Consider the following 72,089-nt stretch of genomic DNA (forward strand, 5'->3'; position numbering starts at 1 on the left):
TTCTCACGCTTTATGGCCCCTAAAATGCCAGGGCAGTATAAATACCCCACATGTGACCCCATTTCGGAAAGAAGACACCCCAAGGTATTCGCTGAGGGGCATATTGAGTCCATGAAAGATTGACCTTTTTGTCTCAAGTCAGCGGAAAGGGAGACTTTGTGAGAAAAAAAAAATATATAAATTTCCGCTAACTTGTGCCAAAAAAAAAAATCTTCTATGAACTCGCCATGCCCCTCATTGAATACCTTGGGGTGTCTTCTTTCCAAAATGGGGTCACATGTGGGGTATTTATACTGCTCTGGCATTTTAGTGGCCCTAAAGCGTGAGAAGAAGTCTGGGATCCAAATGTCTAAAAATGCCCTCCTAAAAGGAATTTGGGCCCCTTTGCGCATCTAGGCTGCAAAAAAGTGTCACACATATGGTATCGCCGTACTCAGGAGAAGTTGGGAAATGTGTTTTGGGGTGTCATTTTACATATACCCATGCTGGGTGAGATAAATATCTCGGTCAAATGCCAACTTTGTATAAAAAAATGGGAAAAGTTGTCTTTTAGAGAGATATTTCTCTCACCCAGCATGGGTATATGTAAAAAGACACCCCAAAACACATTGCCCAACTTCTTCTGAGTACGGCGATACCACATGTGTGACACTTTTTTGCAGCCTAGGTGGGCAAAGGGGCCCACATTCCAAAGAGCACCTTTAGGATTTCACAGGGCATTTTTTACACATTTTGATTTCAAACTACTTCTCACGCATTAGGTCCCCTGAAATGCCAGGGCAGTATAAATACCCCACAAGTGACCCCAGTTTGGAAAGAAGACACCCCAAGGTATTTCGTGAGGGGCATGGCGAGTTCCTAGAATTTTTTTTTTTTTGTCACAAGTTAGCGGAAAATGATGATTTATTTTTTCTTTTTTTTTTCTTACAAAGTGTCATATTCCACTAACTTGTGACAAAAAATAAAAACTTCCATGAGCTCACTATGCCCATCACGAAATACCCTGGGGTGTCTTCTTTCCAAAATGAGGTCACTTGTGGGGTAGTTCTACTGCCCTGGCATTTTAGGGGCCCTAATGCGTGAGAAGTAGTTTGAAATCAAAATGTGATACCCCAAGGTATTTCGTGATGGGCATAGTGAGTTCATGGAAGTTTTTATTTTTTGTCACAAGTTAGTGGAATATGAGACTTTGTAAGGGAAAAAAATAAATAAAAATCATCATTTTCCGCTAACTTGTGACAAAAAATAAAAAGTTCTATGAACTCAGTATGCCCATCAGCGAATACCTTAGGGTGTCTACTTTCCGAAATGGGGTAATTTGTGGGGTTTTTCTACTTTCTGGGCATTGTAGAACCTCAGGAAACATGACATGTGCTCAGAAAGTCAGAGCTGCTTCAAAAAACGGAAATTCGCATTTTTGTACCATAGTTTGTAAACGCTATAACTTTTACCCAAACCATTTTTTATCAAAGACATGTAGAACAATAAATTTAGAGAAAAATTTAAATAGAAATGTAGTTTTGTTTGAAAAATTTTACAACTGAAAGTGAAAAATGTCATTTTTTTGCATAAAAAAACGGTAAATTTCGATTAATAACAAAAAAAGTTAAAATGTCAGCAGCAATGAAATACCACCAAATGAACGCTCTATTAGTGAGAAGAAAAGGAGGTAAAATTCATTTGGGTGGTAAGTTGCATGACCGAGCAATAAACCGTGAAAGTAGTGTAGTGCAGAATTGTAAAAAGTGGTCTGGTCATTAAGGGTGTTTAAGCTAGGGGAGCTGAGGTGGTTAAAAAAATTATTAAAAAATTAAACTCACCTCAACCACTTGTTCGTGCAGCACGGCTTGTCTTCTTACTTCTTCTTTGAGGACCTGGGAGAAAAGTACCTTTAATGATGTCACTGCGCTCATCACATGGTCCACCACCATGGAGATGGACCATGTGATGGACCATGTGACAGACCATGTGATGAGCGCAGTGACATTACCAAAGGTCCTTTTCCTTCCAGGTCATCAAAAAAGAAGAAGAAAGAAGACGAGCCAGGCAGCGCGAACAAGTGGATGAGGTGAGTTTAATTTTTTTATTAATTTTTTAACCCCCCCCCCATCCCTAATTTACTTAGCATTCTGTATTAAGAATGCTATTATTTTCCCTTATAACCATGTTATAAGGGAAAATAATAATGATCGGGTCCCCATCCCGATTGTCACCTAGAAACCATGCGTGAAAATCGCACCGCATCCGCACTTGCTTGCGGATGCTTGCGATTTTCACGCAGCCCTATTCACTTCTATGAGGCATGCGTTGCGTGAAAAACACACAATATAGAGCATGCTGCAATTTTCACACAACGCACAAGTGATGCGTGAAAATCACCGCTTATGTGCACAGCCCCAATAGAAATGAATGGGTCCGGAGTCAGTGCAGGTGCAATGCGTTCACCTCACGCATTGCACCCGCGTGGAAAACTCGCCTGTGTGAAAGAGGCCTTACAGTTCTGGAATGTAATGGATAACACTGGCATAATGCTGCCAGTGTTATCCACTACATTCCAGAACTGTAATGGTTACATAGCATCATAAATCAATATAATGCTATGTGAATCTCGTCAGTGCTGGGAGGTCAGGCCGTGTGCTGCCATGCGGACTCGCTGCGGGAGTAACGCTCGTCTGCAAGGGGCCTAAAGCACACCTTTCCCTGTGCGCTTTAAATCCACTTTTCTGTACACCTCCGATTTCTCTGCGGTTTACAGAGTGCAGAGTCTACAGTTTATGAATGAGGCCGCAGCGCATGGAGCACAGGCAGGAGCACACATTGCTGCTCCTGCCTGTGCCCTCTGAGATTAAATCCTGGCATAGCACATCAAGTGCATATCATGTTGGGAAGCCCTGGTATCTGATATGTTATATCCTGTGCTAGCTTCAGGTATGCCTTTAGGCTAGGGGGCTGACCCTGGTATCAAGTGCATGTCATGGTGGGAAGCCCTGTAATCTGATGTTACATGTTGTGCTGGCTTCAGGTATGCCTTCAGGCCTAGGGGGGTAATCATCGCATCAAGTACCTGTCATGCCATGATGGGTAGCCTTGGCATCTGATATGTTACATGCTGTTTTGGCTTCAGGTATCCCTTCAGGCATGGGGGGGGGGGGGTGACCCTGTAATCAAGTACATACCACGCTAAGGGGCGTATCCCTGGCATCTGATATGTTTAACGCCATGTAAACAAAGTGGTAGTGGTGATTTTAGGTTAAAACATAACTTTTAATATATACAAGATTAGAATATGTCCCTAGATGCTATGATGAAAGGTAAAGAAAAAGTGCATGATGGCACCAGGGATACGAGTGTGCTTGGTGCACGGCGGCACCTTTAAATGCAAAAAATAATAATAAATGGGTGCACGGCGGCACCTTAGATAACCAGTAGGTCCTACCGTTGTGGCCGTGGTCCTCTGGTCTCTGGAGATGTCCAACGCAAGAGGGTTTTGCTGTAGAGAAGAGCGAAGGGGGCCCGGCGGGGATATTTAGTGGGTGAGGGGTACCTGGAGAGCCCTAAACTAAGGGTGCTATCTCGCCCCTAGCGTCCTAATACGGAGCACCCGTTCTGAAAAGAACGACCCCGTCCGGAACCTGGCCCTTTTTCTACTTGGCCCTATTGTGCCCTAGTGTAGCTAGTCCCTACACGCATGTTTCATTTTTGCTATAAAACTCATCAGGGGAATGTTAGGCACACATAGAGGGGCAATATAATCTAATGACATATAGTGTTGGTAACTTGTGATCAGTGAACAACACATATGTCATATATAATTAGGATGAAAATATGACACAAATGATACTGAAACGTATTGGCCTTTAGTGAAGGCTCTAATCGAGTATCAGGGCTGGGTACTTGCCTAAGATATAGAGACAAGATCGAGGGGGTCACCTGGAGATAGTCCGGTCCCTCTCTTGGAGCGCAGCGGCGTGTCCAGAGGCCGTGATGAAGCCTGCTTGCCGGCAGTCGCCCGCTCCTATTTGAACACCAGATGGCCTCAGAGCGAGGCTTGAAGCGCAGCGTGATGACGTCAGCGGGACCGTCGACGCGCTCACGCATGCGCTATCAGTGCTGTGAGAAAGCACAGAACGGCCTCAGAAGGAGGCTTGAAGCGCAGTGCCGTGACGTCAGCTGGGCAGCCGACGCAACCGCGCATGCGCTGCCCATGCTGAAGATAACCAGCATGGTAATAAATCTACTGACGTGATCCGATGCCGATACGTCATTTCTAATGGCTGAGGATTGTGTCATCTGCCCGGGACATGTGTTATCCACCAGCCAATGTTTAGTTGGTTGCCAGGTGACCGGGACTCTGTGTGGCAACCATAAATTCAACACCGTCTATAGCAAATGCGGTGCATGTTAATGTGACATTTCTTGCAATATGATTATATTAAAAGTGTTCTGGTCAGTGGTACATAGGCACGGGTGCATAAAGAGCAATACATGATAAATGGGTGCTCTTGTCTATCGGGGTGCACCTGTCTGGGTTTTAGCATCCAATAGACGAGTTTTGAAATGCCAAAAGGCACATTGTTTGGTATCAGTCTATACAAGTATCGTCACAGGGACGCCCCCTAGATCTGATTATTATTATAATGGGCATGAAGCGTGCCCTAAGGAGGGCACGGTTCCTGTGCCCACAAGGTGTATAAAGCATAGACTCTGATGTACTTTTATCTTTTATTTCCGTGAAGTAGGTGCGTTCTGGATAAGGAAACCAGCCAGAGGGGGCTTATTGTTTAACGTCTCTCGGTTGACAAATGCTGTTTCCATGGTATGTGTTCTTATCATGTCTTGTTCTGCCAGCCAGTCCAGGTCATATAGGGATATGTGGCGCTTCGTGGCTGGTCTAGTACTCATTAAATGAAACAGCCGAAGCACAATTGCTCGTTTAGACCTTGGGGGGCTGTGGTCCGCAGCCCCCCAAGGTCTAAACGAGCAATTGTGCTTCGGCTGTTTCATTTAATGAGTACTAGACCAGCCACGAAGCGCCACATATCCCTATATGACCTGGACTGGCTGGCAGAACAAGACATGATAAGAACACATACCATGGAAACAGCATTTGTCAACCGAGAGACGTTAAACAATAAGCCCCCTCTGGCTGGTTTCCTTATCCAGAACGCACCTACTTCACGGAAATAAAAGATAAAAGTACATCAGAGTCTATGCTTTATACACCTTGTGGGCACAGGAACCGTGCCCTCCTTAGGGCACGCTTCATGCCCATTATAATAATAATCAGATCTAGGGGGCGTCCCTGTGACGATACTTGTATAGACTGATACCAAACAATGTGCCTTTTGGCATTTCAAAACTCGTCTATTGGATGCTAAAACCCAGACAGGTGCACCCCGATAGACAAGAGCACCCATTTATCATGTATTGCTCTTTATGCACCCGTGCCTATGTACCACTGACCAGAACACTTTTAATATAATCATATTGCAAGAAATGTCACATTAACATGCACCGCATTTGCTATAGACGGTGTTGAATTTATGGTTGCCACACAGAGTCCCGGTCACCTGGCAACCAACTAAACATTGGCTGGTGGATAACACATGTCCCGGGCAGATGACACAATCCTCAGCCATTAGAAATGACGTATCGGCATCGGATCACGTCAGTAGATTTATTACCATGCTGGTTATCTTCAGCATGGGCAGCGCATGCGCGGTTGCGTCGGCTGCCCAGCTGACGTCACGGCACTGCGCTTCAAGCCTCCTTCTGAGGCCGTTCTGTGCTTTCTCACAGCACTGATAGCGCATGCGTGAGCGCGTCGACGGTCCCGCTGACGTCATCACGCTGCGCTTCAAGCCTCGCTCTGAGGCCATCTGGTGTTCAAATAGGAGCAGGCGACTGCCGGCAAGCAGGCTTCATCACGGCCTCTGGACACGCCGCTGCACTCCAAGAGAGGGACCGGACTATCTCCAGGTGACCCCCTCGATCTTGTCTCTATATCTTAGGCAAGTACCCAGCCCTGATACTCGATTAGAGCCTTCACTAAAGGCCAATACGTTTCAGTATCATTTGTGTCATATTTTCATCCTAATTATATATGACATATGTGTTGTTCACTGATCACAAGTTACCAACACTATATGTCATTAGATTATATTGCCCCTCTATGTGTGCCTAACATTCCCCTGATGAGTTTTATAGCAAAAATGAAACATGCGTGTAGGGACTAGCTACACTAGGGCACAATAGGGCCAAGTAGAAAAAGGGCCAGGTTCCGGACGGGGTCGTTCTTTTCAGAACGGGTGCTCCGTATTAGGACGCTAGGGGCGAGATAGCACCCTTAGTTTAGGGCTGTCCAGGTACCCCTCACCCACTAAATATCCCCGCCGGGCCCCCTTCGCTCTTCTCTACAGCAAAACCCTCTTGCGTTGGACATCTCCAGAGACCAGAGGACCACGGCCACAACGGTAGGACCTACTGGTTATCTAAGGTGCCGCCGTGCACCCATTTATTATTATTTTTTGCATTTAAAGGTGCCGCCGTGCACCAAGCACACTCGTATCCCTGGTGCCATCATGCACTTTTTCTTTACCTTTCATCATAGCATCTAGGGACATATTCTAATCTTGTATATATTAAAAGTTATGTTTTAACCTAAAATCACCACTACCACTTTGTTTACATACATTCTAACTACTGGTGATCAAGTCACCAACCAAACATATAGCTCCTCCAGACTATATGTTTAACGCCATGCTAGCTTCGGATGAATGTCCTAGCTTTGTTTTAGTTACAGCCTATCCCTAATGTCTGGTATCTTGTATGCCATAGTAATGTCCAGTACATCCTGGCCCCGAATTCTGTGCTCAGCAGCTGAAGAATTGCACACCATGGATTTTCCTGGTGACATTTCCTGAAAGTTATATCTCTCCTCCACCTAGTAAGATTGTTACCATCTTCCAGCCAGTGGGGTACCGTGGATTGCCAGCACCCGGGACAAGCCAAGTATTGTGCCCCCCCTCCCCCAACCTGTGACCACGCCCCTTTTTACAGATAATGCAGTAGATGTCACCTGCAGTCCTACGTAACACCACAGATAACACGGTGATAACTCTCTGTGTACAGATAATGTAGTAGATGAGTGTGAGCCCCAGAATTCAGAACAAGCACAGTGTGACCTGAAGTCTGGGGCCGGGCTGCGGCAGTGTGGCCCAAATTCTATATCCACCCCCCCCCCCCCCCAAAACAGATATTTGGATGGACATAACATACATTGCTATGAAATATACAGGAGAATACTGCACCATACCTGTTTTATCCAGTAACATCTCCTGTGATGTAGACTTTCCTCAGCGTCTTCATTCGGAGATAGGACCGTCATGATACCTTCTTTCAGCTGCGTCTTGTCTTTGCAGAGTTTCAAAGAATATTTTTTAGATTCCTCACTTTACTATCATCCTCTGATAACAGACCTCCCCTCCCCCTGTAGTGCCCATAAGTATAATGCCCTCTGTATAATTATAATATATAATGGCCCCTCTGTATTATTAATATTATAATGGTCACCTCTGTAGTATTATTGTAATAATTATGGCCCCCTTCAACCCCTCCAGCATACAGTCCCATGTAAAATACAACCTTCCCCCTGCCTTCAGCCCCTCCAGCATACAGTCCCATGTAAAATACAACCCCCACCTGCCTTTAGCCCCCTTCAGCATACAGTCCCATATAGTTAATATCACCTCCTCTCTTCGGCCGCCTGCCTTCAGCCCCTCCAGAATACAGTCCATGTAAGATACATCACTCCCCCTGCCTTCAGCCCTCCAGCATACAGTCCCATGTAAAATACATCACTCCCCTGCCCTCAAGCATCCAGGGCCCATGTATGATACAAACCTTCCCCCTGCCTTCAGCCCCTCCAGCTAACAGTCTATGTAAGATACATCACTCCCCTTCAGCCCCTCAAGCATACAATCCCATGTAAGATACTCACTCTCCTGTCTTCAGCCCCTCCAGCATACAGTCCCAATGTAAAATACATCACTCCCCTTCAACCCCTCCAACATACAATCCCATGTAAGATACAATCACTATCCTGCCTTCAGCCCCTTCAGCATATAGTCCCATGTAAAATACAACCCCCAGAGGATGCCATCTGCCCATCTCTGCTGTCCATATACCAGGCCTACCAGTATAACCCCTTTATATACTACCTGCCCGCCTGGTCACCCCACACCTAACACTCAGGGAGACAAGTGACTCAGACTGAGTCACTTGTCTCCGTGAGTGTTAGGTGTGGGGTGACCAGGCGGGCAGGTGGTATATAAAGGGATAATACTGGTAGGCCTGGTATATGGACAGCAGAGTTGGGCAGATGGCATCCTCTGGGCAGTACTGTCTCTCTGGTCATCATTCACCAGCACCCTGACTGCCACCTGCTTTGCCTGGCTCTCATGGCACTTCACTGCCTTGTGCTTGGCTATCAGCACTGAGTGACAGTCAGTGTTACAGTGTGACTGAGTGACTCAGTCACTGATGGTGGTTCAACTGTTCAATCTTGTCATTCAACATAAAATGGTGGATATATTTCTCTCTTCAGTATCTGTACTGTCACTTTAAGTTATTTGAGCACTTTATGATCTCTCTGAGATCTGTTCTGCTTGCTCAACTTGGTTTGCAGTTTGCAGTATGCAATTGCTTATGATCTAGTATGAGCAGTTCACAGTTTGCATGCAATTTGTATGGAATCTGGTTTGTATGCTTGCAATTTGCATTTGGCAATTTGTATTTGCTATTGTATGGTTGCAATTGTATGGTTGCAATTGATGGAACTATTTTGGCCTCTTGTTCCCATAAAACTAGACTCTCAATGGAGTGAATGTCTCTTCAGCTCCTGTCTCTGGTGAATAATGATTCTAGCAGCAGGAGCTGGGGGAATTCCCAGACAGGCTGTCTGTGAGGCTGGCTGTAATTGGTGAAAACTCTTGCTGTGTGAGAAGCTGGCTGTGATTGGTCTAGACTTCTGCCCAGCAACAACATATTAACATTATGCTTTCTTGCTTTCTGTTTCTGCTGTGTCACTGAGCATACAGTTGCAAGAAAAAGTATGTGAACCCTTTGGAATGATATGGATCTCTGCACAAATTGGTCATAAAATGTGATCTGATCTTCATCTAAGTCACTACAATAGACAATCACAGTCTGCTTAAACTAATAACACACAAAGAATTAAATACAACAAAAACAACCAAGAGAGTATATGCAGTTCACTCCTCCTGAGGAAGTCAAAGACGACGAAACGCGCGTCGAGGAGCGGCACCCTCATCCATATCGCCACCACACAGGTATAGACAAACTTCATATGTGGTTCTTTCATATGCATTAGTCACTTTACTTCAACCAGACAAATACATGGACATCGGTGCGATTGAATGTAGCAAGGATGTTTTATCCTGCAGTTTCATACAGTCACGCACATAGCATGTCTACCTAATACTTATTTATGATTGTTGTAGTCCTATTGCAATAGTCATTGAGCGTTATAGATGCAGCAAACCTTGGAAACTTTCACTATATATTGTTTGTAGTAGTGTCATGTACATTTTTTAAATAAATTCATCAATAAACGTATTTTATATTCAAGGAATTGCATATACTCTCTTGGTTGTTGTTGTATTGAATTATCGAGTATTCCGGTCACGTTAGATCCTTCTAACTGCAGACCCTGTTGTGTAACAAAGAATTAAATGTTACCATGTTTTTATTGAACACACCATGTAAACATTCACAGTGCAGGTGGAAAAAGTATGTGAACCCTTGGATTTAATAACTGGTTGAACCTCCTTTGGCAGCAATAACTTCAACCAAACGTTTCCTGTAGTTGCAGATCAGACGTGCACAACGGTCAGGAGTAATTCTTGACCATTCCTCTTTACAGAACTGTTTAGTTCAGCAATATTCTTGGGATGTCTGGTGTGAATCGTTTTCTTGAGGTCATGCCACAGCATCTCAATCGGGTTGAGGTCAGGACTCTGACTGGGCCACTCCAGAAGGCGTATTTTCTTCTGTTTAAGCCATTCTGTTGTTGATTTACTTCTATGCTTTGGGTCGTTGTCCTGTTGCAACATCCATCTTCTGTTGAGCTTCAGCTGGTGGACAGATGGCCTTAAGTTCTCCTGCAAAATGTCTTGATAAACTTGGGAATTTATTTTTCCTTTGATAATAGCAATCCATCCAGGCCCTGACGCAGCAAAGCAGCCCCAAACCATGATGCCCCCACCACCATACTTCACAGTTGGGATGAGGTTTTGATGTTGGTGTGCTGTGCCTCTTTTTCTCCACACATAGTGTTGTGTGTTTCTTCTAAACAACTAAAGATTTTTGTTTCATCTGTCCACAGAATATTTTGCCTGTACTGCTATGGAACATCCAGGTGCACTTGTGCAAATTGTAAACGTGCAGCAATGTTTTTTTTGGACAGCAGTGGCTTCCTCTGTGGTATCCTCCCATGAAATCCATTCTTGTTAAGTGTTTTACGTATCGTAGATTCGCTAACAGGGATGTTAGCATATGCCAGAGACTTTTGTAAGACTTTAGCTGACAATCTAGGATTCTTCTTCACCTCATTGAGCAGTCTGCACTGTGCTCTTACAGTCATCTTTACAGGACGGCCACTCCTAGAAGGGGGGGATAGCAGCAGTGCTGAACTTTCTCCATTTATAGACAATTTGTCTTACCGTAGACTGATGAACAGCAAGGCTTTTGGAGATACTTTTATAACCCTTTCCAGCTTTATGCAAGTCAACAATTCTTAATTGTAGGTCTTCGGGGAGCTCTTTTGTCCGAGGCATCATTCACATCAGGCAATGCTTCTTGTGAAAAGCAAACCCAGAACTGGTGTATGTTTTTTATAGGGCAGGGCAGCTGTAACCAACACCTCCAATCTCATCCTATTGATTGGACTCCAGTTGGCTGACACCTCACTCCAATTAGCTCTTGGAGATGTCATTAGTCTAGGGTTTCACATACTTTTTCCACCTGCACTGTGAATGTTTACATGGTGTGTTCAATAAAAACATGGTACTATTTAATTATTTGTGTGTTAATAGTTTAAGCAGACTGTGATTGTCTATTGTGACTTAGATGAAGATCAGATCACATTTTATGACCAATTTGTGCAGAAATACATATTATTCCAAAGGGTTTGCATACTTTTTCTTGCAACTGTACCTTACACTATAAATGAATCTTAAAGGCATATTATCTTTTCTGCTTCTGTGAACACAAAATATAACAGTTATATGACATCCCAAACATGATGTCACAGTAAATAACTCTGCTTTTGTCTTTAACACATAAACATAGGAACTGTATTAAGGCTATTGGCAGGTATAGCTGTATACACATATAAGCTATACTAGCAACCTAGAACAGGTCCTAGCTGGCCAGCTACACGTAGACTCTGCACATATAGTGTGCTGCTCCTAGTCACCTCTATGTGCATCCAGCAACCAATGAGAGGAGGAGCAAGCACACCTATATGTATCACCTAATCAAGGCAGTCTGTGTAGCCATGGACATACGCATATTTATTTATCATATCATGCAGGACGGTTTTATCTTTGTTTTTTATCCTTTTTCTGTGATTTTTGTTTAGTTTGTAGTATATGCTTGAGGGAGTGGCACCTTCAAGTGTGAATGCTCTCCTATTTTATCCTGGGAGTAGCATTCCTGTGCACTTTTGCCCTTCCTGTCCACAGACCGCCTTGATTAGGTGGTACATATGACTGTGCTTGCTCCTCCTTCTCATTGGTTGCTTGGTGCACATAGAGGTGACTAGGAGCAGCACACTATATTTGCAGAGTCTGTGCTCCTGAACATAGATGCCCAACGGCATAGGTAGGTTTAGCGTAGGACCTGCCTGACTGAGACTACCTTGGTGGGGGTAGGTGGGCACAGATGTGTTTTGATCAAAATATATTGGCTAAGAGTCTCAGATTTTATTATATCAGAATGAGGGCTTAGTCTATATATAATGCTTGCATCTATTGTGTTAGTGCATTATAATTTTTTTTTCTGTGATTTTTTCCCCCATAAATGTAGCCATGGACATCCGCATATTTATAGATCATATCGTGCAGGATGTTTTTATCTTAGTTTTTTATCCTTTTTCTGTGATTTTTGTTTAGATTTTCTTTGGCTAGAATCTACATTCATGGAAGGTCAAATGACCAATCAAATTATATTATATGTAGAAGGAGTCCTCTCTTTAGAGCCTGATCTGCCCATTCAGCTTCCACCCCTGGGGCAGAGAGGGACAAGTTTCTCTGGTCATTCCTCAAAATGTACGCTCCCTTTCTTTTTTTGCTATTCACATCATGCTCTGTGCTGCCTGTGGGAAATGAGGAAATAGAAAATTTGTCTTACCTGTAATTTTACTTTCCTCGAGTCCGAAGGCAGCACATACATACACTCCCAATAATTTTGCATCTATTCATCTATTTTTTAACACATGAATGAACTGTGATAGAGGGTTCTTATAGCACCAGCAATTAATTCTGCTAATTCTTAATTTAGTATTCTAGGTGGGCTGATCCTAGGGTGGAGAATAGAGGACAGAATATCAAATCTGTGCTGTCTTCAGACTTGACTGAGCTGTGTGAGGGCTTGTTTTTTGCGGAAGCAGCTGTAGAGTTTTTTGTACCATTTTGGGGTACATATGACTGTTTTGACCACTTTTTATACCATATATTGGAAGGTGAGGTGCAAAAAAATTGCAATTCTGTCAGTGTTTTTAATTTTTATTTTTTATAGAGTTCTCCATGCGGTATATATGATAACTTCATTCTGTGGGTCAATACAGTTATGGCGATACCACATTTATTAAAAATAAGTTATATTTCGCATCAGCACATACTAACATCCATAACACTTTTATTTTTATGCCAATGTAGTTGTCTTAGGGCTTGTTTTTTTTGCAGGATGGGATGCAGGGTCTGTCAGGCTTTGAGTACATGGCAAGCCATGAGGCTTTAGTAAGGCCTCTAGTTGCCATGGTAACCATTGGGACCCTGATATAGTAGCACAGCTGCCCAAAGGGGAGATCCCTTCCTCTGTTAACCCCTTCCATACAGTCGTCTCTAGGGCCCTCAGCATGGAAGGGGTTAAATGTACAGGATCGGTGCCAGCACTGATGTCCGCCATTGCTGCAAAGTGTCAGCTGTATGTTATAGTTGACATTCACTGCTGATGCTGTGCAGCCATCCTGATAGTGGAGGACAGGCATAGGCACGATTGGCGCTGCAGGGGCTGGATCTGGGCATGATGGGGGTATCTATATCACCAGGTTCTAATTCTCACAGTCATGAACATGAATCTGTAACCGCATTACTATGCTCTGATTGGCTAGTCTGTACAGCAATTGCCAGCTCGGGACTGCCCTCATTGGTCCCGGGCCGGTTAGCTGAGATCACAGGCTGTGTGTAGCAGCTGCAAACTCAGCACTGACACCATGTGTATAGACAAAGCGACAGTTTAGTGCCATGACAAGTGCATTCGTCATAGAGCACTAAGTAACAGTGTTCTATGACAAATATACTATCATGGACACTCCCGTGACAGGTGCCAGGAGATCAGAGACTGGCAACGTGGGTTAATCTGACTGGTTCCTTGTGAATCATTTGTGTTGTTTTGGTAATGGCCACACCTCTTGCAGGTGTTGTTGGTTTGGTCATTTAACTTTCCCTATTTATTACTGCTTACCCCTTCTGGGGGTGCGGTTTATAGCTTCAGTTTCTGGGCTAGCTGGTTGTTTGATCTCAGTTGGCGCTGCCTTTACTCCACGTGAAGTTAAGTGTCGTCTTCCCTATTTGTATTTTATTTGTTTTATTTCCCTGTCTTTTGTTTCTATGCCTGAGGGAGACTCCTGTTCATCCTTCTGGTGGAGGAATAGGTTGTCTCAAGTCCTGTCACTATACCAGGGCCCTACAGGGTGTTTTTGTTCTCTAGGTTCCTGTGTATGAACTTTACTACCATCGAGGTCAGTTCATACTGATAGTTAATCAGGACTTGGATTAGGGTTGTTCTAGGAGGTGACCTTCTCCTTTACCCTAGTTTCCAGGCCTAGCATCTTTCCCCTTACCTCCTGTGCTCGGTGTGGAGTTTCCCACCCACACCGCATCCGTGACATATACTCGTCATGTAGCGTCAAGGGGTTAAGGCCATTTTGAGACATTGCAGTTATGATGCAAATTCTGTAATTTGAGTCTTTCCTTTATAATTTTCTCTATGTAGACTCTACTCTGAGCAAGTGTGAAAGTGTTAAAGAAGCCCATCTTAAAATGTTATGACACAGTGTATCTCTAAGATATTCCTTAGCATTCAGGTTTTGGGGGGGGGGGACAACCTCGAGGACACCCACTGATCCAGAAAATGAACAGACTGGGGTTCCTTCGACATTCTTTATGCACAGTGGTGGTCAATGCTGCCTGCTGCACAGAAAACTGCCAAAAGCACTGCTGTGCAGGAGAAATCCATACGAGACCTACAGCTCTTATCTATTGCATTGGTCTGTCTTAGCTTTGATGCAGGTCTGAACAGTCAGACCTCCACTAATCAGTGACTGATGGCATATCCCAGAAGTTTGCCATCACTTCATTTAATGGGAAACACCCTTACTCTATTTTGTTTTAGCTGTGATATGTTTATCATTATATGTATGTTTCCCCTTCTTATTAAGATATACAAAAATATGGATTTAAAAGAGCATTTTCTATTAACATGCACAACACATTTCTTTACAAGGAAAGTACAGTTAAAGTAATTTCATATTAAATATACATTTGTAAAGATGTGAGGGCTTTTTTTTTTATAAAGCTACAAAGCATAAAGTGGACAATGTCAAAATGCACAATCATACAGAAACTTGACAGAAACCTACTATGTAAATTGTCTAATCGAAACTAGATTTCACAAAGCAACCTGTGCTTATTTCTTGTAAGATATGTCTGCATTGGGCAATTGCTAATTTATAGACACTAAAATTTTTATCAACTTATAAACTGAACAGCTAATTTACTTTTGCACACTTTGGAGGGAATTTATTATGCCATGCACTTCATAATTCTGTATAAAAAAAGTCACAAAATATAGCTTTTGGGAATTTTTGGAGTCACTTGCACAAATATTTTGTGACTTTTCACCAGTTTTGAAAAGTGGGTGTAGTTAGCTAAGTTAATGCACTTCATTCCAGATTTATTACTGGGACTTTTTTAAAACAAGGAAATTAGTCACTGACAACCCACATGTTAAACCAGGGGGTAATAAATACAGTATCATAAGTATTCATTATTATCAATGCATTTATATGTTCACATCTAATTTATAAAGCTGAATGTATGTATGTATGTATGTACAGTGGATATAAAAAGTCTACACACCCCTGTTAAAGCGAACCTTTCACCTCATTTTCACTTTATAAACTAGCAACAGTACCTTATAGATTATCTTGAGTGTGTTGTTATCCATGTTAGTGCCGCTTTCCTGGGCTCTTTATACTTTAAAAAATCGTCTTATAAACTTTACATTCGGTGCTCCAACAGTCATGCAACCAGTCAAGGGGGTAGCCCTTCCATCTCCTCTGGCCGTACCGCCCCTGCCCTAACCCCTCCTCTATGCTCCTAACTGACAGCCGGCTCAGTCGCCGGGACGGCGCTTCCGAAACCTGCGCATGCGCCGTCCTTCTGATTCGCCGCGCGATCCCGTCTTTCTTGCTGACAAAAGTGCGATCATGTAAGAGAATCGCGCATGCGCCTTATGCGTTGCCGGCCTGTCTGCTCTCCTGTCTGCTCTCCCTCCCGTGCGCGCGCGCACGGGAGGGAGAGCAGACAGGCCAGCATCGCGTAAGGCGCATGCGCGATTCTCTTACATGATCGCGCTTTTGTCAGCAAGAAAGACGGGATCGCGCGGCGAATCAGGAGGACGACGCATGCGCAGGTTTCGGAAGCGCAGTCCCGGCGACTGAGCCGGCTGTCAGTTAGGAGCATAGAGGAGGGGTTAGGGCAGGGGCGGTACGGCCAGAGGAGATGGAAGGGCTACCCCCTTGAAGTGAAAATGAGGTGAAAGGTTCGCTTTAAAATGTCAGGTTTCTGTGCTGTAAAAAAATGAGACAAAGATAAATCATTTCAGAACTTTTTCCACCTTTAATGTGACCTATAAACTGTACCACTCAATTGAAAAACAAACTGAAATCTTTTAGGTGGAGGGAAGAAAAAAATAAAATAAAATAATGTGGTTGCATAAGTGTGGATGTAGCTGTGTTCAGAATTAAGCAACCACATTCAAAATCATGTTAAATAGGAGTCAGCATACACCTGCCATCATTTAAAGTGCCTCTGATTAACCCCAAATTAAGTTCAGCTGCTCTAATTGGTCTTTCCTGAAATTTTCTTAGTCGCATCCCACAGCAAAAGCCATGGTCCACAGAGAGCTTCCAAAGCATCAGAGGGATCTAATTGTTAAAAGGTATCAGTCAGGAGAAGGGTACAAAAGAATTTCCAAGGCATTACATATACCATGGAACACAGTGAAGACAGTCATCATCAAGTGGAGAAAATATGGCACAACAGTGACATTACCAAGAACTGGACGTCCCTCCAAAATTGATGAAAAGACGAGAAGAAAACTGGTCTGGGAGGCTACCAAGAGGCCTACAGTAACATTAAAGGAGCTGCAGGAATATCTGGCAAGTACTGGCTGTGTGGTACATGTGACAACAATCTCCCGTACACTTCATATGTCTGGGCTATGGGGTAGAGTGGCAAGACGAAAGCCTTTTCTTACGAAGAGAAACATCCAGACTACATTTTTCAAAAACACACCTGAAGTCTCCCAAAAGCATGTGGGAAAAGGTGTTATGGTCTGATGAAACCAAGGTTGAACTTTTTGGCCATAATTCCAAAAGATATGTTTGGCGCAAAAACAGCACTGCACATCACCAAAAGAACACCATACCCACAGTGAAGCATGGTGGTGGCAGCATCATGCTTTGGGGCTGTTTTTCTTCAGCTGGAAATGGGGCCTTAGTTAAGCTTGAGGGAATTATGAACAGTTCCAAATACCAGTCAATATTGGCACAAAACCTTCAGGCTTCTGCTAGAAAGCTGAACATGAAGAGGAACTTCATCTTTCAGCATGACAACGACCCAAAGCATACATCCAAATCAACAAAGGAATAGCTTCACCAGAAAAAGATTAAAGCTTTGGAATGGCCCAGTCAGAGCCCAGACCTAAATCCGATTGAAAATCTGTGGGGTGATCTGAAGAGGGCTGTGCACAGGAGATGCCCTCTCAATCTGACAGATTTGAAGGGTTTTTGCAAAAAAGAGTGGGCAAATCTTGCCAAGTTAAAATGTGCCATGCTGATAGTCTCATACCCAAAAAGACTGAGCGCTGTAAGAAATTCAAAAGGTGTTTCAACAAAGTATTAGTTTAAGGGTGTGCACACAATGCAAACATATTATTTTATTTTTATATTTTTTCTTCCCTCTACCTAAATGATTTCAGTTTGTTTTTCAATTGAGTTGTACAGTTTATAGGTCACATTAAATGTGGAAAAAGTTCTGAAATGATTTATATTCGTCTCATTTCTTTAAATCACAGAAACCTGACATTTTAACAGGGGTGTGTAGACTTTTTATATCCACTGTATGTATGTCTGCTAAAGAAACAATTCACAATTACGAAATTTGGCACACAGGTACATCAGGTGTCCGGGAAGGTTTTAGACCGGGTCTCACCTCTTTAGCACGTACCCTTCCTGAGATATTCCCAAAAAATGCAAATATGGCACCATCACATGACCTACATTAGCCAATAAAAGCCTGCAAGTCTTTCTCCTCATATCCCAACTGCCATACACATGGTCACATGACCCTTATCAGCCAATAGAAGCTCACAGGCCCTTAGTCTCCACATACACACAGTTTTATACCAGGCTTCCATAACAGCCCAGCCATTTTTCTTCACTGCTGTAGGTCAGCTTCAAAGGGGCAGGGTGCTGTGGATGACACTGTTAAGGGAGTGAAGTGCTGTGTAGGTCACAGTTAAGGGGGCAGGCTGCTGTAGAGGTTACAGTTAAGGGGACAATCCGCTATCGAGGTCAGTGTTAAGGGGCAGATTGCTGTAAAGGCCACTGTGGAGGGGGTGGGGTGCTGTGGAAATCACTGTTAAGGAGATGCGGTACTGTCGAGGTCACTAATAAAGGGGAGGCAGCTATGGAGGTCACTGTTGAGGGGCGGGCCACTGTGGAGGTCACTGTTAAGGGGGCTGGCGCTGTAAAGGACTCTGTTAAGGGGCAGGGAATGGTGGAGGTCACAGTTAAGGGGGTGGTCCGCTATGGAGGTCAGTGTTAAGGGGTGGGGTGCTGTAAAGGTCATTGTTAAGTAGCGGGTGTTGTGGAGGTAATATTTTAAGGGAACGGAACTCTGTGGAGGTCACTGTTAAGGGGGCGGGTTTTTGTGGAAATCACTGTTAACAAGACAGGGTACTGTAGAGGTCACAAATAAAGGGCCGGGCGCTGTGGAGGTCACTGTTAAGGGGGCAGGCTTTGTGGAGGTCACTGTTAAGGAGGCAGGGGACTGTGGAGGTCACTATTAAAGGGGCAGCTGCTGTGGATGTTACTGTTAAGGGGGAAGGTCGCTGTGGAGGTCACTGTTAAAGGGGCAGGCACTGTGGTGGTCACTGTTAAGGGAGTAGGGGACTGTGGAGGCCACTATTAAAGGGGCATTGGGGTACTGTGAGGCAGGGGCGTAGCTAGAAATGCATGGGCCCCATAGCAAAAAAAAATTATGGGCCCCCTCCCCCCCTCTGTGCCATCCACAGATCCCCCTCCCCTAAATAGTGCCATCCACAGATCCCCCTCCCCTAAATAGTGCCATCAACAGATCCCCCTCCCCTAAATAGTGCCATACACAGATCCCCCCTCCCCTAAATAGTGCCATACACAGATCCCCCCTCCCCTAAATAGTGCCATCCACAGATCCCCCTCCCCTAAATAGTGCCATCCACAGATCCCCCCTCCCCTAAATAGTGCCATCCACAGATCCCCCTCCCCTAAATAGTGCCATCCACAGATCCCCCCTCCCCTAAATAGTGCCATCCACAGTTCCCCCTCCCCTAAATAGTGCTATCCACAGATCCCCCTCCCCTAAATAGTGCCATACACAGATCCCCCTCCACTAAATAGTGCCATCAACAGATCCCCCCTCCCCTAAATAGTTCCATCCACAGATCCCCCTCCCCTAAACAGTGCCATACACAGATCCCTCTCCCCTAAATAGTGCCATCCACAGATCCCTCTCCCCTAAATAGTGCCATACACAGATCCCCCTCCCCTAAATAGTGCCATACACAGATCCCCCTCCCCCTAAATAGTGCCTCAACAGATCCCCCCACCCCTAAATAGTGCCATCCACAGATCCCCCTCTCCCCTAAATAGTGCCATCAAAACAGATCCCCCCTCCCCTAAATAGTGCCATCACAGATTCCCTCTCCCCCTAAATAGTGCCATCCACAGATCCCTCTCCCCTAAATAGTGCCATCCACAGATCCTTCTCCCCTAAATAGTGCCATCCACAGATCCCCCCTCCCCTAAATAGTGCCATCCACAGTGCCATCCACACTCCCCTAAATAGTGCCATACACAGATCCCCCTCCCCTGAACAGTGCCATCCACCAGTATCAGGAGCCTCTCCCCCCCCCCCCCATGTGCCAATATCAGGTGCCAACCCCCCCCCCAGGTGCCAGTATCAGGTCAGGTGCCAAACCCCCCTCCCCCCATGTTGCCAATATCAGGTGCCAACCCCCCCCCCCCCCCCCAGGAGCCAGTTATCATGTCAGGTAGCCAACCCCCCTCCCCCCATGTGCCAGTATCAAGTGCCCCCCCCCCCGCTCCCCCCATGGCTTAACAGTCGGGTACTAAAAAAATATAATAACACACTTCTACTTACTCCATCGTCAGCGATGCGAATGCAGCCTCTTCCTGTGTCCCTCCCTGTATCTCCATATATGGAGTCACAGCTGTATTTCAGAAAAGGTTTCTGCTAGGATTCGAACCACGACCTTCTGTATCAGAGGCAGAGCACCTAACCTCAAGACCATAACAGCTGCCTTGCTGCTGACTGAAAATTTATGAGACTTCTACTGTTATAGCTGGCTAAGTGTACATCTATACACATGCAGCTGCTCATATATAGAGATATAGCAGAGCTGAGTGTGCTGGGATAGCTGTCATATAGAGATATAGCAGTGCTGGGTGTGTTGGGGCAGCTGTCATGTGTATAGATGTACACTTAGCCAGCTATAAACAGTAGGAAGAGTCAAATTTTTTCAGTCAGTTGCAATGCCTTCTTTATGGCTGTGAGGGTTAATGCTTTGCCTCTGATACCACTGATACATTGGAGGTTGTGGGTTCGAATCCCAGACACATCAGGAGACTATAGTATTTAGTAAGATTAGAGCACATTAGCGAGGGAACATTAAGACCGCTGCTGTGAAGGGGCCCCTGAACAGTAAGACATCGATATTTAACTAACTTGAAAATAAACTGTCGGGCCCCGAAGCAGCTGCTTCCCCGGTAGTTACGCCACCTCTGGCTGCCTGTGTGTGTAGTGTCTGTGTGTGTATAACATAAAAAAAAAAAAAAAAAAAATTTGAATGCGGTCGGACGGGCCCCCTAGTGGCGTAGGGCCCCATAGCCACTGCTATGGTTGCTATGGCGATCCCTACGCCACTGCTGTGAGGTCACTGTTAAGGGAGCAGGGTACAGAGGAGGTCACTGTTAAGGGAGTGGGGTACATAGGCAGTCAATGTTAAAGGGGCAGTCGCTGTGAAGGTCTCTGTTAAGGGGGCCAGGAATGGTGGAGGTCACAGCTAAGGGGACTGTAACCTGTGGTCAGTGTTAAGAGGCGGGTGCTGTAGAAGTTACTGTTAAGAAGGCGGGCCCCTGTGGAGGTCACTATCAAGGGTGTGGGGTGCTGTGGAACTCACTGTTAAAGGGGCAGACTGCTGTGAAGGTCAAAGTTAAGGTCATGGGCTGCTGTGGAGGTCCCATTTTTAAGGAGGCGGTGCATTGTGAGGTGGTCAGTGTTAAGGGTTGTGGAGGTCACTGTTAAGGGGTGGGGTACTGTAGATGTCACTGTTATAGGGGATACTGTCGATATCTTTTAACGACCCACACAGACATTAAAAGAAATAGATGAAATATACCAGTGCGAAGCTGGGTCCTTCTTCTAGTACTTTTATAATGTTGAATTAATTATTAATGTTAAGAAGAAAGGGGGGTCTCATAAAACTTTTCTACTGTACCTTCAAATCTGTTACTGGGCTGCCTCCATCTTTCCTTTGCATTTCTAAGTTCTAGACTTCTACCAAGGTAATATAACAAAAGAAATCAAGAAAACACATTTTCCAATTTCCAATTTCTTAATGGTTATTAAAGTTGCCTTGTCCATATTCAATTATGTTGCCAGTGCAATATGTGGCAACAGATTGCCTATTCTGGCATATGGACCTTAACCCCTTCCCGACTGGCCAAGGGGTTTATACGTCCTATCTGCACATACCCCGTGGTCGGGTCCCGGCTGTGAGACACAGCGGGGACCCTGAGGAAAAAACAGGAGTGGTTTATTACCGCTTCTGCCTTCTCCTGTGCCGGGAGGACAGTGCTGCACGAGCGCAGGGGGGAGAGCAGGAAGAGGCAGAGCCGCTTCCTCTGTGTCTGGGGCAGGAGCAGAGCTGCAGGGTCTGCCTGTGTGTAATGCCCCCACAAGGGCTGTGGATGCCCCAGTAATAGGGAAAACAGTGAAAAAAAAAAATCTATGTCCTCCTCTTTGACCTCCTGGCGGACATATTATGTGCCAAAAATAAATTAAAATATAAGTAAAAAAAAAATAATAATAAAAAATGCAAATAAAAAATGTTTAAAAAAGATATAAAAAATGCAGTTGCTAACAGAAACCGTCACCATAGTTGCCCCGTATGTTTAAACCTATACATGTTATATATAAAAACGGTTGTCACAAAATAGGGAACCCATTGCAATAATAAATTTTTGTGTCAATTTTTATATTTAAGAAATAAAAAGCTATAATTAAAAAAAATTACTTTTTAATAATAATCTCTAAAAAAAATTCTAATAAAAAGTCCTAAGCCTTTAATAAAAAAAAATGGCTAAAATTATTTTGGTAGTCAAACAAATAAAAAAGCTAGAGTCACTAAACCACCACGTGCACAAAATCACAAAGAGTTGCCTGGACATTCAAGCCTTTTTTTTGGCCAGGTCATGAAAGGGTTAATCAATTTTGAGTTTTGTAAATCCTGTGCCAGATTTACACTAGAGTTCTGTTAGTGTGCCAAAAAATTGTCTGTGCCCTAGCATTTTTTATTTTTTATTAAAAAAATAATATTTTTTTTTATTGATTGACAAATATTACGAACACAACATTTGGGTAAACACCCCGACAAGCAGTACAATGTATGTGCATAGTATACAGGGTGCGCAGACCCTCTTTGCAGAAAATATATCATTAAACAAATAAACTGTTAAATTCGGGATCTCACATCATAGGTCTTAGGTCTAACTCTATGGGGTATTAATAGTTGCAAAACCCATCTTGCGGGTGGAGGCCTGGTTTCCAGTGTGCAGTACATGGAAAGACTCCCTTCTGTTGTGGCTCGCTATCCGGTAATTGGTGAACAATGAGTCAACAAAAGTTAGCTATTAGTTGTATCCTGCATCTCCAACTTACCCAAACTGCCTTTCAATCGCTCTAACAGGTACCATCCAGTTAAAGTGAACGGTTGTATTATATTCCTTATTTCCGTGTCCGACATGTAACAGACAATAAAAGACCTCCATTTCTTAAACAGTTTTTGTGCGTGCTTGTCTTTTGCATTCATTATGAAAATCCTTTCTAAGTGGAATACCTTTTTCATTTGGGACTCTATCATGGCCATGGTAGGAGCCGCTGGTTCCAACCAGTGTTGTAAAATGGTGCGCTTCACTACCATGCATATAGAGTGGAAAAGATGTGGAAGACATCTCTCCCCAGCCTCCTCCTCCTCACAGTGAAAGATACAAAGTAAGGGAGTCATACGAACTCTCATCCCCCAGATTTTATGAATCATTTCCCCAACTAAGGTCCACAAATGCGAGCTTTGAGGGCAAGTCCATAGGCCATGGAGCAAATCTGTGGACCCCAAATTGCATTTAGGACAGCTGACTAAACGGTCTGGCTTGAGCGGGTGAGGGGGGATATTAAATCCGTAAATTGCCCTATGTATAATTCTTAACTGCGTGTCCCTCCACACTTCATTCACAATATGCTTTCTGATCCTCAGCCAACCTTTCTGTATTTTTGGGGCAATATTATCTACCCCCAGCTGCTCTTCCCATTTATCAAAGCTGTTAACATTATAAGTTTGTGCGTCTTCCTTACGGAGTCCATAATATATAGATGATACTGAACTTCTACCCCCTCCCCCCCCCCCCAAATCAAGGATTTTGTCTAATACGTTCCTTTTGATCTCCTTGTGTACAAGTAGCAAGTTAGAATGAAAAGCATCTTTTATTTGGGTAAATTGTATTGTCTGAAAAGGGCGCAGTGAGAACTTATTGATAATCTTGTGGATTTGCAGCCATCTAGTTTCTGTATCGTGCAAGAGATGCTTAACGTGTGTAATACCTTTGGACCTCCACTCAGTAAACAGCCTATTAGTCTGGCCCTGCTTAAATTCCGGGTTTCCCCACAAGGGAAGGTGTTTAGATATGCGGTAAGGCAGCCAATACTTCCGTCTCAAAACTCTCCAAGACGCTATGGTGTCCTTTATAAGAATAGAGCTTTTAATTGCTGTTGGAATACTTGCCAATCGTGCATGTAATAATGCTGCAAGGGACCAGGGAGCACAGAATTCGCTTCCCAGTATGAAATCAGAGTAATAGTTAGTTTTGTTCACCCAATCCGCTATGTGTCTAGCCATGCAAGCAAGGTTATAACGTCTGACGTCAGGAGAGGCTATACCGCACAACTCCCCGGGCGCTGTTAGTTTGTGGTAGCCAATCCTTGGTGGTTTACCCTTCCAGAGAAAGTTAGTAAAGGCACTCCTTAGTTTATTCACGTCGGTGTGTTTTAAAAGTAAGGGTATTGTTTGCATCGGGTATAATAATTTAGACATTGACATCATTTTAAGTAAGTGATTGCGTCCCATCAGTGAAAGCGGGAGATTACGCCAACTTTGCAATTCGGCTATAATTTTAGAAATCAAGGGCCCATAGTTAAGTCTATACACCGACTCCATTGTTCTTCCTATTTTAATGCCCAGGTACGTGATGTAAGAGCTAGCAATAGGTATGTTTTCCACAGTCCTTAGTGAACTGCTAATAGCTGGAGTGCGGAGGAATAGAATCTCACTTTTGGAATAATTAACCCTAAGTCCCGAATACGCTCCAAAAGTTTGCAAAGCCTGCGTAACCCTGGCCATGTCTGATACAGGGTTTGCCATAAATAAAACTACATCATCCTCAAACAATGCTAGTCGCAGCTGATGGGAACCCACCTCCAAAAACTCAAACACATCAGATGAGTCTAGATATTGTGCAAGCGGTTCTATTGCTAAGTCAAAGAGGAGGGGGGATAAGGGACACCCCTGTCTCGTGCCCCTTTGTAGTGAGAAACGTGGTGATAGAAAGCCCGGTGTGCTTACCCGTGCGCGGGGATTCGAATATATTTTAGTAAGGACCGAGCGGAAAAGACCCGAAAAGCCCATTTCATCTAATGTGCACTAGCATTTTGTCTGTGGGCCAAAAATTCTGTTGGTGTACCCAAAAAATGTGCATCACTGGTTATTCTAAGCTATGCCACCTATAAGCTGGTGTAGTTTTACTCAAAAATGTGCCAAAATTTTATTTTTGGCACATATGCCACAGTTAGGCCATGCCCCTTTCCAACAAATCCATGTTCTTTCCTTCAAAGTCACGCCCCCTTGTCAATGCATTAAAAGCTTAGAAAAGTGTGTAAAACAGTTAGTAAATGTGGTCAAAGCATGCACCCTAGTTTTTTGGCACAAATGCACCAAACAACTGGCACATTTTCAATAGTAAATCTGCCCCAAAGTGTCTATGGCTTGGACTACATGTACTCTATGTATGAGGCCTTATATAACCTACAATCTGGAACCTGTAGTAAAGTCCATTTAGTGAAACTCCTAGAACCATCAACTAGTATTAAACACAAGCAAATACAAACAGGTTTACCCTTGTATCGGATAATTCAAATACTTGTAAACTCATCTGCCTCATATATATATATACATACACTCACCTAAAGAATTATTAGGAACACCTGTTCTATTTCTCATTAATGCAATTATCTAGTCAACCAATCACATGGCAGTTGCTTCAATGCATTTAGGGGTGTGGTCCTGGTCAAGACAATCTCCTGAACTCCAAACTGAATGTCAGAATGGGAAAGAAAGGTGATTTAAGCAATTTTGAGCGTGGCATGGTTGTTAGTAGTGATGAGCGGCAGGGGCAATATTCGAATTTGCGATATTTCGCAAATATTTGGGCGAATATTCGCCATATATTCGAGAATTCGTGAATTTGTGATCTGCAGGCATTATTTTCTTGATTGCGAAAATTCGCATAAAAATCCGCGATTACGAATATATTTAGCGATATTCTAAATATTCGCGAATTCTCGAAAAGCTGATATTTGCGATTAAAATTCGCAATTTGAATATTCGTGATCAACACTGGTTGCTAGTGCCAGACGGGCCGGTCTGAGTATTTCACAATCTGCTCAGTTGCTGGGATTTTCACGCACAACCATTTCTAGGGTTTACAAAGAATGGTGTGAAAAGGGAAAAACATCCAGTATGCGGCAGTCCTGTGGGCAAAAATGCCTTGTGGATGCTAGAGGTCAGAGGAGAATGGGCTGACTGATTCAAGCTGATAGAAGAGCAACGTTGACTGAAATAACCACTCGTTACAACCGAGGTATGCAGCAAAGCATTTGTGAAGCCACAACACGCACAACCTTGAGGCGGATGGGCTACAACAGCAGAAGACCCCACCGGGTACTACTTATCTCCACTACAAATAGGAAAAAGAGGCTATAATTTGCACGAGCTCACCAAAATTGGACTGTTGAAGACTGGAAAAATGTTGCCTGGTCTGATGAGTCTCGATTTCTGTTGAGACATTCAAATGGTAGAGTCCGAATTTGGCGTAAACAGAATGAGAACATATATCCACTGTCACAAACCGGCAGGACAGGTAATGAATCCTCTGGACCAGAGAGGCGATGGCGCGGGTAGTACTAGAGGACCGGTTCTAAGCAGTTACTGGTCTTCACCAGAGCCCGCCGCAAGGCGGGGTGAATTTGCCGCGGCGGTAACTACCAGGTCGTGTCCCCTAGTAACAACTCGACCTCTCTGGCAGCTGATAAGGCGTGGTACACAGGGAGAAGGTAAGAGCGTAGTCGGACATAGCAGCGGTCAGGGCAGGCGGCAAAGGTTCAAAGGCGAGTGGACGGTAGCAACGGGTACGGCAACAGGTAAGGCAAACTAACATCGTAGGGAACGCTTTCTCTGAGGCACAAGGCACAAAGATCCGGCAGAAAGCTGTGGGAGGAGAAGGTATAAATGGGCAGTGCACAGGTGCAGCCTAATTAAGTCAGCACTGCCTCTCACAACCTTAACCCTTAATAACCCCTTTGGACCAGGCACCAATCACTGGTGCACTGGTCCTTTGAATCTAAGAGTCCCAGCGCGCGCGCGCCCTAGAGAGCGATGACGCACACGCCGAGACTCTGGAGTGCTGCCTGGGGGCATACGCTGTGAGCGCTCCGAGGCCAGCAGGGGACCCGGAGCGCTCAGCGTAACATCCATCCTCTGATGGCTACTTCCAGCAGGATAATGCACCATGTCACAAAGCTCGAATCATTTCAAATTGGTTTCTTGAACATGTCAATGAGTTCACTGTACTAAAATGGCCCCCACAGTCACCAGATCTCAACCCAATAGAGCATCTTTGGGATGTGGTAGAAAGGGAGCTTCGTGCCCTGGATGTGCATCCCTCAAATCTCCATCAACTGCAAGATGCTATCCTATCAATATGGGCCAACATTTCTAAAGAATGGTATCAGCAACTTGTTGAATCAATGCCATGTAGAATTAAGGCAGTTTCTGAAGCGAAAAAGGGGGTCCAACACCGTATTAGTATGGTGTTCCTAATAATTCTTTAGGTGAGTGTATATATATATTTATATATATATATATATATAATTTTATAATCATTCTAATGTGTAGTAACATCTATTAGAAACTGTCTCTTCCTTGCTATACCATGGTATTCTGCAGAGCACTTGTTTAAGTCCATGAAAGTAACATCTGGTTTTAATACTGAAACCAAGATGTTATTTTTAAGTAGCGACAGTTTCAGAAAGTTTCTCACCCCCCCCCCCCCTGTCTTATAGTTTAATCTTTATTGGATATCTTCATTAGAAGAAGGAGAGAAAGAATGGAGAAGTTCAGTGTGTTACGGGCAGCAGTTTTACTACTTTTTGCTGTATATGTAACAGGTAGGTAAAGTTTCTATACAAAGCAATGACATAATTCTTAGCTTATCCAATTCATTATAAAAGCAATATAAGGGTATGTTCACATACAGCGCAGTCTTCTAAGAAATTGCTTTGACAGAAAAAGGCCATTCTTTAATTTGACTTGGTTGTTTTACCATGTGGATGGATTTCTGCAAGCTCCATTCACATCAATGGGACAACTCGCAGAAATGTCTGTAACAAATCTGTGTATATATACCATATATTGCTAAAATATATTTTTTACTTCAATTCTTTGTGCATTAAACTGTTAACACTGTTATTTTAGCTCATTTGGTACCATATCAGCTATTGTGTGGATTGTGTCTTGATTTCTGGGAGAATGTGTGGCACACGCTTATTGTACCAAATATGACGTGAATGTACCAAAATTTTCTTTTATTGCTATTTACGACATTCTAGACTTTTTTTATTTAAATACATTTTGTGTCAGATTTTTGTCTGCACCTACTTTGCACCTTATCTAGTCACAGTCTTAGACAGTTTTTGGCGCATGGTTTTGGACAAAACTATACCAGCTTCAAAAAGTGGTTTAACATTTTGATGGTATGAAGCCCTATGGCGCATCGTGTTGCAATATGGATTTTTGTGTTGTATTGTGTCTCTGTTTGTAAAACAACATCACAGATTTAGGCACATTTAACAATTCACCATAAATTTGGAGCAAATTAAAAATAGCGAAAGTACAATATTCTGGTGCAAAATAAACCCAAAAGTTGTTCTCCCGGAAAAAAAAATAAAATGAAATACTTAATATTACTTTATTATAAATATAGTCCCAAATAACTTTCATTAGTTTTAATGGCTTATATTTGTTTAGGGAGCAATCATTAGGAGAGATAAAATGGCCGCCGTCCTATTAGTACACACAAAACCTGTCCTAATCACACAGCAGGACAAGTTACTTCAGGCCTTAGCCTCCTCTCTGCTCTTCCTGTCAGGTATTATGACCCTGAATACAGCCGATTTTTAGATGAACCGCTGTGGGAATGAAGTTCATGAGGAGACATGAAGTACAGAGAGGATGGACAGGACAGACTGTGGTAACGAAGACTTCATACATGTGGCTCATGAGCCACATCCCCACCTCCTCTCTGTACTTCATGACTTCTCATGAACCCCACTCCTACAGAGATTCAGCTGAAGTTCTTTTCAGTTGTATTCAGCATAATTCCTGACAAGTAGAGCAGACAGGAAGAGGAGGCAGCTCTTTAGCTCAGTATTGTGAACTAACTTATCCTGCTGTTTCATTAGGGCAGGTTTTTTGTGCACTAATAGGACGGCAGACATTTTATTTCTCCTAATGATTTCTCCCCAGACAAACGAGCAATTATAACTAATGAAAGGTATTTGGGACTATATTTATTATAAAGTAATATTTAAGTATTTTCAGTAATTTAATTTTCTTAATTCCAAGAGAGCCCCTTTAACCCCTAAGGACACAGCCTTTTTACACCTTAGGACCAGGCCATTTTTTGAAAAATCTGACCAGAGTCCCTTTAAGTGCTGATAACTTTAAAACGCTTTGACTTATCCAGGCCGTTCTGAGATTGTTTTTTCGTCACATATTGTACTTCATGACACTGGTAAAATGAAGTCAAAAAAATTATTTTTTTTTGCACCAAAAATACCTAATTTAACAAAAATTTGGAAAAATTTGCAAATTTTCAAAGTTTCAGTTTCTCTACTTCTGTAATACATAGTAATACCCCAAAATAATTGTGATGACTTTACATTCCCCATATGTCTACTTCTTGTTAGAATTGATTTGGGAATGATATTTTATTTTTTGGGGATGTTATAGGCTTAGAAGTTTTAGAAGCAATCTTGAAATTTTTCAGAAATTTACAAACTCAATTTTTAGGGACCAGTTCAGGTCTCAAGTCACTTTGCGAGGCTTACATTATAGAAACCACCCAAAAATGACCCATCTAAGAAACTACACCCCTCAAGGTATTCAAAACTGATTTTGCATACGTTGTTAACCCTTTAGGTGTTGCACAAGAGTTATTGGCAAATGGGGAGGAAATTTGAGGAATTTCATTTTTTTGTCTAATTTTTCATTTTAACCCATTTTTTCCACTAACAAATCAAGGGTTAACAGCCAAACAAGACTGTATCTTTATTGCCCTGACTCTGCCGTTTACAGAAACACCCAATATGTGGCCGTAAACTACTGTACGGCCACACAGCGGGGCGTAGAGTGAAAGGTGCGCCGTATGGTTTTTGGGAGGGCTGATTTTATGGACTGGTTTATTTACACCATGTCCCATTTGAAGCCCCCTGATGCACCCCTAGAGGAGAAACTCCCTAAAAGTGAACCCCATCTAAGAAACTACACCCCTCAAGCTATTCAAAACTGATTTTACATACATCGTTAACCCTTTAGGTGTTGCACAGGAGTTATTGGCAAATGGCGATGAAATTTGAGAATTTCATTTTTTTGCCTAATTTTCCATTTTAACCCATTTTTTCACTAACAAAGCAAGGGTTAACAGCCAAACAAGACTGTATCTTTATTGCCCTGACTCTGCTGTTTACAGAAACACCCCATATGTGGCCGTAAACTACTGTACGGGCACACAGCGGGGCGTAGAGTGAAAGGTGCGCCGTTTGGTTTTTGGAGGGCTGATTTTGCTGGACTGTTTTTTTGGCACCATGTCCCATTGAAGCCCCCCTGATGCACCCCTGGAGTAGAAACTCCATAAAAGTGACCCCATCTAAGAAACTACACCCCTCAAGGTATTCAAAACTGATTTTACAAACTTTGTTAACCCTTTAGGTGTTGCACAAGATTTAATGGAAAATAGAGATACAATTTCAAAATTTCACTTTTTTGGAGTATTTTCCATTTTAATATTTTTTTTCCAGTTACAAAGCAAGGGTTAACAGCCAAACAAAACTCATTATTTATGGCCCTGATTCTGTAGTTTACAGAAACACCCCATATGTGGTCGTAAACTGCTGTACGGGCACGCGGCAGGGCGCAGAAGGAAAGAACGCCATGCGGTTTTTGGAAGGCAGATTTTGCTGCACAGTTTTTTTTTACACCATGTCCCATTTGAAGCCCCCCTGATGCACCCCTAGAGTAGAACTCCAAAAAAGTGACCCCATTTTAGAAACTACGGGATAGGGTGGCAGTTTTGTTGGTACTAGTTTAGGGTACATATGATTTTTTGGTTGCTCTATATTACACTTTTTGTGCGGCAAGGTAACAAGAAATAGATTTTTTGGCACGTTTTTATTTTTTGTTATTGACAACATTCATCTGACAGGTTAGATCATGTGGTAATTTTATAGAGCAGGTTGTCACGGACGTGCGATACCTAATATGTATACTATTTTTTTTTATTTATGTAAGTTTTACACAATGATTTCATTTTTAAAACAAAAAAAATGTTTTAGTGTCTCCATAGTCTAAGAGCCATAGTTTTTTCAGTTTTTGGGCGATTATCTTAAGTAGGGTCTCATTTTTTGCGGGATGAAATGACGGTTTGATTGGCATCTATTTTGGGGTGCATAAGACTTTTTGATTGCTTGCTATTACACTTTTTGTGACGTAAGATGACAAAAAATGGCTTTTTTTACACCGTTTTTATTTTAATTTTTTTACGGTGGTCATCTGAGGGGTTAGGTCATGTGATATTTTTATAGAGCCGGTCGATACGGACGCGGCGATACCTAATATGTATACTTTTTTTTTATTTATGTCAGTTTTACACAATGATTTCATTTTTGAAACAAAAAAAAAATCATGTTTTAGTGTTTCAATAGTCTAAGAGCCATAGTTTTTTCAGTTTTTGGGCGATTATCTTGGGTAGGGTATGATTTTTGCGGGATGAGATGACGGTTTGATTGGTACTATTTTGGCGTACATGCGACTTTTTTGATCACTTTTATTACCTTTTTTGGGAAGTAAGGTGGGCAAAATTTCATTCATCCTAGTTTTTTATTTTTTATTTTTATGGCGTCACCCGTTCGGTAAAGTAACATAACCGTTTTATAGATCAGGTCGTTACGGACGCGGCGATACCAAACATGTGTAGGGAATTTTATTTTTTTCATTTTTAATCAGTGATAAATGTGTTTTTGATTTTTACTTTTTTTCACTTTTTTAAACTTTTTTTTTGACCCAGACCCACTTGGTTCTTGAGATCCAGTGGGTCTGATGTCTGTATAATACAGTACAGTACAATATATATTGTTCTGTACTGTATTTTACTTACACTGAACAGATCTATGCTTTTTAGCACAGATCTGTTCAGCACCATGGACAGCAGGACGCCTGAGAGGCGTCCTGTTGCCATGGGAACCTTCCCCGTCTGCTCAGAACTGCGCAGACGGGGAAGGGTAAGCACAGGGCTGAGGGGGGCTCTCTGGGCTCTCTCCTCTCCCATCGGGGGGCTGCAAAGGCACAGCAGCCCCCCGATGGGAGAGGGAGGGAGCTCCCTGCGCTGTTAACCTGTTCCATACAGCGGTCCGTACGGACCGCTGTATGGAAAGGGTTAACGGCTGACATCGCATCGCAGATGTCAGCCGTTTATACCAGGGTGCCAGCAATGTGCTGGCACCCTGGTATCCCCACTAGAACCAACGATCATTCAAGGGGAGGCGGGCGGGGGATCGCGATCCCGCCTGCCGCACCGCCGCCTCCCGCACCGCCCACACCGCCCGCAACCCTCCCCCTGCACCTCCCACCGGGCTAAAATCACTCGGGGGGTGCAGGGGAGGGATACAGATCTATTTTAGGAATACTAAAGTTCCTGATCCCCGCGGTCAGGGACCGCAGGGATCAGAAACTGCAGAAATCGCAGCAAACCGCAGGTCTGAATTGACCTGCGGTTTGCCGCGATCGCCGACATGGGGGGGTCACGGGACCCCCCCCCCGCGCATTAGCCCTAGGTGCCTGCTCGATGATTTGAGCAGGCACCGGGTTCCGATCACTGCCGGACCGGGCAGGCAGTGATCGGAACAACACATGACGTACCGGTACGTCATGTGTCCTTAAGTACCAGGACATCATGACGTACCGGTACGTCATGTGTCCTTAAGAGGTTAATCTTAATATATCTGCCCCAATGTTTGTTAAAGGAAACCTGTCACATTGAATGTGGTGTCTGAGATGAAGGAAGCATGTTATAGAGCAGGATGAACTCAGTAGATTGATATATAGTTTTATAGGAAAAGATAAAAAAATGTAAATTACTCATTTATATCCATGCTCATTCAGGGCTTTGCAGTCAAGGAGGCAGTCCTATCAGTGATTGACAGCTATCTCTGTCAATCACTGATAGGATTTCCAGAGGTCAGAGGACTCTGTTGCTATCCTAAGGCACCAAAGGCTCTTGCTGAGTGCAACCTCTACACTATTTAGCTTCCGTCAGTAGTATATGCATTCAATATTGCTATTTCATGTGCATGTTACAAGGATTTTTTTTATTTTTATTTTTTAAATATAATCTTTATTAACTTTTATCATTTTTCATTCCAAAAGCATGTTACAATGGCATGAGAAATTGACAGGGTTTGACATAAAGATACAATATATCTGCCACATACTGAACAATTTCTTACATGAATAAAGCTGATCCCCAGCTGTCATTCCATTCACATTATTGAAAGGATTTTTTTTAAATGATAGCATTCTGTTTTTGTTGTAAACTGAATAATAAGCAATTCATTTTCAGGTCAGTATTACGGTGGCCAAGAACATGTTTTGGTGGACAACAAGTGCAAATGTATTAAGGTGACCTCCAGATTTGTCCCATCAAAAGAAGACCCAAATGTAGAAATTCTAGAAAGAAATATTCAAATAACGTGAGTGTAAAGAATCATGATTTGTAAAAAGAAAGACTGCATTAAAAGGGGTATTTCGGTTGTGAGACGTTAACCCCTATCCACAGCATAGGCAATAATTATTAGATTGTTGGGACCTCCACTGATCATGAGAATGGGGATCCATAGCCCTCAGGCACCCCCCAAAGTGAACAGAGTGGCAGATCGGACATGTGTACTGCCACTCTATTCATCTCTTGTCACGGCTGAGGGTGGGGGAAACCCTCAGCCGTGCGGTGTCAATAATAAGTAGGCTGCTTGACCAGGACAACAGAATTATGCGGCCAGGTCACCTCCTAACGCATCCCTAAATCTGACCCTGACTCCTAGCTATACTGAGCCAACCCTGAGGTAGTAGGACTTACTCAGGAACCTCGGGTCCTACTAGCCCTCAAGGGATCCCTGAACTAGGAGCTGGGTAAGACAACCTGTTCCTCCTTGACACGGACGAACAGGAGTCTAAACAGGCCAAGCTGCAAGGAAGGGGAAACCTAAACAGCCTATGGATATGGCAGGTGAGTAAAACCACTTCCACCCCTACCTGCCACAGACACACTGACTGGATCCCGTGCTTAAATGCTGACGTCCACACCAAACATAGAAAGAACACAACACACACAAAAACACACAGGAACCCAGATCCATAGCTGCAGTAAGAATAGACACCACACACACATAAAGTAAAATCGTGACATAATATTTATGACCACAAGTGTGGCCCTCACTGGCAGATGGTATAAGAGACCAGGAGGATGACTCCAGCTTACTGCAAGGCTGGAGTACCCCTCAGCTACAGGTCTCAGCAGAGGCTAAATAGCCCAAGTGGCCACACCCACACAAACCAGACAGCCAGACAGCCAGACAGGATAGTGAAACCACTTAAAGGGAAAAGGACAAACAAGCATTCCACTCCACCTGTTACCACCGGCAACAGCATGGGTGGCTACTATGTCCTGGGGAACAGCCAGCAGGCCGAGACACTGCCACCACATGCAGACAACACCACACGTTGCCGCGGACAACCGCAAGTGAAGGGAAGCATCACAGTGCACACATACACAAAGCTCGTGCACCACAAACAGGGAAAGTGCACACATACAAAAACACATTTGTCAGGTGGAAACCGCACGCCCATAACAGCAAGCTGCCCAGTAACAGCTCAGGCCGCCATACTGTGACAAACAGCATGCGGGTCCAGAGTCACGACCATGACCATGGTCGTGACATCTCTATGGAATTTCCCGAGACAGCCAAATATATGCTATTTCCAGAACTTCATGCCCAACCTGCCACTCCTTTCATTTGAGGGGGCCCGAGGGGTACTGGGTCGATGAGGGCCCCATCAATAGGACTACCACCGATCTATTAGAGGATAGGGGATAACTTCTCACAACCCAAATACCCCTTTAAAGAGAATATTCCATAATTGATGTAAAAAATGAAAACCAGACATTATATAGTACATGACAATCTCTTTCTAACAAGCTAGAACTGGATCCAGAGATCTCCACATTCACTGCTCCAATTGCTCTACTAGATTATCTTCAGCCTGGTAGCTCAGGGGACGTGTCCTTTCTGCTGCAGCTCTCTACCTCTAACTGCCACAGCTTCTAACAACATATAGCTGGTGGCAGTTGAAGATTTAAACTGAGCATGTTTGACCAGCTCAGTGGGACAGACAAAAAATAGAAAAAAGAACAAACAGCAGGTGGCGCTATACAGATACATTTTATTGAATAAGGGTACTTTCACACCAGCGTTAAAGTTTTACGGTATTGAGTTCTCAAAGGGGCTCAATACCGGAAAAATACACAACAGTTTTGTCCTAATACATTCTGAATGGAAAGCAATCCGTTCAGTATGCATCAGGATGTCTTCCGTTCCGTCACTTTTACGGTATTTGTCCGGCCAAAATTCCAGAACATTTGCGGGAATCCAGCATTAATTTCCATTTCAATGTATTAATGCCGGATTCGGTACCAGTGTTCAGGAAATTGCCGCATTGACAGATCGTTTTTCTCGGTCAGCGCATGCTCAGACCTTTAAAAATTTGAAAAAAATAAATACCCGGATTGTTTTTCCGGAGAGACGATCCAGTATTTCAATGCATTTTTCAGACGGATCCTGAAACAAATGATATCCGTTTGGCATACCGGATTTCCGGAACTGCCTGCCAGAATCCAACAACGCTAGTGTGAAACTAGCCTAACTCACTGGCTACACTAAATCTTTACATGCAATTACAAAAGTATTCAGATCCAGGTGCTGCTCTGAAAAATATAGACTATGCTTCGTGATACAACCCTTTTAATACTTTACTGGAGCAAGCATGCGGCTCTCAGCCCTCCAGCACGGCACGAAGCCTCAGATCCCATAAACAGAGAGACCTCTATGCTAAGCCCACAGCTGCCTATTTAAGGACAGCCAAGTGCTGCTAAAACCCAGACCGGCACTTAAACTCCGGTCCAGTATTTGACCTCACCTGGCTGGAAACCAGCCCAGCCGCACATGCTGGAAGGAAAATATCTGCTTTGCCAGACACAACCCCTTACTGTGTCACACTTATTATTTCTGGATGTTGTAGACAACCAGCCAAACTTCTCTAACCAGTATAATTGAATGTTGACATTGCTTCTACATTACATCTATCACAATGATTCCTGTTCTATTTTGTTATTTCTATATATCCTATTTGCATTACTTCAGCTTTACATTTCTTGTAGGACAGGGTAACAACAATAATAATATAGTAATGCTAATAAATGACAATGCAATAACTTATTTTTCTATATTCTTCCCACAGGATTCCCCTGAAGAGCAGAGTAAACATTTCAGATCCGACCTCTCCATTAAGAACTGATTTTGTCTATAATCTGTCAAAACTGTATGCTATAATACTTGTAGCACAAGCTGTGATCAATAATGATTTTGAATGTAGTGAGTTATGTCCTGTTGTTTTGCTTTAGGGTGCACTGTTTAAGCCACTTTATAGTATTTATCCTTTTTTTAGAATGCATCCTCTTCTAAATTTGTGAAGAAACCCATGCCTTACATATATGAAAGTCATAAAAGGGCTCCCTGCTCTGGATACCCCTCTGTTAGTCAGAATAGAGACCTGCTCTGTTCATACTTTGCTGGAGTGGACTTTCAGGGAGGAGAGGTATAACTGAAAAATCTTGAATTGGGTGTTATATTAAATCCCATGCAAAATTGCACTCTAATATGAAGTGTGCCTTAGGCCTCTTTCACACGGGCGTTGCGGGAAAAGGTGCGGGTGCGTTGCGGGAACCTGCACATTTTTTCAGCGCGAGTGCAAAACATTGTAATGCGTTTTGGCCTAGCGTGAGAAATATCGGCATTTTTGGTACCCAAACCCTAACTTCTTCACAGAAGTTCGGGTTTGGGTTAGGTTGCTGGGTAGATTGTATTATTTTCCCCTTATAACATGGTTATAAGGAAATAATAGCATTCTGAATACAGAATGCATAGTAAAATAGGGCTGGAGGGGTAAAAAAAATACAAATTAAATTAAACTCACCTTAATCCACTTGCTCGCACAGCCCGCTTCTCTTCTGTCTTCTTTTTTGCTGTGTGCAGGAAAAGGACCTGTAGTGACGTCACTCCGGTCATCACATGGTCCGTCACATGATCCAGCACCATGTAAAAGATCATGTGACGGACCATGTGATGACCGGAGTGACGTCACTACAGGTCCTTTTCCTGGACTCAGCAAAAAGAAGACAGAAGAGAAGCTGGGCTGCGCGAGCAAGTGGATTAAGGTGTGTTTCATTATTTTTTATTTATTTTTAACCCCTCCAGCCCTATTTTACTATGCCTTCTGTATTCGAGAATGCTATTATTTTATAAGGAAATTATTTTATAAGGGAAAATAATAATGATCGGGTCCCCATCCCGATCGTCTCCTAGCAACCGTGCGTGAAATCACACCGCATCGGCACTTGCTTGCGGATGCTTGCGATTTTCACGCGACCCATTTATTTCTATGGGGCCTGCGTTACGTGAAAAACGCACAAAGAGGAGCATGCTGCGATTTTCACGCAATGCACAAGTGATGCGTGAAAATCACCGCTCGTGTGCACAGCCCCATAGAAATTGAATAGGTCAGGATTCAGTGCGGGTGCAATGCGTTCAACTCACGCATCGCATCTGCGAAGAATACTCGCCCGTGTGAAAGAGGCCTTAGGCACATTCACACGTCAGTATTTTCTATATCCCGATTTTCGTGTCCGTTTTTTGCGGATCCTTGTTCCTGAAAATTTTTCCGTATGGCATCCGTTTTTTGCGGATCCGCAAAAAACGGGAACATGTATAATTTCAATAAGCAAATAAAGTTGTTTGGATTTCTTTGAAAAAAAATAAAATGTAAAATGTAATTTCCAGGAACGGAATCACGCATAAAACGGATGACATACGTAATGACATCCGAATGTCTTCCGTTTTTTGCGATCCATTGACTTTGTTTGTTCCAGGATCCGAATTTTGCGGAAAAGAATAGGACATGTTTTATATTTAAACGGACATGCGGAACGGAACAACGGAAAACGGACAGCACACATTGTGCTGTCCGATTTTTTTCCAGGACCCATTGAAAATGAATGGGTCCAGATCTGTCCAGATCTGTTTCCGCAAAAAACGGAACAGATCAGGAAAGAAAAAAACGGACGTGTGAATGGACCCTTAAAGTGAGCATATACCATTATTGGCTCACAGATGTATATGGCCTGTTTTGTGTGCATTACTACCTAGCTGCAGCAGTTTTACAAAGGTAGCCATTGACTATAGGATGGAAGTACACAAACTTTACAATCTAAAAGCAGGGAGGCAGTGGCGTAACTAGAGGTCTATGGGCCCCAGGGCAAACTTTGGATTGGGGGCCCCACCCCCATTAACCCCGCAACCCCATTACCCCCGCCCCTTCCCCGCCACTCGCTCTGTATACATATCATTTGGCTCCCACCCAGACTGTATATATTTCATTTGGGCCCCCACCCAGACTGTATACATTTCATTTGGCTCCCACCCAGACTGTATATATTTCACTTGGCTCCCACCCAGACTGTATATATTTCATTTGGCCCCCACCCAGGCTATATATATTTTATTTGGCCCCCAACCAGACTGTATACATTTCATTTGGCCCCCACCCAGACTGTATACATTTCATTTGGCCCCCACCCAGACTGTATACATTTCACTTGGCCCCCACCCAGGCTACCTGCACACGTTGCAGATTACGTCTGTTTTTTCTCCACAAATTCTCATGTTGAAAAACAGCAGCGTATTACAGTACCAGCAAAGCGTATAAGATGCTTCTGGGACTGTATGTTGAAGGAGCTAACAGAAGGGAACTGAAAATGTTATTTACATGGGACTGTATTGGAGGGGCTGATCTTAAGGGTTGTATCATCTCAGACAATGGGGACATATCTCTAGGATATACCCCATTGTCTGATAGGTGGCAGGTCCCATCTCTGGGACCCGCACCTATCTTGTAAACGGAGCATGAAAGTCCGGAGGGTACACCGTGCATGCACAGCCGCCCTCCATTCATTTTCATCAGCTCAATAGAAATTAATGGAGGGTGGATGTGCATGTGCCCTGCGTGACTTTCATGGCTCCGTTTACAAGATAGGTGCGGGTCCCAGAGGTGGGACCACCTATCAGATAATGGGGGCATATTCTAGAGATATGCCTCCATTGTCTGAGATGATACAACCCCTTTAATTATATGGGACTGTATTTTTTTTTTTTTTTTATAATGTCCATAGCCTTCCAAAAGGCTGCCATATGTCTGCTATGCAGTATTGCGCAGCCTTCTGTTGCTGGCTGCCATGATGTGTTTCACCAGCACCTCATCTGCTGGCTGCACATTATTTATATCTCTCCACTACACTTTTATTTTCTCTTCACTTATTATTACTCTTATTTACTCTTAATTATGTCCAAGCAGCCCATCATTACCCCCTTCAACTTACTGCCACTACTGACTGCATGTGGCTTGCTCAGAGGATGCTATGTCTGCTCCAAGTTTCCCTAATGGTGGCACTGGCGGTGCGCGGGTCACTAGTTTCTCATGTGACCCGTCACTAGGGGGCAGAGATAACAGGGCGGGAGAAGGATACATCCTGTCTACAAGCAAGCAGCATCCCGATTCCGCCCTAGATGGGAACAGTCAGGCAGTAACTTAAGTTAAGTGAGTGAGTGGGTCAGGGTATCTGCACAGCCAGTGGGAACACACACTAGCCAGCCGGCAGCGCCCAGCAGATGCAGTTCTGAGTACTGCTGCTGTTCCCGCGAGACCCGTGACCTCCAGCACCGGGTCTTGCCGACATTGAGCAGAAGCACTTGCGGGCTATAACTTGAAGTTATAGAAAATGATCCTTGTTGCTATAAGGCTGTGTTGGCATGACGTTACTTTATTCAAAGACATCGCTCAAAATGTCTGCTGAACATGTTCCTAGGGTTACCTTAGCCAGACGGAGGCCAAAAGAGTATCAGCCTCTGTCTGGCTGATGTACATCAGTGTACCGCATAAAAAAAGATTGTATGTTACAGCAGGCTCGGAATGGCCCACAGGGGTACAGGGGAATCCCCCAGTGGGCCCCTGAGCAAGGTGGCCCCCTAGTCTCCCACCCCCTGCACAAGTGGCACATAACACAGTAGAGTTACTGTACTACATACATATATTCAATGTACAGCACCTCAACCAGCCTATGTTCATATAAAAAAACTTGTTAAATTATTTATTATATTTTGAATGTATCAGTACGGTGGGCCCCCAAAATTAATTTTACTGGTGGGCCCTAGGTACCCCAGTCCGACACTGTGTAACAGCATAGTAGACTATACTATTCCATACAATGGTATCCAGTAAAAAAAAAAAAAGGAACTGTTAAACATATACACTTTTTTAGAATTGAACTCTATGGGTGACAGACAGTACGGTATCCATCAGAGGCATTAGTTTAAGGCGGTCCGCCAAAAACGGATCTGCAAAAAATACGGATGATGTCCGTGTGCATTCCGTATTTTGCGGAACGGAACAGCTGGCCCCTTATAGAACAGTACTATCCTTGTCTGTAATGCGGACAATAATAGGACATGTTCTATTTTTTTGCCGAACGGAAATATGGACATATGGAAACGGAATGCACATTGAGTAACTTGCGTTTTTTTTGCGGACCCATTGAAATGAATAGTTCCGTCAATGGTCCACAAAAAAAAATGGATTGACACGGAAAGAAAATACATTTGTGTGCATGAGCCCTAAGGCATATGTAAAATGGAGGCCATAAACATATCAACATAAGCTAAGTCTAAGTTCAGTGTAATTGCAGGGGGTTCAGGTGTTATATTTGGAATATGACTTTTATGATAACTACCTTACATCTGGTGGCTCTAGAGCAGTGGTGGTGAACCTATGGCACTGGTGCAAGAAGCGGCACTCAGAGCCCTCTCTGTGGGCACCCTCACCCTAGAAAAAGTCTATGGTGTACCAATATGAACAGCACTTTAAATGTAGGCAGGCCATAATAGCTAACTAAAAAAGTACATGGAAGATATACTATATTGGACTGTAGTATTCAGGGTAAATTGCCGTGTTGGCACTTTGCGATAGATAAGTGTGTTTTCGGTTGCAGTTTGGGCACTCAGTCTCTAAAAGGTTCACCATCACTTCTCTAGAGGCTCAGATTTCTTTTCTTTTTGAAAAGAAAGCTAATTTGCATACCTATAAGGTATTTGACTGGCCTATAAGACTATTTACGCCTACTAGGCTCACTCCATAAAGAGAAATGTTATCCCCGGGTTTCAGACAAAGGTCTCTCACCAATTTAAGCTAAGCACTGATCAGGCAGTCACCCCCAAAACAGCTGTCTGCAGATGAGGTGCTGGCTTAGCTACAATCCTAAATTATGCCTCAAGGCCTGTTTAAAAGGTTAAGCATTGACTTATAAGATTGCTATCTTACATTGGGTGGCATTGGAAGCTCAGCTTTCTTTTATCTTTGGAAAGAGAGCTAATTTGTATACATTTTTCCGAGGCAAGTATTACCTCTCCGTAAGGAGACATACTACTCCCCTGGTTTTGAAATATGGGCACAGTACAAAACATCTGCCTGAATGAGGCCTCTAACTTTATTTGAATGGTCATCCCACAGCTCTAAACTTTATATTTAGTGCCCAAAATAGGATCTTAGCACTAAACTCCCTCCTGAGCCATTTTTCCACTGAATAAAGTGGAAATCTGCACACTTCTCATTATTTTACTTTTTAGCTGTTTATGTGAATAAAATCTAAAGGGAAGGAAGCATTCAGTGCCATGACTACAGATTTGATATTTGTGCTTTCATATACTAAGTAGTTCTGAATATTAGTATAACATAAATATTGTATTTTTTTCTTTTAGTTGCCAAAAATGTGACCCTGTGGAAATTGACATCGGTGGTGAACCATTTCTTGTTTCTCAGGGAAGTTGCAGTAAATCTGCATCTGATGAGGATTCTTGCTATGCCTATGATAGAAACAAGTGCTATACAAGTGAAATTCCCTTCAAATATGATGGAAATATAATCATGAAGAAAGTTCCTCTAAATCCTGAATCCTGTGAATAATTCTATACAGATATGAAACACTGTTTTTATCAGCCTTAAAGAAAGGGGGTTTTCATCTTTTCTTTTCTAATATATATTTTTTATTTTATTTTATTTTAATTTGCCCTCCAGGTAGCTGTACCTGTGGAAAATCCATATTCATTTGCTCCCCATCTCTCAATTCCAGTTCCATGGCAATCTTCACTTCTGGTGCACCATCTGTCAACTTCCACACAAACAGGGCCACATACACCGCTGCAGCCAATGACTGGTCTCAGTGTTGATGTGTCAGTCATTGACAGTGACACACATAACCCCATATCTGCGGAAGTTGACCGTCAGGACCAGGAAAATCAATGAAGAGAGACAAGGATGCATAATAGAGTGGCAGGAAGCAGATACAGCTGACTGGGGAGGCAAATAAAAAAATGCTGGACAGTCCCTTTAAGACATGCTTTGTTTATGCTTTTTCTATCACTTTTTACATGCTTCATAGAACTAGTACTATTATTGCTTTGTCTCACATACATTATAGCTGTGCAATAAACCATTTATTAGTCATGCATATCAATAAAGGAATTGTGACATATTTTTTACTATGTTTTAGAGATGCAGTAATTATATTTGCTCCTAGAAACTTAGTTGCATATACTAAAACAATCTTTCTCAGCAATGCGGGCACATATGAACGGGGGACAAACAAAGATGCCTTCAGCTGCCAAGAGTATATGCAACAGGTCAGCCAGCTTCATAGGTAAAAATCTGCAGACATATACCCTTTAAATGGGGTTATCTCATAAACACAGTCCTTTTTCTAATGCCCAATGAATGTCACAGAGGGTGGATCAACTTCTCAGGAGCACCATTTATGCTATTTTTGTTTTCAATAGTACCATACCCCCCCATAAAGGAGTCTCTGAATGGCTGTGTGAAGACAAGTCTTTAACAGGAAATCACTCTATTTCGTAGAATTGCTTTTGTAGTAATGTATGTAGTAGAAGCTAAGTCCAGGAAAAATACACATGGGGGGAATTTTGCAAACCCTGCACTCCAGAATCATGCTTTCAAAAAGTGGCAAAATAAGGCTTTTGAGACTATTTGAGCTCACTTGCGCAAAAATTTTGCGACTTTTTGCATTTTTATATCTTTTACTCCATTTTTGAAAAGATGGAAAAGTGGGCGTGGTTAGCTATATAAATTCGTTTCACTCCAGATTTATGACTGACTTTTAGAAAAGTCGCAAGAAAGTTAAAAACGTCCCAAAGCCACTCCAGTAAGGGGTTGGTGCAGAAAACTGGAGTAGCATTTTTAGATAAGCGTTAGGTTTAAAGATGAGACAAATTTCACAAGGAACATGCGCAGTTTGATAAATTTGGCGCAAAGTATACCAATGCAGGCTCAAGGCAAACTGACTTCAAATATTACCCTTGTGCTAAATTCCCCCATAGTGTGCAATCCAAGTCCATATTCATACTGTATTTTTTTGTGCAGTTTAAAACTGAAAGCTGAAAATCTAGTTGTTTTAGGAAAATACAGGGAGCTGTGGGGTATTGTAGAGGATAGTTATACTCATGGTGGCAGCTTTCACTCCAGTGCTCCCTGGGCCATTGTCACGGTGGGGAGTGGGGGAAACTCCCCACCGTATGATATTAGGTATGCGGGTGTTGTGGTAAATATAATAGTTGCAATCAGCTCGCATCAAAGTTTGTGTAAGGAAAAAGGTGAGTCCCTCTTCTCAGCCCCAGTCAGAGACAGACACCAATGTTACCATCTTGATAGAAAAATCCTGAGAGCCTCCTTCCGCCCTTCTCAGTCTGCTCACCTTTATTTACTAACAAAAGGTGTAAAAAGGGGCTGGCCCAAGACAAGGATACAGGAAGTGATGACATAGGAAGATAAGACACCATCATTTAGAATAACCTAGCTAGCTAGCTAGCTAACAAACACATGTATACTATAACCTACCATTACCACTGGAGCTAATTTTATCCAGCCTTGCTCAGTGATCAATGCCAGATAAAATTACTATGATCCTCATGCATGTTTATTTACAGGACAACGTGCGTCCACCTCCAGTGTCGGCGAGAGCCCTTTTCCTCACGCTGTTACTCCTTTTCCTGAGGTCTAACTAGGGTGAACGGAGTCCGTGTGTCGGTGCTAGAAACCCTGGGGCACCTCAGAGGCAAACGAATCGGAGTAGCAGCCGTCCAGGGCGTTTGTCGCGGACACTGGAGGTGGACGCACCTACTTTTAGAAAAATTCCTTGCGTAGGTCGCTGGAAACTGTAGCTCGAGCATGAGTTTAGGGAACAGAAGGGTACCACTTCTGACTATAGGACAGCGAAGCAGCACATAAAATCCATCTATGGAGGAGGAGTTGTTAAGCCCCTCAAAGATTGGCACCAAGGGACTGTAGGTTCAGAGTGGACCATCCCCAAAGAAGGGACCTTTGAGGTCTGGATTTGGGAAAAGTTTGTCCGTGAATTCCCCACTAGACTCCAAAGCCATGGTTCCCTCCAGAAGGCAGAACTGTGGCTGCACGAATCCATCGAGCTCCAGCAACAGGGCATTCAAAATTCCCAGACAGTGCGAACTAACACTGTCATGTAATCCCGTCCCGCTAGGACTGCAGAGTTCAAGAGAAGCGCTTTTCTCTTTCTCTATCTCTCTGTCATCTCTCCATCTAACCTTGAGACGATGCACCATGTTTAATCCAGCTTCTCTTCGTCCTGGTTTTAAGGACGATGAGAAGGGGGGGAAAGTGGTGCAGAAAACAACGATCTTCAAACTTTCTAACCTCTCAAATGTCAATCCTTTTCTTTGCTGGTACTTGGGTCTGATTTTTGCAAAGAAGGTAAAAATCACGGCCGATCCATGGCCTGAATGTTCCACTGTAACCCTTTTATTCCATCAGGTATGCCCCCAGGCAGCCCGATGTCCACCACCGGGTTCGGGAGTTCTCTTCCGGACCCAGACTCAATAACCAGTGTTCATTCTAGTCAACCAGGTGATTGGGCCGTGCTAAAGAAACATCCGAGGACGGGACTAGAGCCGAGATATCTTGGGCCATTCCAGGTGCTGCTGATGACGCCAACCTCTCTGAAGTTCGAAGGACGAGACAACTGGATCCACACCGGTCACTGCAAGAAGCTGCTCAACTAAGTCAAAGAATGCACAGTATCACTTTTGTTTATTTGTTACAAGGAGGCATTTGTTGATAGACGATACATTATTATTAGCTCTGGCTCCTGCTCCTTGCTTATTAATCCTGTATGGGTGTCCGGGCAGCTAGGCGACCCGTAGATGTGGGATCCTCCGGTTGTGAGGAAGGTTATGCCTGGCTAGCAGACACCATTGACAAGGGTCAGGCCCATACTGACAGGAGCAGGACAGAGGCGGAGCTATGACTAGTGACGGTTAGAATCCTTTTTAAAGCTTTGGGAGTTCTTGGGGCTCACTGGTTTTCCATTGGATCCGGGTGAAAGGAAATGGGACATGTACTTATTTTTTTTGTTTCCTTTCCTTCTATACGCCGGAGTGAGATGTTCCTGATGTCTAATCGACTGAGTTACCGAAGACCGAACAGACAAGACGCCAGATGCAGACATGGACCAGATGCAGAGGATCCCAAACCAGCCGGCGACCAACGCGAAGCGCCACCTCCTAAGTCACCTCCCGAAGAAAAGAAGACGTGTCAAGATTGACTTTACAAAGACTGTTTTTTTCAAAGAAGAAGATCGAGATCCGTCGAGGGACATTGGCGAGCATATGACAAAGAGGAGGGACTGTTGTGGAAATTTTATTAGGATGTGTATTTAATATATTGTGTATTGTCATCATGTCTCTCAGTGTCAGGGTAAACCATTGGAGTGGATATCTTCCCGTGTATGTCCTGTTACAGCTGCTGGGCGCAGAGGTCTCGGTCGGCGAATGGTCCATGTGCTAAGCACTGGGCTGTGGGCCGGGGGAGACTGATGTGTTCAGCAGAGCAATGTTTTGTTGGCGTGGATGCATTAAAGGAACGTGCGTTTGTTGTCTCTAGTGCGCCTGATCAGCCGCTGGAGATAATGACGTTGTCCTGTAAATAAACATGCATGAGGATCGCCGACGGAGACCTCTGCGCCCAGCAGCTGTAACAGGACATACACGGGAAGATATCCACTCCAATGGTTTAACCTGACACTGAGAGACATGATGACAATACACAATATATTAAATACACATCCTAATAAAATTTCCACAACACGGGGAAGCAGCTAGGCCAGGATGCAGGGATAAGGGAGCAGGTCACCTCCTAAAGCATCCACGCCCTAACTCCTCACCGTATGAGCGGATCTGGATGGTAGGACGGCTCATACCCAGGATACCTAGGACCCTGAGTCGCCCTGATAATCCCTCACATAGGAGCAGGGGAGAGACGACCTGTTCTTCCAAGACACAGAAGAGCAGGAGTCTCTGCAGGCCTAACAGCAAGGAAAGGAAGCCAAGTGAAACGGCAGGTAAGTATCTAGTGGCAGGGATAACCACTGAACCAAGAACCCAGGAAGGCATGGTAACTTCCCTGCCGCAGCTGCTGGATGGCACAACAGAAGACCACACCAAGGTAAACTGGAACCCACACAAACCTACTACAATCCAAACACCAAACGGATGCAGTACGTACTGACACACAGGAACCAGCACTCCAGCAACAGCTCACAGACTCTACTTTTGGTTCACCCCTTCTGGAGGCACAACAAACAGGCTACAACTTGCATACATGCCGGACATAAAACACCAACCGACCAGACATGAAACAACAATGAGACGAGACACCACACCCTGAACATAAACCCACACAGGTAAGGAGGGGGAACATGGAGGATAGAATAGGAAGACAATTTATGCCCAACAAGGTGGCCCTCAAGGACTGGGCAGGTTCACCCAGGAAAGGAGAAGAGCTCCATCACCAAACAAGGCTGGAGTACCACTAACTCCAGCCTGGAAGCTACAGGCAATATAAACCTCGTGGCCACACCCAGGACACACCTAAATGCCCACCAGCTAGATAATTAACCTCTCTGGCACCAGACAGGGAAGGCCCAAGGAGAAAGGAGGAGGCACCTACAAGCTGTAACCACAACAGGTTGCTGCTGGAAACAGCATGCAAGGCAACCGTGTCTCGGCGCACACCAAAGGCCGTGACAGCCATGAGTGCTCACCTATTCTTCCCTCTGACAAATTTGGACTTTGGGGTGCTCTGCCTGATGGTAGTGGAGGTACCCTTGGTGTATGTGGTTTTGTCGGTGCAAGGCAGGGGTCCCACGGTCCGGATGGGCTGGTAATGCAGTGTGTTGGTGATGCAGTAGTACACTGTACTTTACTAGGGAAACTTTGCAGATGTTTTACACAGGCCCTGAATATGTCAAGCACAGTCTTTACAGTTATCATGTACAGTTTCCTAAGACTAGGAGGCAGCAGGTTAAGTCTCTTTCTTATTATCTGCTCAATCTCTCCCAGCTTGACTAAGGGGTGCAACTCATTCCTCTCACTATATTAGTATCTCCTCAATATATCACAGTCTCTAAACAGGTAATAAGGCATTTTTTATTTTATTTTTTATAATGGGGAACTTGATGTTTATTGCAGTAAAGTCTGTAGCCATGGTACCTTTTCTGACAGAATGCTTTGCACTCCCACTTGTAGAATTGTTACACTTCCTGTAGAATCCAGTAACTTTTTCCTTGGTGGGCGGGCACATATTCTGTCACTTTGCACCAGTGTTTGAGGTTCCTTGGGCTCACCAGAGGAAATTATGCTTGGAGCCCACCCCATATCTATAATGTATAATATGTTTTGATTCACATAAACATATTCTAGCTCCAAATGAGTTTTATCTACTTGACTTTTGGGGCCCACTCCACTATGTTATCAAAGTTTAGGCTAACCGGACAAATCTATGGTATTATGGTGGGCCAGTCCAACATTGCTTTGCACACCTCTGCTCCTATAGCTGTTTACACACTCACTGTCTGCATCAGACTGACCTCACTTTCTGCAGAAGGGTTGGTGCCAGCCCATGCCTAGCAATAGTAACTAGGGACCCACTGCTCTCTCCCTATACAGTCAATGAGATATACAGTATATAAAGTACAATCACATTAACCTTTTCAGTGAGACACTGCACAAATATTTGCTGAATATCAGCTTAGTTCTATCAGTTGCTCGTGAGCAACAGTCTACGAGCTGAAAAACATGTTGCTAGAAAGTAACTGACAATTTTAAATGGTATGCCACAGATCTCATCAAAAGTGAGCCTAAACTTCATAGGTCTAAAGGTTAAAGCTGTAAATTATCAGCAGGTAGGCAAGAGGTGCCCACAGCTCAAGAATACGCCAGAATCCTAGTTTACAACCCTCAAATCGCTTCACAACTAATAAACTAAGTTTCACATCGAACAATAGCCAATATGCAAAGGCTCATCCACAGTCATAGATACATCAAGATGAGCAAATTGATTCAAAACTGACTTAAATTTAATTAAAATTCGAGGTGGATCCATCCGAATCAGAATTTTGGAGAGAGAAAAAGAGACATTCTAAAAAAAATTTAAGACATAAGAAGCGAGACAAATAAAATATGATTCCTAGGATACCTCAGAGTATCATACATTAATTTTCATGCAAATTCAAGCACTTTCAACTTGGGTAGAACCGATTCATACATGAATCGAATTGGTTGACCAATACAACCAAACCGCTCCCAAATCTAATTTTAAGCGATTCATCTCTACTGACACATTGCTGGAATCAGTTTGTCTGTCACTACAGAGGGTATCACATCGATGCTGAAAGGTGCATATATACCTCGACGGTAGGGTCTTTAAAGATGGTGTCTGCTCCAGAGTGTTTCACAGAGCAAATACCTGGGTATAATGTCTGCAATTGGCGATAATGCCAATTGCAGACATTAAACCCCTCAGATGCCATGGTCAAATGTGACCATGGCAACTGAGAGCTAAACACCCTAGTGTGCGTGCTCCCGGGGCTGCACCACCATCACCTTGCTGAGATCAGGGAAGGCGTTCCTTAATAGTAATAGGCCTAAGCCTGTGCAAGGCTTCCAGGCCTATTACTGGTATATTACAATGCAGGTCTTCAGGTGGCAGCACTGCATTGTAATATACAGAATGTTCTAATCAGTAAACAAATAGATTCCATTACTGAATAGTAATGGTCATTTGATGATTGCATTTGTTAAACCCTTAGTAGTCTAAAAAAAAATATTTGAAAATATATAAATATATACACTCACCTAAAGAATTATTAGGAACACCTGTTCTATTTCTCATTAATGCAATTATCTAGTCAACCAATCACATGGCAGTTGCTTCAATGCATTTAGGGGGGTGGTCCTGGTCAAGACAATCTCCTGAACTCCAAACTGAATTTCAGAATGGGAAAGAAAGGTGATTTAAGCAATTTTGAGCGTGGCATGGTTGTTGGTGCCAGACGGGCCTGTCTGAGTATTTCACAATCTGCTCAGTTACTGGGATTTTCACCCACAACCATTTCTAGGGTTTACAAAGAATGGTGTGAAAAGGGAAAAACATCCAGTATGCGGCAGTCCTGTGGGCAAAAATGCCTTGTGGATGCTAGAGGTCAGAGGAGAATGGTCCGACTGATTCAAGCTGACTGAAATAACCACTCGTTACAACCGAGGTATGCAGCAAAGCATTTGTGAAGCCACAACACGCACAACCTTGAGGCGGATGGGCTACAACAGCAGAAGACCCCATCGGGTACCACTCATCTCCACTACAAATAGGAAAAAGAGGCTACAATTTGCACGAGCTCACCAAAATTGGACTGTTGAAGACTGGAAAAATGTTGCCTGGTCTGATGAGTCTCGATTTCTGTTGAGACATTCAAATGGTAGAGTCCGAATTTGGCGTAAACAGAATGAGAACATGTATCCATACTCTGATGGCTACTTCCAGCAGGATAATGCACCATGTCACAAAGCTCGAATCATTTCAAATTGGTTTCTTGAACATGACAATGAGTTCACTGTACTAAAATGGCCCCCACAGTCACCAGTTCTCAACCCAATAGAGCATCTTTGGGATGTGGTGGAACGGGAGCTTCGTGCCCTGGATGTGCAGCCCTCAAATCTCCATCAACTGCAAGATGCTATCCTATCAATATGGGCCAACATTTTAAAGAATGCTATCAGCACCTTGTTGAATCAATGCCACGTAGAATTAAGGCAGTTCTGAAGGCAAAAGGGGGTCCAACACAGTATTAGTATGGTGTTCCTAATAATTCTTTAGGTGAGTGTATATATATACAGTTGCAAGAAAAAGTATGTGAACCCTTTGGAATGATATGGATTTCTGCAAAAATTGGTCATAAAATGTGATCTTATCTTCATCTAAGTCACAAGAATAGACAATCACAGTCTGCTTAAACTAATAACACACAAAAAATTAAATATTACCATGTTTTTATTGAACGCACCATGTAAACATTCACAGTGCAGGTGGAAAAAGTATGTGAACCCCTAGACTGATGACATCTTCAAGAGCTAATTGGAGTCAGGTGTCAGCCAACTGGAGTCCAATCAATGAGATGAGATTGGAAGTGTTGGTTACAGCTGCCCTGCCTTATAAAAAACACACACCAGTTCTGGATTTGCTTTTCACAAGAAGCATTGCCTGATGTGAATAATGCCTCGCACAAAAGAGCTCTCAGAAGACCTACGATTAAGAATAAAGCTGGAAAGGATTATAAAAGTATCTCCAAAAACCTTGCTGTTCATCAGTCCACGGTAAGACAAATTGTCTATAAATGGAGAAAGTTCAGCACTGCTGCTACTCTCCCTAGGAGTGGCCGTCCTGTAAAGATGACTGCAAGAGCACAGCGCAGACTGCTCAATGAGGTGAATAAGAATCCTAGAGTGTCAGCTAAAGACTAACAAAAGTCTCTGGCATATGCTAACATCCCTGTTTGCGAATCTACGATACATAAAACACTAAACAAGAATGGATGTCATGGGGGGATACCACAGAGGAAGCCACTGCTGTCCCAAAAAAACATTGCTGCACGTTTACAGTTTGCACAAGAGCACCTTGATGTTCCACAGCAGTACTGGCAAAATATTCTGTGGACAGATGAAACCAAAGTTGAGTTGTTTGGAAGAAACACACAACACTATGTGTGGAGAAAAAGAGGCACAGCACACCAACTACAAAACCTCATCCCAACTGTGAAGTATGGTGGTGGGGGCATCATGGTTTGGGGCTGCTTTGCTGCGTCAGGGCCTGGACAGATTGCTATCATCGAAGGAAAAATGAATTCCCAAATTTATCAAGACATTTTGCAGGAGAACTTAAGGCCATCTGTTCACCAGCTGAAGCTCAACAGAAGATGGGTGTTGCAACAGGACAATGACCCAAAGCATAGAAGTAAATCAACAACAGAATGGCTTAAACAGAAGAAAATACGCCTTCTGGAGTGGCCCAGTCAGAGTCCTGACCTCAACCCGATTGAGATGCTGTGGCATGACCTCAAGAAAGCTATTCACACCAAACATCCCAAGAATATTGCTGAACTGAAACAGTTCTGTAAAGAGGAATGGTCAAGAATTACTCCTGACTGTTGTGCACGTCTGATCTGCAACTACAGGAAACGTTTGGTTGAAGTTATTGCTGCCAAAGGAGGTTCAACCAGTTATTAAATCCAAGGGTTCACATACTTTTCCCACCTGCACTGTGAATGTTTACATGGTGTGTTCAATAAAAACATGGTAACAGTTAATTCTTTGTGTGTTATTAGTTTAAGCAGACTGTGATTGTCTATTGTTGTGACTTAGATGAAGATCAGATCACATTTTATGACCAATTTGTGCAGAAATCCATATAATTCCAAAGGGTTCACATACTTTTTCTTGCAACTGTATATATATTACACTTAACAAAAATAGAAACGCAACACTTTCGGTTTTGAAAGATCTGAAACATTTTCAACATACACAAAAGACCCATTACTCTCAAATATTGTTCACAAATCTGTCTATTAATCTGTGTTAGTGAGCACTTCTCCTTTGCTGAGATAATCCATCCCACCTAACAGGTGTGGCATATCAAGGTGCTATTCGTCGCATAGAGTTGATCCAGTTGTTTATTGTGACCTGTAGAATGTTGATCCACTCCTCTTCAATATCTATACAAAGTTGCAGAATATTGGCAGGAACACGCTGTCATATACGCCGATCCAGAGCATCCCAAACATGCTCAATGGATGTTCGGTGAGTATGCTGGCCATGCAAGAACTTTTTTTACAGATGCCTACATGGGCAAAGAAACCTATATTGGCCCAGGTCAAATTAATACTCCACTTTTATTCGGTATGCATTAAAAACTAACACTAAATATATACAGGAAACGCAAATTACTAGGTGTACAGACGTGTGACACAAAAAAGTTACTACGGTTGTTAAAAACACAGTCACCAGACCACTGTAGATGGTGTTGGCTAGGTGATCTAATAATATTAGTAGTAGTAACACCTCGGCAGATACTTCCATCTCCAGGCATGTGAGAACCCACCATGGGGGAGACTACAGGACACTCAAATTTTGGGGGATCTGCCAAAAAAGGTTGGGTGCAAGGAAGGTGACCTGGATGTGATTCTTCTACAAGAAGAAACCAGGTGGATTTATCGCCTGGACAGTCTCAGCCCAAAGGGGCTTAATGAAGGGTTTGCGTTTACCGCCTTCCTGTGATTAGAAGGGGTATGGGAATGTTTAAAATGACATTTATATTCATTATTTCAACCACTCACTTTTTTTATAGTGGTTGGTAATCAAATGGACATAGTTGTCTGAATACAGACATAGAGACAGATTAGTTCCTTTGTCCTCATTACCGGATTGAATATCTAACGCAACAGGCATCACATTTATGTTGAAGCAATATTACAATAACACTAGTGATTGGTATGATATTTGTAGGGTAGGCATTACAGCCATCATCATCTTGGGATTGACGCTCCCGAATTTGCACGTCAGGTACGGAGTAAGTATGAGTAGACTCATGAACGATCAGATGTTTGTATACTGTAAGTATCTTACTGTTCTGTTATACTACAATCACCACTAATTAACAAACTGTTAGCCAGTATCTGTAGCTTTATGATACACATAACATGCGTTTTGATTATTAATCATAAATGGATCCATCCTTTTACCATCATTATGTATGTCTGTATTCAATAAGGTCCTGCCTCGGTTTCTTGGTAGGCAGTACTCATGTGCTCCAGGCATCTAATGGATGGGTCTTTCTATATATTAAGTTAATAACTTACTCCCGAGTGCTGTGTGTTCTTTATGTTTCATCTATCCCTCGTTTCTAGTCTGGAGGGTTCGGAGTCGGTGCGCAGCCCTGTGCCGCGCAGCTCATGCGCAGTAAGGTGTGCGGTACTTGCGGATGGTTGCACGTCTGCGCATGGACTGCGCATCATCGATGACGCACCTAGTAGGCGACGACGGCAGTTTACACAATACAGTGACGTCTATTCTGTTTTCCCTATACCCTGATGGTAATTGGCTGACGCCATCTCCTACCTGCTGACGGATAGGTCGCAAGTACCTGTCAATCAGCACATGCACTATTTCAGTTTCCGGCTTTTGAGGTCATCCATTGCTGCCCATTACCCCTGAGGAAGCCAGTGTTACTGGCGAAACATGTCGGGGGGCAGTATTAGGTTTTAACATGCGGTCACCATCGCACTGGTTATAATTCACCAGTAGTCCGGCAGGATTACGGCTCTTTCATTGACATTGTAATCAGTTGGCACCTATAGCAGATATAGCTGTGTAGTCCACATCTGTATTGGGTGTCAGCAGACAGTTAGTTTCTTCAGGTGCCTGGTGGTCTGACTATCAGAGTCTTTAACCACTACATGAGCACTAGTCTTGAATAATTAGGCAAATAGACGAAGCCATAGTTAAAGCTGAAGACGTGGTAGGGAAACCATTTGCCCCCTCAGCGTATGGAGTTAGGGATTGTGCACGTCCCCTCCTAGATCACCTAGCCAACACCATCTACAGTGGTCTGGTGACTGTGTTTTTAACAACCGTAGTAACTTTTTTGTGTCACACGTCTGTACACCTAGTAATTTGCGTTTCATGTATATATTTAGTGTTAGTTTTTAATGCATACCGAATAAAAGTGGAGTATTAATTTGACCTGGGCCAAGATAGGTTTCTTTGCCCATGTAGGCATCTGTAAATAAAGTTAATAATCAACCTTGCCCAAGTCTGGTCCTATAGTTATAGATTCCATGCAAGAACTGGGATGTTTTGAGCTTCCAGGAATTGTGTACAGATCCTTGCAATATGGGGCTGTGCATTATCATGCTGCAACATGAGGTGATGGTTGTGGATAAATGGCACAAGAATGGACCTCAGGATCTCATCACGGTATCTCTGTGCATTCAAAATGCCATCAATAAAATGCACATATGTTTGTTGTCCATAACATACGCCTGCCCATACCATAACCCCACTGCCACCATGTGCCACTCGATCCACAATGTTGACGTCAGTAAACCGCTCACCCACACAACGCCACACACGCTGTCTGCCATCTGCCCTGAACAGTGAAAACCGGGACTCATCCGTGAACAGAACGCCTCTCCAACGTGCCAGACATCATCGAATGTGAGCATTTACCCACTCAAGTCGGTTATGATGACGAACTGAGGTCAGGTCCAGACCCCGATGAGGACGACGAGCATGCAGATGAGCTTCCCTGTGACGATTTCTGACAGTTTGTGCAGAAATTCTTTGGTTATGCAAACCGATTGTTGCTGCAGCTGTCCGGGTGGCTGGTCTCAGACGATCATGCAGGTGAACATGCTGGATGTGGAGGTCCTGGTGTGGTTACATGTGGTCTGCTGTTGTGAGGCCGGTTGGATGTACTGCCAAATTCTCTGAAATGCCCTTGGAGAAGGCTTATGGTAGATAAATGAACATTCATTGCATGGGCAACAGCTCTGGTAGACATTGCTGCAGTTAGCATGCCAATTGCACTCTCCCTCAAATGTTGCGCCATCTGTGGCATTGTGCTGTGTGATCAAACTGCACATTTCAGAGTGGGTTTTTATTGTGGGCAGTCTAAGGCACACCTGTGCAATATTCATGCTGTCTAATCAGCACCTTGATATGCCACACCCGTGAGGTGGGATGGATTATCTCGGCAATGGAGAAGTGCTCACTAACACAGCTTTAGACAGATTTGTGAACAATATTTGAGAGTAATGGGTCTTTTGTGTATGTAGAAAATGTTTCAGATTGTTGAGTTCAGCTCATGCAAAATGGGAGCAAAACCGAAAGTGTTGCGTTTATATTTTTGTTCAGTGTATCTATATCTATCTATCTAGAAAATTCAAAAAGCCAGCAACACTCCAGTATAATCAAAAAATCAACATGGTTTATTCACCCAGTGTCAAATAGCAGCAACGTTTCAACCGCTTGTTGCGGTCTTTCTCAAGCTATGTGAGTTCCTTTGCGCCTGGGATATCGCGGGATGTAGGGACCCCGCGCATGCGCACTAACTGAATGTGGACGCTCTCGAGACCGTGATGCTCGGCTGACACTGTTTGCTAACTGGTTTTGTAAGTTTTTAATCAACACCACATATTGGGAACACGTGAATTTTAATTATCAATTATATTTGATCATGCACTTTTGTCATGTACTATGTATTTTTGCACGAGGCACTGTCACTTTATTTGTATTATATGTAATTTCACATTGATGCTGATGAATATGTATTTATTTAAACATAGCTCTTATGAATTGTGATTGTTTTTATTTTAATTGGATATTTCATGTAATGAATTGACACACCTTTATATACTGTTGTTGTAACACATGTTCACATAGCTTGAGAAAGACCGCAACAAGCGGTTGAAACGTTGCTGCTATTTGACACTGGGTGAATAAACCATGTTGATTTTTTGATTATACTAGAGTGCTGCTGGCTTTTTGAATTATTTTCCATTGAATGGGACCTTGGTGCCGGTTTGTATTGGCCTGACTCTGCACCCGATTGCTAGTGTGCTGCGTCTTAATTTTCCATTTTTGTTTCATGCACCTGAGACGCTTTGCACCTAATCATGGATTTATCATTTGAAAATTGACACCCAGACGTCTTCACCTACACCAGGGAGGATGAACAGAGGATAATGCGGGATACGGTGAGAGACACCACCTTTTTGTTTGCCCCGTCACTTTTGGAGGTTAAGAAGCAATATGAATATGAGTCCAAACGACTGATTAACTTGGAGCTGCATATGTCCACTCTCTGCGAATATCACCAAACACACAGGATACCGCATGGCATGAGGTCACAACTTAGACCGGACTTATTTCCTAATAATGTGGAATTTTGCACCAGGTTTACCCAAATTTGCAACAAATTTGCCTTTGATAGGATTCTCCTCAATGCAGAGTTTTTACAAAAAGAAATGGTTGTGGTGCAGGATAATATTCGAAAAAATGCATATTTACTTCAGGAATTGTTGTCTGCTGATGACTTTGCTGTTTATCTAACCTCATGCACCCCACTCTTTGAGAAACTGAAATCGGAGTTACAAGACAAGAAAATACATAAATGGATTCGCGATATGGAGGATTATACACGGGGATACATTTACATGTGGCAACGGGATCCTAAAAAGAACCTTAGAGGTGGTGATAAGACATACATAAATCCATCTGAAAAAAAGGGACCACGTAATCGGATTTATGAGAACATGAAACATGGACGGGATGATGCCTCTCATGGTACACCAACTGTGCCTTTTTTAGGGCTCAGTCCCGATCAACTAGAACCAGGCGGGGAGGCAAACGCCACCACAAGTGGAGAAGAAAAGACCAAAATCCAGAGACCTCAACGCCAGAAAGTAGCCAACAAAAAGAGGACACAGTGGTAAATATTTCTTCTACTATATTGAATGACGCACAATGGTCTGTTTTGGATAAGGGGCTCTCCTTTTGCGCAGTCTCCAAAACAGACTGGTTTAATACCGAATTAGACCTACATAGATTTCTGCGGACTATTAGGTTAAAGATTTGGTTTTCCACACAACATTAGGTGGGAATAATCAATGATGAAAGACAATCTGAATTGTCTTTACGGAATACGGGGTTATATTTAAAGAGCAATTTTAATCCTGTGATAGATCATCCAGCAGTTGATACTGCTGACAAAGGTGGTGGGGTTGTGGTCATGGACACCAGGGACTACATACAGGAGATCCATAATCAATTGAATGATACACAGGTGTACAGGAGAGTCACACAAGAGCCTAAATTTGGTCTTTTACGGGAATTACGTGATATCTTGAACCAGGCCTTGGAGGCTGGTATTATTGATGCTAAACTTTTCACATACTTATATTGTGATAAACCTTGTACGCCTATACTGTACACTTTACCTAAGATTCACAAGAGGTTGGAGTCTCCCCCTGGGTGACCCATTGTGTCGGGGAGGGGCTCCCTATTTTGTAACGTGGCCATTTTTCTAGATAAGCTTTTGCGCAATTATGCTGTCTCTTCTAAATCCTACATCAAGAATACTGGGGATTTCCTGTCAAAAATTGAGGACCTTTGTGTGCCTGTGGGGGCCACCCTTGTCTCATTCGATGTGTGCAGCTTGTACACATCGATTGGGGTCACTTGTGGGGTAGTTATACTGCCCTGGCATTTTAGGGGCCCTAATGCGTGAGAAGTAGTTTGAAATCAAAATGTGTAAAAAATGCCCTGTGAAATCCTAAAGGTGCTCTTTGGAATTTGGGCCCCTTTGCCCACCTAGGCTGCAAAAAAGTGTCACACATGTGGTATCGCCGTACTCAGGAGAAGTTGGGCAATGTGTTTTGGGGTGTCTTTTTACATATACCCATGCTGGGTGAGAGAAATATCTCTCTAAAAGACAACTTTTCCCATTTTTTTATACAAAGTTGTCATTTGACAGAGATATTTATCTCACCCAGCATGGGCATATGTAAAAAGACACCCCAAAACACATTGCCCAACTTCTCCTGAGTACGGCGATACTACATGTGTAACACTTTTTTGCAGCCTAGGTGGGCAAAGGGGCCCAAATTCCAAAGAGCACCTTTAGGATTTCACAGGGCATTTTTTACACATTTTGATTTCAAACTACTTCTCACGCATTAGGGCCCCTAAAACTTTATATAACATTTGAACTGAACATTAACTTTTATAAACTTTTGAAACAGAACAATAACTTTTTTGCTTACCTCTGATTTTTTTTATTGATTTTTTTACCTTTAGAGGACAAACCTCTCCTTCCCCATGGGACAATGTGCAAAGCGCAAATCGCCCAGAGATGTGACGAAGTACATTATGCACTTTGTCCCAGGTGAAAGGAGAGGTTTGTGGCAGCTCTGTGTGAAAGGGCCCTAAGACCCCTGTGTGCCTGTCCTGTGTCATGCAATCCCTATACTAATAGTGTACCTGTGTGTGGAACTTGCGGAAACACTCCCCTATGCAAAGGGCAGGCTGGTCAGGACAGTCAGGACAAAAAAAGGTGGTGTCATGCCTTATTCCACCCCTGCTACAGACACAACATCTTTTTCTTGGGGAACGTTGAGTTGGGGTACCAGGATAGACAGATGGGAAGTGTCTGCCATGTAGCCGGCTCACTACATCAGGGACTTGGGGCACGGACCCTCCTGGATACAGGATTTCCAAAATGATCTCTTCCTGGAATTTTAGGAAGGATCCTGTTCTCCCAGCCTTACTGTAGAGAACAAAACTATTATATACAGCCAATTGAATCAAATATACAGACACCTTCTTATACCAGCGTCTGGTGCGTCGGGAAACTAAATAGGGAGCCAACATCTGGTCATTGAAGTACACCCCTCCCATGTGAAGGTTATAGTCGTGGACAGAGAGGGGTTTCACAATGACTCCAGTTGCCCTTTCAATTTGGACAGTCGTGTCTGTGTGAATGGTGGACAGAAGGTAAACGTCCCTCTTGTCCCTCCACTTCACCGCGAGCAGTTCTTGGTCACACAAGGCAGCCCTCTCCCCCCGTGCAAGTCGGGTACTAACGAGCCGTTGGGGGAAGCCCCGGCGACTAGGTCGCGTGGTGCCACAGCATTGAATTCCGACTAGATGTAAGTGCCGAAAGAGGGCCACGCTTGAGTAAAATTTGTCCACGTATAAGTGGTACCCCTTGTGGTGTAAGGGTGACACCAAGTCCCAGACAATCTTGCCACTGCTCCCCAGGTAGTCAGGACATCCGACCGGCTCCAGTTTTGAGTCTTTTCCCTCATAGACCCTATAACGATATGTATAGCCTGTGGCCCTTTCACAGAGCTTATACAGTTTGACCCCATACCGGGCGCGCTTGCTGGGGATGTACTGTTTTATGCCAAGGCGCCCGGTAAAATGTACTAGGGACTCGTCTATGCAGATGTTTTGATTAGGGGTATATGCATCTGCAAATCTGGATGACAAATGGTCTATGAGGGGCCGAATTTTGTGGAGCCGGTCATAAGCAGGGTGGCCTCTTGGATGACAGGTGTTAATGTCAGTGAAATGCATAAAGCACATGATGACCTCAAAACGTGCCCTGGACATTGCAGCAGAGAACATGGGCATGTAATGTATTGGGTCTTTAGACCAATATGACCGCAATACATTTTTTTTAGTTAGACCCATGCTGAGGATAAGGCCCAAAAAAATTTTAAACTCGGAAACTGTGACTGGTTTCCACCGGTAAGGCTGGGCATAGAAGCTTTCCGGATTGGCGGTAATAAACTGTGTGGCGTAGCGGTTGGTTTCTGCCACAACTAGGTCATAGAGATCCGCGGTGAAGAACAGCTCAAAAAACTGAAGGGCCGATCCTAAATGAGCCGTCTCCACGCAAACTCCAGACTGGGCGGTGAAAGGGGGCAATACGGGTGCGGCGGAAGCAGGGGAGTGCCAATTAGGATTTGCCAGCACCTCTGGGAGACTAAGGGTTCTACGGGCCTGTGAACACGGTGGCTGCGACGGGGTAGTTATTGCACGTGCCACCATACCAGCTGGAACTACCCTTCTGGTGCTTGCCACTTCTCCAGGGAATACGGCAGTGCTGGTAGAAGGTCCAGGATGTGCTGCGCTGCTGGTGTATGCTGCACCATAAACAAGATCAGCGCTAGCACCACTCTGCTGCAAATGAGGCTCATCATGCGGGGTATGCAGAACCCTGACATGGGATCGGGTACGCCTGACCGTAGCAGGGACCTCTACCTCGTCATCTTCGCTAGCGGTTAGAGTGCCACTGCTGTCTACAGGTTCATATTCTAAACCACTGGATTCAGCGGGTGAGGCGTCCCCATCGCTTTCATCCATCACGGCCAGAATCCTGTAGGCCTCTTCAGCGGAATACCCCTTGTTTGACATTTTGGGTTCACTAAATTTAGGGGGTATTCCTTTGACACTACCCTGGAAAAAGAGAAAACCTACCTAGTAAAAAGGAGTGCTTGCGAAGTAAAACTACTTGCCGGTTATGAGGGACCCTTACAGGGGGGTGATCAATGACAGGGGGGTGGACAAGGGGGTGATCAGGGTGATCAGGGAGTCTAATATGGGTGATCAGGTGCTAAATAAGGGGTTAATAAATGACAGGGTAATGTCTAATGTGTAGTGTGGTGATTTGGTGCTACTTACAGAGCTGCCTGTGTCCTCTGGTGGTCGATCCAAGCAAAAGGGACCACCAGAGGAGCAGGTAGCAGTTATATCAGACGCTATTTTCAAAATAGCGTCTGACATAACCATTTCATTGGTCATTTCAAAAATACACAGCCTGCCAGCCAATGATAGCGGCCGGCAGGCTGCAGATGAACTTGTGAACTACGCGATCCTGTGAACGCGCGCTCCTGTGAGCGCGCGTTCACAGGAAATCTCGGCTCACGCGAGATGACGCTGATCGGCGTTAGTGTGACCTGGCAGCGCCGCAGCAATCACGCCTTTCGGCGTTAGTGAGACGGGAGGTGGTTAATAAACAGAAGGTGAGCATCGCACTTCTGCAGGACACTCATTTCAAAAAGGAACATGTTCCACGATTATCACACTTGACTTACAACCAATGGTTTCACAGTACCTCCCCTTCTGGGGCCTCGAAAGGAGTTTCAATAGCAATCCATAAAAACATTCCGCTGGTGGTACATTCAACCCTCCAGGATGATGAGGGGCGTTACCTGTTTTTGAAGGGGACCTTGGGCACTCAGACAATAACACTTGGTAATCTCTACACTCCTAATGTGGCGCAGGCGGTATGGTTGGAAAGCACTCTAGCAAAGCTACAGAACTTTGCTGAAGGTATCGTAATAGTAGGTGGAGATATTAATGTAGCTTTAAATCCCTCTATAGACACATCGACAGGTTCCTCTTCAGTGTCACAGGTTACTATTAGACGGATTAAGAAAAAATTTGCAGAGGTAGGCCTAGTTGACATTTGGAGAGCTATGAACCCAACAGCAAAAGACTACACATATTATTCAGTAGCACACGTCTCATATCAGCGCTTGGATTATCTGTTTGTGAATGCTCCCAGGCCGTAATAGGTAATATATTACTGTCAGATCATGCTCCTGTGTATTTAACTATTAAAGTTAAATCTCTCCCTAAAACACATTTTACATGGAGATTAGACGAGACTTTGCTGGGTAAGCAAGAGTACATCCTCACTATACAAAAGCACATCAAAGAATACTTTAGTCTCAACGAGACGGAGGGTATGTCGCTGGGTCTGGTCTGGGAAGCGCATAAAGTGGTAGTGAGAGGACATTTTATTGCCCTGAACTCACATATCAAAAAAAAGAGGGAAGCCTCAATTGTATCACTACAGGACCAAATTCAAAAGCTAGAACTATTACACAAAAAGCAGGTTTCCTCCGAAGTGTTAGATAGCCTAAATACTGTAGATTGAGGGCTGAGCTTAAGAATATACTGAATAACCGGGTAGCCAAACTTTATTTGTCAGCGAAATTTAAATATTACGCACATGGGGATAAGGCATCGAAGTTCATGATGTCCAGTCTAAAAAAACGGAAAGTTAAATCCTATATACATTCTATCAAGGATCCGTCTTCCCAGTCACTTATGTCCACAGACCTTATTGCAAAACAATTTTGCACTTTCTACAGTTCGCTATATAATCCTAGGGAACGGGGCAATTTGGAAGAAAACAAAATAAGATCAGAGAAAATAGAAGGATGGCTATCACAGTTACAACTCCCAGCTATCTCCCAAGATCAAGCTCTGTCCCTTGCTAAACCATTCACGATACAAGAATTAAACAAAGCTTTAAGAACGGTCCCTAGGCATAGATGCCCTGGACCCGACGGATTAACCTCGGGTTACTATAATACTTTCTCCTCGATATTACTACCCAAAATGCTTAAAGTGTATAATGAGGTATATAGGGGTGAATCACTCCCGCCACAAATGTTGGCGGGCCTGATTACCATTCTGCCGAAAGAGGGCAAAGATCCTTCATCCTGTGCCAGCTACAGACCCATCTCGCTATTGAGTGCGGATCTAAAGCTGTATGCTAAAATGCTTGCTCTTAGGTTGCAACTAGAGGTGGGACGAATCCAATTTTTTTCGAATCCGAATCCGAAAAGGTTCTCGAATATATCAAATCTTTCGAATCTCGAATCCTACGAATCCTGTACATAATTGTGTGAACGCACGGTGTAAGAAACAAAGTCAGACCGCGTCAGTTTGTCTGAACCTCCACCTCCCAGTCACGGTCGCACCCTATATGACCGCGATGACCCCTGCTCCTATCACTACAGAACATACAGGGTAATACAGCCACATACCTCTTACATCCAGTGACGTCTCTTGTAGATGTTCTCTTTCCTCATCTTCTCCTTTCAGACCTTCAGACCCGACCACCAGTTTTCAGCCATTTTTCGTCTCTGCAGCTTGACAAAAAAAAAAAAATCTTAGTTTACTACTTTTCCATCATCCTCCCATCTTCTGGACAAATCATCCTAACACCCCCAATACTGTTCCGCTGTGCTCCCCAATACTATACTGCAGAAACAGATAATACCCCTATTAATACTAGTACCACACAGAGCCCCCCATATAAAATACCCCTTCTTTGTGGCCTCAGTAGATGCCCCCATAGTGCCCCCCAATAATGTGCCAATAAGAAGTGGCCCCACAGTGCCACCCAATAATGTGCCAGTAAGTGTCCCCATAGATGCCCCCCTATTCATGTGCCAGTATCAAGTGCGGAGTGCCTCTCTCCTCCCCCCATGTGTCGGTATCATAGTGCCATCTCCCCCCCAATGTGCCCGTATCATAGTGCCACCTCCCCCCATAATGTGCCCGTATCATAGTGCCATCTCCCCCCATAATGTGCCCGTATCATAGTGCCTCCCCCCAATGTGCCAGTAGTATCATAGTGCCTCTCACCTCTCCCCCTGGCATTCACAGACCCCCCCACCCCATAACAGTGCCATCCACAGACCCCCCTTACCCCATAACAGTGCCATCCACAGCCCCCCCCCCACCCCATAACAGTGCCATCCACAGACCCCCCCACCCCATAACAGTGCCATCCGCAGACCCCCCCACCCCATAACAGTGCCATCCACAGACCCCCCCACCCCATAACAGTGCCATCCACAGACCCCCCCCACCCCATAACAGTGCCATCCACAGACCCCCCCCATCCTATAACAGTGCCATCCACAGACCCCCCACCCCATAACAGTGCCATCCACAGACCCCCCCATCCTATAACAGTGCCATCCACAGACCCCCCCATCCTATAACAGTGCCATCCACAGACCCACCCCCACCCTATAACAGTGCCATCTACAGACCCCCCCCCACCCTATAACAGTGCCATCCACAGACCCACCCCCCACCCCTTAACAGTGTCATCCACAGACCCCCCCATTGCCGCTCCAGTAGTTATATAATGTGTAATTGTGATTAATAATCATGCTTCCCCCTCTGTCTGTAGTATTACATTCAATAAATCTTACTTAAAGGGCTACTGCTATTGTAACAGGCCGGCCGGGCAGACGAGCGGCAGTGTCACTGACTGACGTCACCTGCTTGCGCCGCCTGCTTTATGAATGAAGCAGGCGGCGCAAGCAGGTGACGTCAGTCAGTGGCGCTGCCGCTCGTCTGCCCGGCCGGCCTATTACGATAGCAGTAGCCCTGTAAGTAAGATTTATTGAATGTAATACTACAGACAGAGGGGGCAGCATGATTATTAATCACAATTACACATTTTATAACTACTGGAGCGGAGGGGCCGGAGCACAGTGAACGCACCGGCCCCCAGCTCCGCCTCCCAGTCCCTCCCACCGGATTCGTCGGATTCGTTTCAAGCAAATTACGTCGGGATTCGAGTCCACGAATCCCACGAATCCAGCAAGATTCAAGGGATTCGTGGATTCGACGAATCCCCCGTCCCATCTCTAGTTGCAACCCTTTTTGCCCCGGCTTATTAACGCGGAACAGGTGGGTTTTGTGGCTGGCAGGGAGGGACGAATGAATACTATTCGGCTAGTAAATCTTATACACCATGCCAGGGAGAAATCCATTCCTCTAGTCCTCTTGGGGACTGACGCAGAAAAAGCGTTCGATCGCATAGACTGGCTTTTTATGCAACTGGCTCTGGCAAAGTTTGGGATACCGTCCCAGTTTATAGGAGCTACAATGGCTATGTACGATTCACCTACAGCCAGAGTAATGGTAAAAGGTACTCTATCTCCCAGCTTTACAATTGGCAATGGTACAAGGCAGGGTTGCCTCTTGTCCCCCCTTCTCTTTATCCTTGTGGTGGAGTGCCTATTTTAGGCGATCCGTCAGGAGGAGAAGATTCGGGGCCTAAAAGTGGGAAACACCTACCACCAACTTGCGGCATTTGCGGACGATCTATTGGTTATCATAACCAGTCCTGCTGAAGCGTTCCCAGCTATACAGGAACTATTTCAGAAGTATGGGGACCTGTCGAACTTCCTTATTAACCCCACAAAATCCCAAGCTCTAAATGTCACGACCAGCCAGGACATTCAATCGTCCTTAGAATCACAACACAAATACATCTGGACAACGCGTTCAATTAAATTCTTAGGGGTAAACATAACTTCAGATCCAAATGATCTATACGAAGAAAACTTCCGAAACTTACCCAAGAATATTACAGCCACTATAGATTCATGGAGTGTCCCCTTCACTTCTTGGTTTGGAAGACGCACACTGATTAAATCCATCTTGGTCCCCAAAATACTGTATCACATGTCGGTGTTACCCATTCATTTACCAAAAACCTTCTTTGCACAACTGAAGCAATTTTTTTCCAGATTCCTCTGGAAAAAATCAAGACCGTGTCTCCCACATTCAACAATAATACAACCAAACAGGCTGGGAGGGTTGGGTCTACCTAACATGACAGTATACTACAAGGCAATACAGGGGACGAGGTGCCTAGAGTGGATAAGGCGTTCAGAAAATAGACTTGACATCCTAGTGGAATCAGGAGAGGTGAGGCCTCCTCTGAGAACCTTCCTACTCTTGCCACCTAGTGACATGTCTCAGCAGATCAGACCTCTTAGTAACATGACAAAAAACACCTTGAAAGTATGGCATTCTGACCTGTCTAGGGTGCTACTTCCAAACCATCAAGTGTCGCCTGTGCTTCAGGTGAGGGATATCCTGTGGGGGGGGGGGGTCTTTGGCTCCACCTTGCCAGAAGACTTCAAAGTTATGTCCCTTCCGGTGGTTGACCTACTGGACCCATCGGGACTTCTCTTAGACGGATGGGATATCCACCCTAAACTGCAAACAATATCCTTTATTCATAAGCTGCGCATTAAACAGTACTTAGGGAGGAAAAAGGTTTCACCGAACGTATCTATAACTCAGTTCGAAAAAATGATCCTTGCAAGGGTACCTCCAGAAAAGAAAGTGGCACAACTATACTCTGTGCTGGTTTCCCAGGCCAGACCTGACACATATAGCTTCATCCGTATGTAGGAAAAAGATCTCAACGCCCGATTTACAGACAGGGAAGTCTCGCAACTCTGTTCTAATGCACCCAGGGTGTCCAGATGTGTAAAGCTTCAGGAAATCTTTTATAAAATGATCACCAGGTGGTACTATACACCTCAAAAGTTACATCTCATTTATCCAGAATGTGATTCGAAGTGTTGGAGGTGTTTAAGCGAGGAAGGCTCACTATTACATATATGGTGGTCGTGTCCTGCTATCTCTATGTATTGGAATCAAGTCTGTTCATTATGCTCAAAGATAAGCAATGTAAGGATCTTACCTTCAGAAAAAAGGTGCCTATTGGGTTTATTAGGGGATATTAAAGGCAATAGACAAGCCACATCTCTGTTAGGCCAACTCTTTGCGGCTGCAAGAGTTTTGATTGCGTATAATTGGAAAAGTCGCAGGGCCCCATCTATTTCCCAATGGATAGCGAAGTGTGATGCAATTTACAGATTGGAGCAGATCGCAGGGTGGGAAGCCAAGAGGACGCATTTGTTTGAGGCCACGTGGTCCCCTTGGAAGAAATACAGAGGGTTCTCCCCTTAGTGTCAAAAGCGCTTGGTAGTAGATAATTATATCTCTAGTAGGAAGTACTCCCACCTTTCCCTCCCCCTCCTCCCCCTCCTCCTCCAATGTAGGTACTTAATTGTAACTGCTGACAAAATATGCAATCTATGTAAAGAGTACCCTCTTGTGGGGATTATTGTATCCTATGTATCTTCTGCTCATCATTCAGAATAAAGTATTTTCAAAAAAAATAAAAATACTTGAGGAGATCATGGTGCCCTATACTAAAGAAGAAATGCCCTTGAAATGGGTGTTTCAACGCGACAATGACCCAAAACACACTAGTAGGCGAACAACATCTTGGTTCCAAACAGTGATGAGCGGCAGGGGCAATATTCGAATTTGCAATATTTCGTGAATATTTAGGTGAATATTCGTCATATATTCATGAATTCGAGAATTCGTGATCTTCAGTCATAATTTTTTTCCATTGCGAAAATCGGCAATCGAAAAATTTCCGCTAAAAATTTGTGATGTGAAAATTTGCGATCAACACTACTCTTAAATTCAAAGACATTGCAGCCTTCTCATTGGCCCACAAGTAAGAAGCAGTGAGGGATCATGGGTACTGATGAAAAAAAATCTAGAATATTCGCGATTACGAAGATATAGCACTATATTCTAGATATTCGCGATAAAAATTCGCTATTAGAACATTCGCAATCAACACTTGTTCCAAACAGGGTTGAGGAAATGCAGTGGCCAGCCCAATCACCTGACCTCAATCCCAGAACATGTCGTTTAGGAGGTAAAACTTAAAAATGCAGAAAAACTGTGGAATGTAGTCCAATCGTCCTGGACTGGAAAACCTGTTTTTCTGTGTGCAATCTGTGATTGCCAGCGTGTACGTCACTGATCAGCATCTGTGCTCAGTTTTTTTGCGCAGGAGTTTTTTCTCATCTGTACTTCATTTAATGGCATGGTCTTTTTTGTAAACAGCAAGAAATAGTAGTTAGGGGTTTTAGATATGTAGATAAACAGAGATGTTAATTTGTAGCTAGTATTCAGATTTTTGTTACTTTAGTAAATTTTTATACTGCAGTTTTTGCACGCATGCATGCAGCATCTCCTTGCGTGTGTCCTGCACCTGCTGAGAGTTAATCAGTACCATCCATTACTGATTGCATTTTACTTCTAGAAGTGACAGTGACCATGTTGTAGCAGGACAACACTTTCCTGGTGAAGTCCTGCCAAACAGCAACGAAGGAATGGGCTAAAAAAAGATGGAGAGTGTGTTCCAAAAGGGGGATACCAAAGGGACACCACTTATCACTATGAAACCTACACTAAAAAACCTGGCCTCTTCATAAAGGATTACTTCAAAGTGTGCAACTTGCAGCAAGCCCCTGAGGAACCAGTGCAGAGGATGGGAGTAGTGGTGGCCCTAATAAGATATTGTGTCGCAGTGTACTCCCTTAGGCATTTTCTCCCTGAGGTCTGATGCAGTGAAAAGATTTTGTGAAAAGATCAGGCAGACATAGAAAAACAACAAACCAACAAACATTTTTCTTTAATGAATGCTTGCAGTTCATCTGGTGGCCTGAGACCCTGCAGACTCCCTGGAGTAGTGGTTCTCACAGATGAGCAATTTAATAGTCCCAGGGTCCTTGGAGCGGGAACAGATGTTCATGCTCCCTCAATCCAGGCTCGCTCAGCTATCTCTGAAACTCTATAGAACTCCTCCTCTTAGCAGGAAGTAGGACCAGCCCACTTCTAGCAAGAGGGGAGGAATGGAATGGTAAGTTGCATTCCTAATGTATTGCACACTCTAATATACTCTGCACAGCTTACATATTCACTTTTCACCATGCACTACACATTCATATCTGGAAAACACCTGTGGGATCAGAATGCTCACTACAACCTTTGAAAAATTGCTTGAGGGATGTAGTTTCCAAAATGGGGTCACTTCTTGGGGCTTCCATTGTAGGGGTAATTTAGTCTTTCTTCAAATGTGACATAGCACCTGAAAATCCATATGGCACTCCTGTTGTGTGCCCATACAGAAGTTTATGGCAATAACAAATTGTGGGGTCATTTTTTTTTCCTGTTACTCTTTGTGAAAATGTAACATTTGGACCACAAACAGCATTTTATTGTTAAAAATTAAATTTTTCATTTTCACAGCCAAGTGTTTCTAAATTCTATGAAAAGTGTACCTATGAAACATCTGTGGGGTCATAATACCCACTACACTGTTTGAATAATTTCTTGGGGGATGTAGTTTCCAAAATAGGGCAACTTTTTGGAGGTTTCCACTGTAGGGTTACTTCAGGGTCTCTTCAAATGTGAGATAGTGCCCAAAACCATTCCATCTTCTCTCCAAAAACCACCATCTGGTGCTCCTTCCATTCTGAATCCGACTGTGTGCCCATACAGCACTTTACAAGCACAACAAATTTTGGGGTGAATTTTTTTCATGTTAACCCTTTTGAAAATGAATTTAGGCCTTAAGCAACATTTTGACATTTTATTGTAATAAAATTTAATTTTTTATTTTTACGACCAGCTGTTTCTAAATTCTATGAAACACCTATTGGGTCAAAGTTCTCCTTTAGGGGGTTGTAGTTTTCAAAATGGGATGACTTTTTTGGGGTTTCCACTGTAGGGGTGCCTCAGAGAACCAAAAACCCAACAAAATCTGCCCTCCAAAAATCATCTGGCTCTCCTTCCCTTTGTGTGATTATGCAGCAGTTTATGACCACTTATGGGGTGTTTCCTAAACTGCAGAATCAGGGGAATAAATATTGAGGTTTGCTGTTAACTATTGCTATGTTACATGTAAAATGGCTTAAAATGGAAAATCTGCCCAAATGTTTTATTTGAATGAATGAATTGGTCCTTGGTTTTGGAATTTTTTGTGCAAATTTGCAAATTTGCTTCTAAAATTCTAAGCCTTCTAATGTCCTAATAAAGTGACATTTAGAAAATGATGCCATAATAAAGTAGACAAATGATTATTATTAATTATTAACTATTTTGTGAGGTGTCACTATTTGTCTTAAAAGCAGAGAAATTCTAATATAAAAAATAGCAAATGTTTCCAAATTTTCAAAAAATTTTTTATTTTATTTTCTAAGTAAAGGTAAAACATATGCACTCAAACTGACCACTAGTGTTGAGCGCGAATATTCGCACAGCGAATATTAATTGCGAATATCGCAACTTAGATAATTCGCGAATATTGCGAATATAGTGCTATATCTTCGTTATATCAAATATTCGTCATTTTCTCCATCTGAACACATGATTCCTTCCTGCTTAAAATGCTTGTTGGCCAATGACTCATTGCAAGCAAGAAGCAGGGAGGAATCAAGAGTTTAGATGATAAAAAATTACGAATCTTCTAAAAAACTAATATATAGCACTATATCACATATATTCGTTTTATAGAATATTCTTTTTTTCCCCCCAATTAGTACAGTTATTGCCCGTCGATATACTCCTCCCTGACAAGCGTCCCTGTCACCATGGGAACGCCTGGTGGTTAGAATATACCATCGGATCTGAGTTTTCACGATCTAACTCAGATCCAATGGTATATTCTAACCACCAGGCATTCCCATGGTGATGGGGACGCTTGAAGTTAGAATATACCGCCAGGGCGCTGTGATCCACGCAATTAACCCCTCAGGTGCGGGTTAATTGCGCGGATCACAGCGCCCTGTTCGCCCCCCACCTCCCCAGTAGTAAAATAATTGGTGGCCAGTGCGCCCCCCCTCCCCAGTATTAAAATAATTTGTGGCCAGTGCGCCCTAACCCCCCCTCCCCCCCAGTATTAAAATCATTGGTGGCAGTGGCCACAGTGTCCCCTTACCCCCCTGGCAGTGGCCACAGGGTCCCCCTTCCTCCCACCCTCCCGTCATTGGTGGCAGCAGGCAGTTTCACTCAGCAGCATTTACTTACCTGCGGGGCTCTCCTCCTTCTGAGAACTCACAGGTCTATGCGCCGCATATGCCTTCAGCAATGCGCCACATAGACCTGTGAGTTCTCAGAAGGAGGAGAGCCCCGCAGGTAAGAAAATGCTGCTGAGTGATTAACTAACCATGGCAGCCAGGACTTCAGTAGTGTCCTGGCTGCCATGGTAACCGATCGAAGCCCGGCCATTACGCTGGGACTCGATCGCAACTGCCTGCTGCAACCAATGATGAAGGGGGGAGGGGGACCCTGTGGCCACTGCCAGGGGGGGAGGGGGACCCTGTGGCCACTGCCACCAATGATTTTAATACGGGGGGAGGGGGGTTGGGGCGCACTGGCCACCAATTATTTTAAAACTGGGGAGGGGGGGTTAGGGCGCACTGGCCACCAATTATTTTAATACTGGGGAGGGGGGGCGCACTGGCCACCAATTATTTTACTACTGGGGAGGTGGGGGGGAGGGAGCACAGGGCGCTGTGATCCGCGCAATTAACCCGTACCTGAGGGGTTAATTGCGCGGATCACATCGCCCTGGCGGTATATTCTAACTTCAAGCGTCCCCATCACCATGGGAATCGTCTGGTGGTTAGAATATATCATCGGATCTGAGTTAGATCGTGAAAACTCAGATCCGATGGTATATTCTAACCACCAGGCGTTCCCATGGTGACGGGGACGCTTGTCGGGGAGGAATAACTGTACTAACTGGGGGTAAAAAAATGAATATTCTATAAAACAAATATATGTGATATAGTGCTATATATTTGTTTTTTAGAATATTCGTCATATTGTAAGACAAGAATATTTAGCAACATAGCGAATATTCGTAAATTACACATATAGACTGAAATTTCACTAATGTAGTGCTATAATCTTTTTTTTTTGTCTAATTTTGTTTGTTTCTTTCTGATTCAGAAAGAGACAAAAAAAATTGACAAAAAAAAAAGATTATAGCACTACATTGCAGTCTATATGTGTATTTTACGAATATTAACTATATTGCTATAACTTGGTTTTTTAGAATATTCGTCATATTCGTCATATTCTAAAACAAGAATATATAGCAATATGGCGACCATTTGTAAAATACACAAAATCGCAATACGCGATTAATTAAATCGCATATTATTCGCGATAACTAGCATAATGACGAATATTCGATTTAGACAAATATAAGACGAATATTCATTAGAATATTCGCGAAATATCGCGAAATCGAATATGGCACCTCCCGCTCATCACTACTGACCACTAACATGAAGTACATGTGTACATGTGTGATGAGAAAATGTTCTCAGAATCACTTGGATAAGTAATAGTATTCCAAGTCATGAATTGACACAAGTCAGATTTGCAAAAATAGGCTGTGTCAGAAAGGTG

The 72,089-nt window shown here is 43.6% G+C and overlaps 1 protein-coding gene across 1 annotated transcript; it reads left to right on the plus strand.

Moving 5' to 3' along the window:
- Window positions 1–27,506: 27,506 nt before the first annotated feature.
- Window positions 27,507–42,718, plus strand: JCHAIN (joining chain of multimeric IgA and IgM). Its single transcript, XM_040417948.1, has 4 exons — window positions 27,507–27,644; window positions 33,371–33,500; window positions 36,322–36,402; window positions 41,946–42,718. The coding sequence occupies exons 1-4, from the start codon at window positions 27,584–27,586 to the stop codon at window positions 42,148–42,150; spliced, it is 477 nt and encodes a 158-aa protein (XP_040273882.1). The 5' UTR covers window positions 27,507–27,583; the 3' UTR covers window positions 42,151–42,718.
- Window positions 42,719–72,089: the final 29,371 nt, after the last annotated feature.

This window comes from Bufo bufo, chromosome 2 (genome assembly GCF_905171765.1).
Source record: "Bufo bufo chromosome 2, aBufBuf1.1, whole genome shotgun sequence".
Taxonomy (NCBI): domain Eukaryota; kingdom Metazoa; phylum Chordata; class Amphibia; order Anura; family Bufonidae; genus Bufo; species Bufo bufo.

Coding starts and splice junctions, on each gene's coding strand:
- JCHAIN (XM_040417948.1), top strand. CDS start 27,584: ATGGAGAAGTTCAGTGTGTTACGGGCAGCAGTTTTACTACTTTTTGCT. Junction 33,501..36,321: donor GAAAGAAATATTCAAATAAC/GTGAGTGTAAAG, acceptor TTCTTCCCACAG/GATTCCCCTGAAGAGCAGAG. Junction 36,403..41,945: donor GTCTATAATCTGTCAAAACT/GTATGCTATAAT, acceptor TTTTTCTTTTAG/TTGCCAAAAATGTGACCCTG.